We start from the raw sequence: 67137 nt of genomic DNA, 5'->3' as shown, positions 1-67137 counted from the left end.
GGGCGGGCGTCTGTGGGAGGGGAATGAGTGGGATTTGGTGTTGTTTCTCTATTTCTGCATTGCACAGCGTGGGTCAATGCAGCGAAACCCTAATGGCATTAAGACCGAGGGCCGTGTACACAGCCAAGTAAAGTGATCAAAGTCTCACACCTTGTCTGGATCTGTCTAGCTTCACTTTGCAGCATTGAATTTCTGTTCCCCACGATAGACTGTGATCGAGTACCTTCCCTTCTTAAAGTAAATCAGTTGAGCTTCTGGCGTCCCTCACTATACGGTAAACCAATACAACCCCCTGACTAAGTGGCTGTCACTCTTTCCAGACTACTGTAGCCCTTGCAGGAGTCTGATCTGTCTTGCTTACCCCCAAGTTACACCTCACTTCAAAACGAGGCCTAAAAATACACACTGGGACTGAAAAACGGCTGACGTCCTCGTTTGTACCATACAATAATAAAACCAATCAATTGGCATATAACAACTGGATGTACATTTCAGGGTATAGTCTATGGAGCGGTATAAATAAGTCGTTGTCTGTATGAAATTTTAGTTTGTCCTGACTTCGCTAGTGCTTTTTATGTCGCGTACCCCTGGTTGAGAACCACTGATCTAAGAGACCAAAGTGGTGGAGCAGAAAGATTTGGAGGACTGCATCTCTTTCTGTCAGAAGTCCCAAACCCTTCTTCGTGCCGTTGGCAAGGTGCATTTGTTGTTGTTGATTTCGAGGCTGTCATTTAATCTTTTGATTATTATAATTAAATTGATTTGATTAACTATTGATTGCTGTGGGTTTTAAATCTGGCAAGCTAAGCAGGTTTGGCCGGGGTTGGGCTTCAGTTTTCCCTTATAATTCTGGTTGCCAGTTTTGGTTGGAGATTTCATCACATGACATAATCTTTAATTCAAGGTTAATGTTTAATTCCTGGAGACTCTAGGCCAATCCTGGAGGGTTGGCCACCCAATTTATAATGCGTCAGGAGGTAATGTTGGTGCGCTCGCTGCAATATGCTGCTAGGGGGCGCTGTGCTGCAGGGGGCGGGGGCTCAGCAGGGGGCGCCCTCCCCTGGCAGGCCGGGCAGACTATGATCCCCCTGTGTGGTGCTAGGGGGCGCTCTGCTGTGGGGAATTGTCTTCCCGGATGTTTGTAATAATTAAATAATAGTAGTTTTTAAGTCAGGTGTTAATCTCGTTGTCCCGGCCAACTTCCAACCTGAGTAATTAAAGTTACGGGGTGACTTGATTGCAGTCTAGAAGTACCTACAAGGGGGGAACCAATATTTAATAACGAGCTCTTCAATCTAGCAGAGAAAGGTTGAACACGGTCCCATGGCTGGAAGTGGAAGCTAGACAAATTCAGACTGGAAAGAAGGCGTACATTTTTAACAGTGAGTGGAATTACCCGTTGGAACCGTTGACCCAGGGTCATGGTGGATTCTTCATCACTGTCCATTTTTAAATCAAGATTGGATGTTTTCCTAAAAGATCTGCTCTCGGGAATATTTCGGGGCAGGTCTCTGGCCTGGGTTATACAATGATTCCCCCCGGCGTTGGAATTTACGAAACTGTCATTGGGGTGGTCAGTTCGTCACTCTGAGGTCCTACTGTACAGGGCTCCCAATCTCAGTTCTGGCCTCTAGTTACTCCTGGGGCATATTCAAGTGTTTGCAACCACTGTGCTGTGTGCATGGCACTGTACAGGCTGAAGCGGCTGAAATGGGGTGGATACGGATCCCCAGCCAACTCTGAAGGGCTCGAAGGCGCAGCTGTCTCTCTAGCAGAAGAATTGCAAAGCGGAAGAGACCTGCTGAGCCGTTTGACCAAGCCAAGACCTTCCTGGCTCTGTGAAGAGGACTCTTTTGTTAGCTGCAGCAGCAGCGGGCAGGTGAGTGGGGTGTGTGGATCACAAAGATGGGTGAATGAATGGGCTTGGTTGTTTTTTTTCCTAAACCTCTCCTGTTCTCTGTGTGAGGTGCATATCTCGGTTTTTGTTCAGATGGAAAACGGTGGCCCCCAAAAGTGTCATCATGCTCAGAACATAGGGAAATTCATGGTCCAGCCAGTCTTATATCCTGTTTCCAATGGTGGAACAAGAAATCCTATTACTTGGGGATCAACTCATGCCTTAAAGCAGAAGGAGTCATATGCCTTCCAAACCTCTTGCTTAGTTGGAAATCCTGATTAGTCTCACCCTGGATGTTCTCGTTTCCCACCCAAATCCTGCTAACCATAGAGATGTCGGGCTGGAAGGGACCTGCGCTGAGGCAAGAAGTAGTAAACCTGGACCATTTTGCTGACTGGTGTTTGTCTAGCCTGTTCTTAATAACCTCCAGGGATGGGTAATCCACAACCTCCCTAAGTAACCCGTTCCCGTGCTTAACTATCCTTAGAGTCAGAAAGTTCTTCCGAATATCTAACCTAAAACTCCTTTGCCACGTCCTTCTTGTCCTATTCTCCGTGGACATGGAGAACAATTGAGCATGATCCCTCTTTATAACATATTTGAAGATTGTTATCTGCTCCCCCCTCAGCCTAAAGGTGCCCCGTTCTTTGAACTTTTCCTCGTAGGTCAGGCTTTCTAAAACTTGTATCAGTTTTGTGGTTCTCCTCTGGGGTCTCTCCAATTTCGCCACGTTTTTCTTAAAGTGTTATGCTCAAAACTGGACTTGGTATTCCATCTGAGGCCTCGCCAATGCCGAATAAACCAGAATGATTATCTCCGTATTTTGCACACAACCATAAGCCCCCTTGTCCTCAATGATATATTGTGGCAGTGAGTTACATAGGCTAATTGTGCCTTGTGTGGAGAAGTTTTTCCTCTGATCGGTTTTTAATTTGCTGCCTTCCAGTTGAATTGAATAGCGCCCTCGTTCTTGTGTTATGGATAAATGAATGGAAGGGTTCGACCCTAATTCCCATTTATCATTTTGTATAACTTTATTACCTCTAGCGCAGGGTGGGAAATGGTTTTCCCGTCCTGTGAGAATCTTTGAGATTTTGTAAATTTTCCCTGTCCCAAATCAGGACTGTGACGGAGCAGGGAGCAGGGCAGATTTGACCTGGGAATGTTGCAGGGGGGTTGCAGTGGGGATGTGGGACTTCCCTTGAAGGAAGCTACCTGAGCTGTAACCTGAGCCAGGAACGGGGGTGGGGAGAATTAACACCTTCTGCCCGGGAGACTGAACAAAGGAGAGGAGCAGCGGGAGGAGTTCTGAGTTTAGTTTCGGTTGGGGCTGGGTGGTGCAACGCAGGGAACCCCAAGCTGGGGTCTAAGCTCCCTGAACCTCCCAGAGGGACCTAATTGAGGGGGTCTGGTCGTACCTACACGCTCTGCTTGAGACTGTGTTCCTGTCCTTAAATAAACCTTCTGCTTTACTGGCTGGTTGAGAGTCGCAGTGAATCTCGGGAAGAGGGGTGCAGGGCCCCAACTCCCCCACACTCCGCAACAAGGACGAAAAGTCAAAATGTTTGCGAACGGAACATCTGGGGGGGAAAAAATCAGTTTGAATCAGTTCAATTGAAATCTGTCCTTTCAATCATTCTGAAATTTTTCATTTTGATTTTTCCTTTTGTTTTGGTAACATTTTTTAAATGACAGATGTAAATTTCGGAATAAAAAGTCATTTCAAACCTTCCTTTTTAAAATGTCAAAACAGCAGGTTTTCACAATTTCAAAGCTTTTCCCCCCACCCCAATTTTTTTTTTCAGAACAGGAATATTTGTTGAAACTTTCCTGCAAAAAGTTTCAATTTCAATTAATTGGCATTTTCCACCAAAAAAAATTTCTTTTTTTTTAAATCAACCAGGTGTAATCATGCCTCTCACGATTCCTCTCACGATCTTTTCAAGTAGTTTTGTAAATATAGTCCTCTCTCTCCTCTGTGGATGACTTCACCTGCTCTCAAGCCCTCACACCCCTTAGAACTGCAGGGCCAGCGCAGCTAGAAAAGAGCAAGCCACATCCCTTTCTGCCTCTGACATCAACGACAGAATTGTCCGTTCAGTCCCACTTGGCAAATCTTTACCCTGATGATGTCAGAGGCAGAACAAACCTGGCTTTCACATCCCAGGCAATGGTTGGCGATTTAAGCCGTTGCGAACACCTTGACTCATAGAACGAGCAAAAGTTCTCTGGAAATCGGGTCCTTGTGCAGAAGTAAATGGGAGGGCGGCCTTCATACTGCCTCAGCATGGGGGCGGGGGGCGGAGAGGGATGGATTATCTGTTTACCCACCGAGGAGAGTCCGGTGTGATGGATAAGGTACAGGACTCGGGCGTAGGATGTCTGGGCTAAGAACGATTTCGCTGGTAACCTTTTCTATTTTCATTCCTTGGCCCTCAGTGGAGCTGCAGCATGGGAGAGCAGCAAGGGATCGCAGAGGTGGTCTCCTCCCTCGTGGCCACGGCAGACCGACCCCAGCCGCCGGTCAGGTGCCTGCCTCAGGAAACCTTCTGGGGCTTTGGGCATCAGCCAGAAGAGTGATCTTGAAGTGCTCAGCGTGGGGGATGGAGCGGGCTATCACCCATGCACACTTGCAGCTGGCCTTATATTGAAAGTGGATTAACTCTCTTCTCCTGACATCGGGCGTCGAGAAAGTGAACTCCCCGAGTGCCTGCTTGGTTCCTGGTTATTGACTGTTTCGTGCCTTGGATTTTGGTTTGGGTTTTGTTGTTTTTTTTGGCAAGGAAAGCAACTGCTTCCTTTTTGACGCTCTCTGTGGGCTTTCGGGACATGGCTCCGTAGCCAGAAAGACACCGGCAGAGACTTCCGGATTGTTTCCATAGTGATTCAGCGTGAGTAGAAAAGAAGAGGAGGCTGCCTGTATTCCCCCGCACTCTGCTCCTACATATCGGAGGGGTGTTTTAGTTAGCAAACGCTTAGAGAGCAAAGCGGCCCAGGCAATGGTCCTAAGGAATCTGCTGCCTTCTGCACCTGGGAATGATGAGTCGTCCTGACGGGCGATGAAACGGTCTTGAAGCCATGTCCCCTGGCCACTCTCCCCACCAAAAATATTCAGATAAGCCTCCAGCCTGGGACCTTGTCAGAACCTGAGCTGAAGTTTGGATCCATCTCTGCCCCGGGTGGAAGGCTGTGTTGGCTAGTGGGAGCCTCTGATGAGTGCCAGTCTCGTGGGAGACAGTGGGGAAAGGCAAAAGCCATGGGTGGCACGGTCCCGGGACACTCGGACACGCTTCTCTTCTTCCCAGCAAGAGCCGTCCAGGTGAGGTAAGTGTGGAGCGGGGCACCGAGGGGAGAGGCGATACCGCTGGTTTTCCCCAAACCTTCATGTCAGGGAGAGCGGGGTGCGAATCTGGAACCAGTTCTGCTCCGGCCAGTTCCCCTGTGCCTAGTTTCGGGGTAATGAATTATAAATCACCCTTGAGGAAATACCGTGACCCCACGGGAGCCAAACGCCTGACCCTCCAGTGCTCTTTGGAAAACCCAAGTCCCCCTCCTGGCTTATTTCGGAAGGCTGATGTGAATGAAAACAGCAAGGGTGAAATTCAGTCGGTCCCGGTGAATTTCCCCGCCAGAACAATCAGGGTTCTTACCCGATTGACAGTTCCGATGGCTGGCTCTCTTTTCCAAAGGGACGTCGGTCATTCGGAAAACCCCACGGCAAACTTTTAATCATACCATCTATTTGGAGTTTTTGTTAGGAAAACAAGCTATCTTCTTTTCTAACCTGGGCCCGGGGAAAGTACTCCTGCTTTGGGCAAGGACTGTGGCTGGGTGAGGTTCAGCCAATATTGGCCCCTGACTCTTCCAGTGCTGCAGGATAAAAGCACAGATTCTCGGCAACGTTCAGACCGTCTGTTGTCACTGCAAAATGAGCATTGGGCTTTTGAAGGCGTTGCATCCTAGCCTGCTGTGGCTACTATCTCTGGAGGTATCAGATGTTTGGCGAGTGTGTATTCGAGTGAGGAGTTTGCAGTCTGGCCCTATGTCATTCGCTCATGTTGTGCAGTAAAGAACAGAAGCCCACGCTTAATTTGAAGCAGACGCATAAGCCTGTCGATGTCCAGCCATGAGTGTAAATACCTAAATGGATCCACGCCCAAATGATTCATGTTTTTACTGTTCCACAGCATTTAATGTGTATTTTTTGAAGTTAACAAGAGAGATCTGTTGTTCAACTATAGGAGAAGTGACCCTAAAGGTTTACTGGACAAGTCCTTCGTTTATCTCACAGTAGAATGACCCTAGGCAAAATTTGTGCTAGAATTCTTGTATCAATTTTGCTGCTTTTCGATGCCTCAGGTTCTTCTCTCGAAAGGTTCTTCAGACAGTGGTTGTCCTCTCCTGTATTCGTTATGGGAAATGCAGCTTATTTATAATCCGCACTATTAAACAAAGTGGAAACACTTGGCCGTGTTTACATTTTTCCCCCCCTCAAAAGAGCGTTGTGGAAAGAAGTTGTAATAGGACAGAGCCAAATTTCTGCCACACTGGTAGCACCTCTCGGGGGCCCCAATGTGCCGAGTGCTGCGGAGACACAGAGCGGGAGCTCGGGAGCTGTCGCCGTCTAAATAGACAAAAGGTGAGCAGGGAAATAGAGGGGAAGGGACTTGTTCCAGGTCATGCAGCAGTTCAGTGGCAGAAACCCGGCAGCCTGACTACCAAGCCAGTGTCGCTACCCACTGGGCTACACTGCCTCTTCCCCAGCCTGTCTCCCCGCTCTTGCTTTCCGCTTGCTCAGGGTCCGAGTCCCTCCTTCGCGGAGGAGCCTGCGCTTCAGCTCCGAGGTGAAGGTGGACATGGTGCGGAGGCCCCGGGGTGAGTGACCCTTTCAGAACCTGGCCCGAGTGCGAAAGAGCAGGGCTGGGTTTCTCCTCAGGGCTGCGAACGAGAATAGCCCGAGATTTCTCCCCATCACGTTCGCAAGGCCTTGCTGTCTCCCTCACTGCTCTGCAGGGATAGAGAAAGTGATCCCAGCATCGAAGGAAGGTTCCGATTAAATTTACGAGTGGTGGAGATACCTGTTTTCAATGCTATAATGGATTTACCCTGGGTAACTCAGATCAGCATCCTCTTGTTCGTCCTCTGGCTCCAGTGCAACGTTCGCCTGGAAGATCCGCCTCTCCCTGCTGGCCGTGAGGGTGGGGGATTTGAACAGGAGGGCCGCTTTGGTTTCCAGGCGGCAGGGTGTGGCGAGAACGGACCATCCCGGGCCACGTTGACTTTCCGGGAGGACTTGGACTCCTAAATCACTGGTGTGGTTTTGAAAACGCTGCCAGTCGTCTGTTTCCCACCTTAAAACGATAATCCTTCTGTTCTCCCCTGCCTTGCTTGGCCGCATCCCGGTCTTCCAGGCAGGGTCTGTTCCTTGCTAGGTGTCTGTCCCACACCCAGCACAAGGGCGTCCCCGATCTCAGTCGGGGTCTGGGCAGCGCTGCCAACACATGGTAAGGGGCACAAAGGGTTGCCAATTACTCCAGGTTTGCAGTCATTTCCTCCGGGCAGCACAAGCCTTTTTGGCTTGTCGACCAGCAAGAAGGAAAAAACCAAACACACCAAACACCCCAAGGAAACACACACGGGGATGAAAACCAGGCACTGAGCAGCCCCGGGAAGGCCTGGCATGCGTGGTAAAAGTGCAGATTACCTCATCCGACTCAGCTTTCCAGCTCAATCCATGCGGAGAGGTGCAAATTCCCCATAGAGAACCATATGCTGCGGTCCATACAGCCGGGCCCCACAGAGAACCATACGCTGTGGCCCATACGTCCGGGCCCCACAGAGACCCACGTGCCACGGTCCATATGGCTGGGTCCCACAGAGAACCATATGCTGCGGTCCATAAGGCAGGCAACATAGAGAACCACATTCCGTGGTCCATATGGCCGGGCCCCATAGAGAACAAGGCGCCACGGTCTATACGGCCGGGCCCCACAGAGACCACCTCCCCGCGGTCCATACGGCGCTATAGCGCCCGCCCCGCCGCTCGGCCCCGCCCCCGCCGCACGTGCCCCGCCCCCCGTGCGCGCTGCGCTCACACGCAGTGGGCGGCGGGGCCGGGCCTGGGGCTGTGCGGGGCGATGGCGGCCGGCGGCGGCGCGGGCGGCGGCGGTGGAGCCCCGGCAGGTACCGGCCCGGGGGGGTCCCAGCGCGGAGCCCGATTCCCGCGCGCGTGCGCGGGGGCTGGTGCATCTGGGGGGCCTGTGGGGCAGGAACAGGGTGTAGGGAGGCTGGTGCATGCTGCGGGTGGGGGGCAGGGACAGGGTGTTTGGGGGGCTGGTGCATGCTGGGGATGTGGGGGGTCTGTGGGGCAGGGAGAGGGGGTGGCCGTGCGAGTGGGGTCTGTGGGGCAGAGAGGGATTGGAGGGGGTGTGGGGGGCAGGGAGGGGCTGGTGGGGGGCGGGTTCATGCTGCAGATGTGGGACGGGGTGGGGGGGGTTGTGGGGCAGGGACAGGCTGCTGGGAGTGTGGGAGGCAGATGCATTGGGGGTCTGTGGGGTAGGGAGGGGCTGCTGGGGTGGGGGGGCAGGCGGACGCTGGGTGTGCAGGGGGTTCTGTGGGGCAGGGAGGGGCTGGTAGGGGTGTGGGGGGCAGGTTCATTGGGAGGTTGTGAGGGGGTCTGTCAGACAGTAAGAGCCTGCTGGGGCTGTGGGGGGCAGGTGGACATTGGGGGTGTGGCAGTGTGTGGGGCAGGGAGGGGTTGGCTGTGTGGGGGGAGCTGCATGCTATGGGTGTGGGTGTCTGTGAGGCAGGGAGGGGCTGCTGGGGTTGTGGGGGGCAGGTGGATGCTGGGGGTGCGATGGCAGGTGCATTGTGGAGGACATTAGAGGTGTGGAGGGCTTGTGTGGGGTAGGCAGAGGGAGTGGGTGGCAGGGAGGGTGCTGGGTTGGAGGTGCCCTGGAGGGGTGGGGGGATTGGGGGCATAGAGGGCAGGTGGATGCTGGGGGTCTGCAGCTGTTGGTGGAGGGCAGGGGGTGGAAGGGAGGGGATGCTGGGCAGTGGGGCTGGAGGTGGGGGGCATTGGAGCCATGTGTTGGGCATGGACACCCCAGCCGGGATCGGGGAGCAGGTGGGGGAAACGCCAGGGGATGCTGACCTGCCAGAGCCTTCGCGCCCCCCCACGTAGTCCCCCCAGAGAGACCCTCGCCTAGCACGGAGATGCGGCCACCTCTGGGGCGGGGCGGCTGGTTACCCAGGGACCCCTCATCCGGCACTGAGCTTTAGGAGGGGAGTGGGGGCTGGTGGGTTAGACCGGGGGGGCTGGGAGCCAGGACTCCTGGGTTCTCTCCCCGGCTCTGGGAGGGGAGTGGGGACTGGTGGGTTAGAGCAGGGGGGGCTGGGAGTCAGGACGCCTGGGTTCTCTCCCCGGCGCTGGGAGGGGCTTTCCTCTTCCTGGCCTGTTTTCGAGTGGCTTCCCCGGGGTTCCCAGGGTGCCTCGGTGACCCAGCCCGAGTCACTTCCCCTTGGCTCTGCTCCCGGGGGGGGGGTAGAAGGGGGGGGCAGGAACCTCCTTGCACTTGGGCCGGGGAGGGGCTGGGCTGCAACCTGCAGCTGGCGGCTCATTAAAAGGGCAACTGCACGGGGCTGAGGGAAGAGTCTGTCCCTACAAACCCCCTCTAGGATCTCAAAGCACAAGGCTTCTCCTTGTACAGGGGCCCTGGCTCCCAGCCCTCCCCGCCCGCCCACTCTAACCCACCAGCCCCGCTCCCCTCCCAGAGCTGGGGAGAGAACCCAGGAGTCCTGGCTCCCAGCCCCCCTGCTCTAACCCACCAGCCCCCACTCCCCTCCCAGAGCCGGGGAGAGAACCCAGGAGTCCTGGCTCCCAGCCCCGCTGCTCTGACCCACCAGCCACCACTCCCCTCCCAGAGCCGGGGAGAGAACCCAGGAGTCCTGGCTCCCAGCCCCGCTGCTCTGACCCACCAGCCCCCACTCCCCTCCCAGAGCCTGGGAGAGAACCCAGGAGTCCTGGCTCCCAGCCCCCCCTGCTCTAACCCACCAGCCCCCACTCCTCTCCCAGAGCTGGGGAGAGAACCCAGGAGTCCTGGCTCCCAGCCCCCCCTGCACTAACCCACCCGACCGCACTCTGGGAGTGTTTCATGTTTCCCCTGGCTACTTGTGAGTAGCAGTGATACGGTGCAGGTTTATTTTTCTAGGGTCTCTCATCTCCTGGGTCCTGCCCTGTGGTGTTAAGGGTTCCCCCCACCAGTTTTCCCAGCCGCCCGCCCCAGAGGTGGCTGCATCTCAGTGCCGGGCGAGGGGTCCCTGGGGAACCGGCCGCCCCGCCCCAGAGGTGGGCGCGTCTCAGCGCCGGGCGAGGGGTCCCCGGGGAACCGGCCGCCCCGCCCCAGAGGTGGGCGCGTCTCAGCGCCGGGCGAGGGGTCCCCGGGTAACCGGCCGCCCCGCTCCAGAGGTGGCTGCATCTCAGCGCCGGGCGAGGGGTCCCCGGGTAACCGGCCGCCCCGCCCCAGAGGTGGCTGCATCTCAGCACCGGGCGAGGGGTCCCCGGGGAACCAGCCGCCCCTCCCCAGAGGTGGCTGCCTTTCATGTGGCAGTACTAGGAGAAAGGAGCACGAGGTGCCTGGTGTGGAGGGAGAAAGGCGGGTGATGGCTCGGAGTGGATGTGGGGAGGCAGCGTAGGCCAGGCCGGATGGGCCAGTGGCTCTGGGCTGGTGAGTGGCCGGTGGGGGGATGGGTTGTGGCCTGGCTGCGGCTGAATCTGAGTCGTCCTGCTCTTCCATTCCCAGGTCTGAGCCGTTCCCCTGCGCGCCATGAGATGAGCCCCCCAGGCCCGGAGCTCTAGTTGTTCAGCACCAGGCCCCGACCATGAATAACAAGGAAACCACAGAGCTCTCCGGTTAGTCCATGTGGGGTGGGACCCCCACCAACCCCCACTCCCGTCCCAGAGCCGGGGAGAGAACCCAGGAGTCCTGGCTCCCAGCCCCCCCTGCTCTAACCCACCAGCCCCCACTCCCCTCCCAGAGCCGGGGAGAGAACCCAGGCGTCCTGGCTCCCAGTCCCCCCTGCTCTAACCCACCAGTCCCCTCTCCCCTCCCAGAGCCAAGGAGAGAACCCAGGAGTCCTGGCTCCCAGCCCCCCCGCTCTAACCCACCAGCCCCCACTCCCCTCCCAGAGCCGGGGAGAGAACCCAGGCATCCTGGCTCCCAGCCCCCCCTTCTCTACCACCCCAACCCCCACTCCCGTCCCAGAGCCGGGGAGAGAACCCAGGCGTCCTGGCTCCCAGCCCCCCCTGCTCTAACCCACCAGCCCCCACTCCCCTCCCAGAGCCGGAGAGAGAACCCAGGCGTCCTGGCTCCCAGCCCCCCCTGCTCTAACCCACCAGCCCCCGCTCCCCTCCCAGAGCCGGGGAGAGACCCCAGGTGTCCGGGCTCCAGCACCGTCTCCGATACCTGATTGTAACTCTCCCTCTCTGCAGAGAAGAGCCACCACTTGAAGCTTTTCTTGCCGAAGAAGCTGGTGGAGTGTCTGCCCAAATGCCCTGCGCTCCCCAAGGAGCGACTGCGCTGGAATACCAACGAGGTGGGGACTGGGGCAGGGGCCTGTCCCCTCTAGGGGGCGCTGGCTCCCACCCGGCCCCAGGGCGGGGACTGGCTGGCTCAGGGGGGCGGGGAATGGGGCAGGGGCCTGTCCCACTTGAAGTGAGTTGCTGGTCAGCAGCCCTGTCTCCCCCCCATGGGCTGTCTGTGGGGCCACCTCCTCCCCGATCCTGACCCGCGGGTGCTGGTGCATTGCAGGAAATCGCCTCCTATCTCATCACCTTCGAGCGGCACGAGGAGTGGCTGTCCTGCTCCCCCAAGACCCGGTGAGCGGCCTGTGGGGAAGGGGGCTGGGAGGAGCCAGGGGCAGGGGAGGGAGAGGCTGGGGGGCTGTTCCCCGGGAGATCTGTTGTGTGTGTGTGTGTGTGTTTGGGGGGGCTCTGTGGCTCCCTGCGGTGACACCCCTCCCCGGTGCCAGCCCCCAGAACGGCTCCATCATCCTGTACAACCGGAAGAAGGTGAAGTACCGCAAGGACGGGTACTGCTGGAAGAAACGCAAGGACGGGAAGACCACGCGCGAGGACCACATGAAGCTGAAGGTGCAAGGGATGGAGGTAGGCCTGGGGGGCGGGGCTTGGGGGCAGGGGGCGAGGAGAGGAAACCCGGGGTCGGGTTACAGCTGTAGTGTGTGGGAGCCTGTGGGGCAGGCTGGAGTCTGGGGCGGAGGAACGGGGGGGGCTGGCTGCCCCTCGGGAGCGGGGCAATGGGGTGCTGGTGTCAGCAGGACCCACTGCACGTTCGGGGGCCCCAGCTCCCCCTCCCCAATGCTGAGCATCCCCCCATCTTCCCGCAGTGTCTCTACGGCTGCTACGTCCACTCGTCCATCGTCCCCACATTCCACCGCCGCTGTTACTGGCTGCTGCAGGTACGAGGGGGGGCCTGGTGGGGGGGGGCAGGCTCAAGGGTCACTATTAAAGCACTTAAAACCAAGTTGCGAGGGCTCCGAAAAGAGATCCCGCAGGTCTCGCAAGGTCCCAGCCCCCCTGCTCTAACCCCCCAGCCTCCACTGCCCTCCCAGAGCCGGGGAGAGAACCCAGGAGTCCTGGCTCCCAGCCCCCCCTGCTCTAACCCCCCAGCCTCCACTGCCCTCCCAGAGCCGGGGAGAGAACCCAGGAGTCCTGGTTCCCAGCCCTCCCTGCTCTAACCCCCCAGCCTCCACTGCCCTCCCAGAGCCGGGGAGAGAACCCAGGAGTCCTGGCTCCCAGCCCCCCCTGCTCTAACCCACCAGCCTCCACTGCCCTCCCAGAGCCGGGGAGAGAACCCAGGAGTCCTGGTTCCCAGCCCCCCCTGCTCTAACCCACCAGCCTCCACTGCCCTCCCAGAGCCGGGGAGAGAACCCAGGAGTCCTGGTTCCCAGCCCCCCCTGCTCTAACCCACCAGCCTCCACTGCCCTCCCAGAGCCGGGGAGAGAACCCAGGAGTCCTGGCTCCCAGCCCCCCTGCTCTAACCCACCAGCCTCCACTGCCCTCCCAGAGCCGGGGAGAGAACCCAGGAGTCCTGGCTCCCAGCCCCCCTGCTCTAACCACCAGCCCCCACTCCCCTCCCAGAGCCGGGGAGAGAACCCAGGAGTCCTGGCTCCCAGCCCCCCCTGCTCTAACCCCCCAGCCTCCACTGCCCTCCCAGAGCCGGGGAGAGAACCCAGGAGTCCTGGCTCCCAGCCCCCTCTCCCCACTCTAACCCACCAGCCCCCGCTCCCCTCCCAGAGCCAGGGAGAGAACCCAGGAGTCCTGGCTCCCAGCCCCCCCTCCCCTCCCGGGGGCAGGAACCCCGGTGTCCTGACGCCCCCCCGCCCCCGCAGAATCCCGACATCGTGCTGGTGCACTACCTGAACGTGCCGGCGCTGGAGGACTGCGCGAAGGTCTGCGGGCCCATCCTCTGCTCCATCAACAGCGACCGCAAGGAGTGGCTCAAGTGGTCGAAGGAGGAGCTGGTGAGCCAGCTCAAGCCCATGTGTAAGGAGGAGGTGCCGGGGGGGAGCGGGGAGTGGGGGGCTGCTGGGGGGCATGGGGGTGGGGGAAGGGCCCCAGCGGGGGGCCGGTGGGGCAGGCCGGGGGACCGGCGAGGCGGCTGTGGGGCAGGCAGGGTGCGGGCCAGCCCCTAGTGCGCTGGGGGGGCCCTGCTGGCTCGTTTCCCCCCCCAAGTCTCTGTGTGCTCCCCCCCAGTTCATGGGATAAAGTGGACCTGCAGCAACGGGAACGGGACCACGGAGTTCTCCATCGAGCAGCTGGTGCAGCAGATCCTCGAGAGCCACCAGGCCAAGCCCCCGCCCCGCACCCACGCCTGCCTCTGCAGCAGCACCCTCGGTCAGTGCCCCCCCAGAGAACCCAGGTGTCCGGGCTCCCAGCCCCCCCTCCTCTAACCACCAGCCCCCACTCCTCTCCCAGAGCCGGGGAGAGAACCCAGGAGTCCTGGCTCCCAGCCCCCCCTGCTCTAACCCACCTGCCCCCGCTCCCCTCCCAGAGCCGGGGAGAGAACCCAGGAGTCCTGGCTCCCAGCCCCCACTCCCCTCCCAGAGCCGGGGAGAGAACCCAGGAGTCCTGGCTCCCACTCCCCTCCCCGCGCTGTCCCTTGCTGAGATCCCATCTCTCCCTTTGGCTCCTCGGGGCTGCCAGCGCTCCCTAGTGGCAGATGGGGGGCACTGCTGCCATGAACGCAGGAACTGCTCCATCTCTGTCCCCCCCATATGCCCAGATCTGCCCTCCCCTTCCCCGTCCAGGGCAGCTCCCCTGAGATCCGGTCGGCGGGGGTGGGGAGCAGAGGCTGGTGTCCCTCCGGGGGGGGTACGAGCTGGAGACTCGCAGCCTCTATCCGTCTGTCCATCCGTCCGTCCCCCCCGCGGCCCATCCCCCTGTCCATACGTCCCCCCCGTGGCCCCGCTGTCTCTGTCCCTCTGTCTGTCCGTCCCTCACGTGCATGTCTGTCCGTCCCACAGGCAGCCCGGGGCATGTCCCGCACAAATGCAGCAGCACCAAGCACCGCATCATCTCCCCGAAGGTGGAGGCGCGGCCCTGCCTGGCCCTGGCCCCCCCTGACCCGCCACGCCTGGCTGAGCCCAAGCCAGAGCCGGAGCCGGCCAAGCCCGACCGGAAGGAGCCCCTGGCGCCCACCGCCGAGCCCCCCTCCTCCTCCCCAGACGCCCCCCGGCCCTCGTCCGCCGTGGCCCTGTCTGTAGGGCTGCCCAGCAGCGCCGTCCTGGTGATGACCGGCCTGGAGAAGCCGCTGGCCCTCACGCCCAGCCAGCACCTGGTGGCGGGCGACCCGCCGGGCCTGGCCCTGCTGCCAGGCCCCGGCCTGGTCCTGTCCCAGAACCTGGAGGCCAACATGGAGACCGGGGAGGCCGGCTCGGGTGCCTTCGACCCCGACTGCTTCCTCAACAGCCCTGCCCGGGGCCAGACCTATGGGCGCCGGGTCCCGGAGCCGCCCCCGGCCGGCAACCGCTTCTTCATCCAGGATGACGGGGGGGCACCGGGGCGGGGGTGCGTCCGGCCCCCCTCCGGGGAGACGCCCATGGAGACGGGCGGGCCCCGGCCCGGCGGCGGGGCCGGCGAGCAGCTGCCAGACGAGCTGTACTCCATCATCCAGACGGGGGCCACAGGGGGGCCGGACCTGCCCTTCGGCCTCTCCCTGGACAGCCTCATCTCCGAGCTCATGACAGAGGGGGCCGGGGCCGGGGAGGGGAGCAGCCCCCCGCGCCCGGCCCTAACCGACGCCCCCAGTGAGGCTGCCCCCCCGGGGGGCACGGCAGCACCGGAGACGCTGGTCACCATCACCGACTTCTCGCCGGACTGGTCCTACCCTGAGGTGAGCGGGGCGTGGGCAGGGGGTGGGGGGCTGGGATCGGGAGTTCTGCCCCTCCCTCCGCACCAGCCAGTGGGGCATCCGGCCCCGCGCCCCCTCCCCCCCCCCGTTAACCCCTTGCTTCACCGCAGGGTGGCGTCAAGGTGCTGATCACGGGGCCGTGGACGGAGGAGACGGATTCTTACACCTGCCTGTTCGATCGGCTGGCCGTGCCAGCCACGCTGATCCAGTCGGGGGTCCTGCGCTGCTACTGCCCCGGTACGGGACGGGGGGCAGGGAGTAGGGCAGGGGCCTGTCCCCTCTGGGAGTGCTGCCTCTGGGGACTGGTTGGCTCGGTGTCACAGAGTGTGGGGGGGACACAAGGCCCTGCCCCCCCCGGCTTCCTGCGATTCACCATGACTCTCGGCCAGCCAGTAAAGCAGAAGGTTTATTTAGACGGCAGGAACACAGTCCAAGACAGGTCTTGCAGGCACAGACAACAGGACCCCCTCGGATAGGTCCATCTTGGGGTCCCAGGGCCCCACAGCCCCCTTGGGGGTCAGAGCCCCGTCTGCCTCCCAGCCCTTCCACCACCCAGCTCTGAAACTCTCTCCCCAGCCTTTGTTCAGTTTCCTGGGCCAAGGTGTCACCTGGCCTCTAACCCCTTCCTGGGTTTTCATGTTACATGCTCAGGTATTCTCCCTCGGTCAGTCTCCCATCCCCCAGTGCAGACCGTCCTAGCCACACTTCCCTGTCAGCATTCCCAGACCACATTAAGAACAGTCCCAGTTCGTCACGGGGGGGGGGGGGGGGGGGGGGCAGGAAATGGGGCATAGGGCCTGTCCCCTCTAGGGGGCACCGGTTTCCATCCGGCCCCAGGGCGGGGACTGGCTGGCTCAGGGGGGCGGGGAATGGGGCAGGGGCCTGTCCCCTCTGGGGGGCGCCGGCTCCCACCCGGCCCCAGGGCAGGCACTGGCTGGCTCGGGGGCAGGGAATGGGGCAGGGGCCTGTCCCCTCTAGGGGTGCCGGCTCCCACCCGGCCCCAGGGCAGGCACTGGCTGGCTCAGGGGGGCGGGGAATGGGGCAGGGGCCTGTCCCCTCTAGGGGGCACCGGTTTCCATCCGGCCCCAGGGCGGGGACTGGCTGGCTCAGGGGGGCGGGGAATGGGGCAGGGGCCTGTCCCCTCTGGGGGGCGCCGGCTCCCACCTGGCCCCAGGGTGGGCACTACCTCGTGCTGCCCCCTCTCACTGCCCCCCTCCTCCCGTAGCCCACGAGGCCGGGCTGGTGGCCCTGCACGTGTCCCGCGACGCCCGGCTGGTCTCCGCCTCGGTGCTGTTCGAGTACCGGGGCCGTGAGTTCCTGGCACTGCCCAGCACCCAGCTGGACTGGCTTTCCCTGGACGGTGAGTGGGACGCCGGATTGCGGGGGGGGCCTGCTGTGGGTTCATGTGGGGAGGGGGAGACCGTGGGGCTGGGAGCCAGTGCTGAGGGTTTTCACGGGGTGGGGGGAGCAGTAAGGGGGGAGGAAAGATTGTGGGGTGGGGGCCTTGGGGCCCAGGGCAGCAGCCTGTCTCCTCCCCCACCAGTTTCCAGAGGGTTGCAGGGATGGGGCAGGGCTGGGAGCTAGGACTCCTGGGTTCTCTCCCCGGCCCTGGGAGGGGAGTGGGGGCTGGTGGGTTAGAGCAGGAGCTGAGTGGAGAATCATGGGGTCCCCCCTCGCCCCAAGTGCCAGCCAGAAGGTGAGAGCTCATCCAGGTAGGGCCAGCAGGGGGCAGTACTGCTGCCCTGCGTAGTGGATCTCCGCCAACTGGTGTATGGGTGGGGGAGGATGGGGTGTGGGGTGTTTTGTGGGGGGAGGGAGGGGAAGGGGGCCAATCATACACATGACACTCCAGGAATGTGTGTACAGAGCAGCTGGGTCGGATGTAACAGGCCCAGACAGAATTCCTGCCCCACCTCCAAAACGGGGAGAGATCCCTTCCCAACACTGAGATGCACCACCTCTGGGGAGGGGCGCCTGGTTACAAGGGGACCCCTCGCCCGGCACTGAGATGCATCTACCTCTGGGGCAGAGTGGCTGGTTACACAGGGACCCCTCGCCTGGCGCTGAGATGCAGCCACCTCTGGGGCGGGGCGGCCGGTTACCCAGGGACCCCTCGCCTGGGGCTGAGATGTGCCCACCTCTGGGGCAGGGCGGGGCCAGTTTCTGACAGCAGCGGTGCACCAGAGTTTAGGAGAGGAAGTGAAGGTGAGGGCTCTGTGTGCGTGAAACTGCGGCTGGGAGTTCCTCGGGACGCCTGGATTTATTTTCAGCTCTGGAGGGAAGTCCTGGGGCGATGGGGTTGACACCAAGTATGAGGGGAGCACCCCCTGCCCCACCGCGCCCCTGGCGGTCCCTCTTCTGCCCCTGCTGGGCGGTGCGGGGTGGGTGGCTTTGGGATTGCACTGGGGAGGGAGGGAGCCTGAGGGAGGGGGCAGGTGGATGCTGGGCCATGGGGTGTGTATGTGGGTGACAGGGAAGCCAGGGGACTGACACACAACCCCCAGGAGCAAATTTACATCACCATGGGGCAGACGGGAGGAGGTCTGGTACAGGCCCCCTGCCTCCCCATGCTGTCTGGGGGCAAGAACCAGGAGTCCTTGCTCCCAGCCCTGCTGCTCTGACCCACCAGGCCCCACTCCCCTCCCAGAGCCAGGGAGAGAACCCAGGAGTCCTGGCTCCCAGCCCCCCTGCTCTAACCCACCAGCCCCCACTCCCCTCCCAGAGCCGGGGAGAGAACCCAGGAGTCCTGGCTCCCAGCCCCCCCTGCTCTAACCACCAGCCCCCACTCCCCTCCCAGAGCCGGGGAGAGAACCCAGGAGTCCTGGCTCCCAGCCCCCCTGCTCTAACCCACCAGCCCCCACTCCCCTCCCAGAGCCGGGGAGAGAACCCAGGAGTCCTGGCTCCTAGCCCCCCTGCTCTGACCCACCAGCCCCCACTCCCCTCCCAGAGCCGGGGAGAGAACCCAGGAGTCCTGGCTCCCAGCCCCCCCTGCTCTAACCACCAGCCCCCACTCCCCTCCCAGAGCCGGGGAGAGAACCCAGGAGTCCTGGCTCCCAGCCCCCCCTGCTCTAACCCACCAGCCCCCACTCCCTTCCCAGAGCCGGGGAGAGAACCCAGGAGTCCTGGCTCCCAGACCCCTGACTCTGCCCCACTCCCTGGTCAGTGGAAGGATCCCCGGTGTGGTGGCCAGGCGCCTGCCCTGGCCCCTGCCTGTGGGGCGGGATTTCCAGTGGGGGTGGGACCGGGGGCCTGGTTTCCAGGGCCCTGAGTCAGCAGCTCTAGAATACCCCAGCTGGCTGTAAGGAGACACCTGGCTTTGTTCCGATGCTGCCCGTGACGGGGTGGGGCTGGGGCAGGGGGGCGTCTCTGGAGAATCTCCCGCATGCAGCATCCCGGCACACGGCCCCGTCCTCCTGAGGTGTGAACCCCAGCGTCCGGGCTGAGCTCCCTGGAACCCCGCCCTGGGAATAGAGACCAGCTTCTGAAATAGCAGCTGTGCTCCACCCCAGAATGAGTTGCAGTTTCACCCCAGGCGAGGGGTCCCTGGGTAACCGGCCGCCCCGACCCAGAGGTGGCTGCATCTCAGCGCCGGGCGAGGGGTCTCCGGGGAACCGGCCGCCCTGCCCCAGAGGTGGCTGCGTCTCAGTGCCGGGCGAGGGGTTTCCGGGGACCCGGCCGCCCTGCCCCAGAGGTGGCTGTGTCTCAGCGCCGGGCGAGGGGTCTCCGGGGAACCGGCCGCCCCGCCCCAGAGGTGGCTGCGTCTCAGCGCCGGGCGAGGGGTCTCCGGGGAACCGGCCGCCCTGCCCCAGAGGTGGCTGCGTCTCAGTGCCGGGCGAGGGGTCTCCGGGGACCCAGCCGCCCTGCCCCAGAGGTGGCTGTGTCTCAGCGCCGGGCGAGGGGTCTCTGGGTAACCGCCCGCCCCGCCCCAGAGGTGGCTGCATCTCCATGCCGGGTGAGGGGTTCCTGAGATCGCAGATGCCCAGTACCACGTCCTTCTTCCCCTTCCCCCCCACGACACCTGCGTGCACAGTCACACACCGCACAATCGCAGACCCTACTCCTGGACAGCCACGCACATCGTCACACCCTACCCCAGCCACACGCACTCAATTCCATGTCATTCCCCGGACTCCCATGCTCGCAGTCGCACACCGCACAATATCACATTCTACACGCACACAGTCGTACACCCTATCCCCAGACACCCCCATAGACAGTCACACACCCTACCCCCACACAATCATCCACCCTAACCACGTACACCACGCACCCCATGACATCTCCACCTCTCCCTGCGCCCCGCCCCCGGCCGGGCAGGACGGGGTTAACAGCCGTCCTGGTGAGCTCAGGGAGGGTGGCTGTTGGGGGGGCAGCCCCCCCTCCCCATAGCTATTTCGGTCCCATTGAGAGTTGGGAGGGGGCAGAGCACGGCCGGCTGGGCTGCGGGCGGGAGACGGGCAGACGCCCAGGGGCTCGGGGGGGGGGGAATCCCCTGCCCGCCCCTCCCCAAGATGTCACCGTCTCTTGGGGAAGTTTTGGGGGAGCGGTTGGCTCTCTCCCGTGCCGTTGGGACTCAGGAGTCCTGGCTGGTAATTCCACCCCGCTCCCTGCTTGCCCCCCCCATTCCTGCACGCACGTGGGTGGCGGGGGAGCCCCTTCCCTCCCCCCGCCCCGATCCCTGCCAGGAAATTCCCCTTCCTGCAAGGAGCTGGCGCTCCCAGCCCCTCTGCCCAGACCTATGGAGAAGGAAGGTACGGGGGTGGGGGGCTGGGGGTCCGTGTGGCACAGGGCACCAGTGAACCCCAATGCCCCCACTGGGGGGGGGGTTGTCTGGGGAGTACCCGGGTGGGTTGGGAAGGGGTGTATGGGGCTGGATTGTGGGGGGCAGCAGAGGAGAGATGGGGCTGGATTGTTGGGGGTAGCAGGGCAGGAATGGGGCTGGATTGTGGGAGGATGCGGTGGATTGTGGGGTGCAGCGGGGGAGGATTGGGCTAGACGGTGCAGTGGGATGCGGGGGGAGGGATGGGGCTGGATTGTGGGGTGCACTGGGGAGGGATGGGCTGGACTGGGGTACAGTGGGGACTGGGGTGCAGGGGGGAGGGATGGGGCTGGATTGTGGGGTGCAGTGGGGAGGGATGGGCTGGACTGGGGTACAGTGGGGACTGGGGTGCAGGGGAAGGGATGGGGCTGGATTGTGGGGTGCAGGGGGAGGGATGGGGCTGGATTGTGGGGTACAGTGGGGGCTGGGGTGCAGGGGGGAGGGATGGGCTGGATTGTGGGGTGCAGGGCGGAGGGATGGGGCACAGTGGGGGGCTGGAAGGGGGCACATGGTGTGGCGCGGGGGGCAGGATGGATGGAGGTGCCTAAGGACAGAGCCGCATGCTGGGAATGCCCCCCCCAGAACAGCGCGCGCCCCCCCCCCGCTCCACTCCCAGCTGGGGGGTGACTGGGCTCCGCCCTGGGGGTGGGACTCAGCGGAGGGCTGGGGGGGGGGGGCGGAATGACAGGCTAATCCACCCGCCACCCTGATTAGCTGCCCGGCCTCGTTCTACTGGCCCCGGAAATTAACCAGCTAATCCCGACATACAGCAGGGTGCTCCGCTCAGCCGCCCGCCCGGACTCCTGGGTTCTCCCTGGTGCTGGGAGGGGAGCGGGGGCAGGGAGCCAGGACTCCTGGGTTCTCTCCCCGGCTCTGGGAGGGGAGCGGGGGCAGGTGGGTTAGAGCAGGGGGGCTGGGAGCCAGGACTCCTGGGTTCTCTCCCCGGCTCTGGGAGGGGAGTGGGGGCGGGTGGGTTAGAGCAGAGGGGGGCTGGGAGCCAGGACTCCTAGGTTCTATCCCCGGCTCGGGGGGGGTGGGGGGCTGGTGGGTTAGAGCAGGGGGGGGCTGGGAGCCAGGACTCCTGGATTCCGGCTCCGGCAGGGGGAGGGGGTGTCGTGTCTCTCACACGCCCCCTGCCCCCAGATAACCAGTTCAGGATGTCGATCCTGGAGCGCCTGGAGCAGATGGAGAAGCGGATGGCAGAGATGACGGCTTCCTCCCAGCAGCAACAGGGGGCCGCGGGGGAGACCCCCCACACGCAGGTGAGACCCCCGGGGCCCGGATTCTCCTGGGAGAGAGCCGCTGGGGCTGGGTTATCGTAGGGTCTCCTGGGAGGTATTTTGCTTTGTTATTGTTGGGTCTCTCACGGGTACTGGTGCAGATTAGTTATTGTCAAGTGTCCTGGGGGAGGCTGGGGTTAGAATAGCTTGTGTCAGTTACTGTGCAAAACGCCCGGGAGTTCCAGGGGCTGGGAGCCCGGACACCTGGGTTCTCTCCCCGGCTCAGGGAGAGGAGGGGGGCGGGGCTGGTGGGTTAGAGCAGCGGGGGCTGGGAGCTGGGACTCCTGGGTTCTCTCCCCGGCTCTGGGAGGGGAGTGGGGGCATGTGGGTTAGAGCAGGGGGGGCTGGTAGCCAGGACTCTTGGGCTCTCTCCCCGGCTCTGGGAGGGGAGTGGGACGGGGCTGGCGGGTAGGGGGGCGGCTGGGAGCCAGAACTCCTGGGTTCTCTCCCTGGCTCTGGGAGGGGCGGGGCTGGCGGGTAGGCGGGGGGGCTGGGAGCCAGGACTCCTGGGTTCTCTCCCCGGCTCTAAGAGGGGAGTGGGGGCTGGTGACTTAGAGCAGGGGGGGGGCTCGGAGCCAGGTCCCCCTGTACCCTCCCTACACTCACCCCCACATGTCCCCAGGGTCCTGCTTGGCCTCCACCATCTCCCATCAGCCCTCCCCCTCCCCCCCCCGCTCTGCCCAGCCTGACGTCACTGCCCCCTTAAGCCTTTATCTGTGTTGCTATTTTGGGGCCCCGTCCCGAGGGGGGTTAATTTTAGCCGGGTGGCGGTGGCAGCTCGGGTGTCGCGGGCGCAGCTCGCTCCGGGGTGGGGGGATTACAGAGGCATTTTCCAGCCCGCCGGGCCAGGGCAGGCCAGGCATTCTTTCCAGCCTGAGCGAGGGGAAAATCGAGACAGGGGGGCCACAAGTGGTTCGCGGAGGGGATGTGTGGCAGATGGCCATAGAGACCCTTCGCCTGGCGCTGAGACGCGCCCACCTCTGGGGCGGGGTGGCCGGTTACCCAGGGACCCCTCGCCCGGCCCTGAGACGCGCCCGCCTCTGGGGCGGGGCGGCCGGTTACCCGGGGACCCCTCGCCTGGCCCTGAGACGCGCCCGCCTCTGGGGCAGGGCGGCCGGTTCCAGGGACGCTGCGCTCTCCCCACAGGCCGCGTCGGACTCCTTCGAGGAGCGCATCGTGGCCCTGTGCGAGAAGATGATGTCTCGCTCCTCCTGGCTCCACTCCGACACCCTGATCCATGACATCAGCTTCCGGGGCATGACCCTGCTGCACCTGGCAGCTGCCCAGGGCTATGCCCGGCTCATCGAGACGCTCATCAAGTGGCGGTGAGTTCCCCCAGGCTGACGTGGGGCCCGGGGGGGTGGAGCCCCGACCCGTTCTGCACCCCGTAACGCTTGGGATTTCTCTGCAGGAACCTCCGTGCCGAGAGCCTCGATCTGGAGCAGGAAGTCGACCCCCTGAATGTCGACCACTTTTCCTGCACCCCCCTGGTAAGGGGAGGATTTGGGGGGACAGGCCCCGAGGGGAGGGATCCCAGAGATGCAGTCTCGAGGGTGGGGTGGGTGACCCCGCTGACCCCCCTGCCCCACAGCGCCCCAGCCCCGCCTGCCGGGGGAGAGTGCCCCCTGCTGAGCCCCCCACGCCCCGCTCCCTGCCCCACAGCGCCCCCTAGCGTCTCCCTGGGGCCAGCCCCGCCTGCCAGGGGAGAGCGCCCCCTGCTGAGCCCCCCGCCCCGCTCCCTGCCCCACTGCACTCCCTAGCACTCTGCTCTCTCCCCCTTCGCCCCCCCAGATGTGGGCCTGCGCCCTGGGCCACCTGGACGCGGCCCTGCTGCTGTACCGCTGGGACGGCCGGGCCCTCTCCATCCCAGACTCGCTGGGCCGGCTGCCCCTGGCCGTGGCCCGCTCCCGGGGCCACGTGGCCCTCGCCGCCCGCCTGGAGGAGCTGCAGTGTCAGGAGCCGACCCCCGGGGGAGCCGGAGACAAGGGCTGGGGGCCGCCCTGCCCAGCCGAGGGTCTGCGAATCCCCTCCCCGCTCTCCGCCAGCCCCGACACAGGTACCGCGCCGCCCCTGAGGGCGTGGGGAGTCGGGGGGGAGGGGGCTGGTTCCCCCCCTGCTCGCTGACCCCCCCATCCCTCGCCCTAGGGCTCAGCACGGTGAGCAGTGTCTCCTCACCCTCGGAGCTGTCGGATGGCTCTGGCTCCGTCACCTCGGCCTACTCCAGCGCCTCAGCCCTGCGTGACTCGCCTGCCTGCAGCCCCGAACCCGAGGCCGCCATGGACTTCGGCCCGCCCCCCGAGGGCTGGTACCTGCCGGCCCCCCCCAGCCCGCCCGGCCTGCGCTGCTCCCCCTCCTTCTTCATGGACTACGAGGGCCCCCCCGAACCGGAGCTGCTGGCTTACGGGGAGAACGCGGAGAACGAGGGGTACCTGCCGGCCCCTGACGTGCTCCAGGTACCGGGGGGCTGGTGGACGGGATGGTTGGGGGGTGGGGGTGAAAGGCTTGGGGACTATGCGGGGGGATGGGCTATGATTGGGGGGCCACCCCTTCTCGCTATGGTAAAGAAAGAAACAGAGGCAAATTGACTGGCCCCAAGTCGCTAGCAGTGGTAGAGCCCAGGGAGAGAACCCAGGAGTCCTGGTTCCCAGCCCCCCCTGCTCTGACCCACCAGTCCCCACTCCCCTCCCAGAGCTGGGGAGAGAACCCAGGCGTCCGGGCTCCCCCCCCTCTGCAGGTGGACATGATCACGCTGGCGAAGCAGATCATCGAGGCGACGCCGGAGCACATCAAGCAGGAGGGTTTCAGCTCCGCAGCCGAGGTGCCGCTGCGGGAGCGAAGCGGGAACATGGGCCTGAGCGAGACCATGTCCTGGCTGGCCGGCTACCTGGAGAACGTGGACCAGCTGCCCAGCGGCTCCCAGCACAGGTACCGGCCTGGCCAGCTCAGGGGGGTGGGGAATGGGGCAGGGGCCTGTCCCCTCTAGGGGGCACCAGCTCCCACCCGGCCCCAGGGCGGGGACTGGCTGGCTCAGGGGGGTGGGGAATGGGGCAGGGGCCAGTCCCCTCTAGGGGGCGCCGGGGTGGCTGGGGTCTGTCTCATGACCCCCCTGCCTCCCCAGGCCGATGTCCTCGTCCCGGGTGTGTCTCAGCCCCCTGCAGGCCCCGCTCGGGGAGCTGCCCTTCGACCGGCTGCCCCCGCCCTCCACGGCCGCCAGCTGGGCTGAGTTCCTCAACGCCTCGGCCAACGGGAAGATGGAGAGCGAGTTTGCGCTGCTGACACTGTCCGACCACGAGCAGCGGGAGCTCTATGAGGCCGCCCGCGTCATCCAGACCGCCTTCCGCAAGTACAAGGTACCTCCGGACCTCCTGGCGACGGGCGTCCGCCCTCTCCCTCCATCCTCCTCTGCCTATGGGAATCCTGCACTTTTCCCTAGGCTGCTGCCTGGTTCCCTGGCAACTGGGAATTCCCCATGGCAATAGGCATCTCCATGTATGGGCCCGGCAACTGGGAATTCCCCATGGCAACAGGCATCTCCGTGTCTCTTGTACTGTCTCCTGGCAACGGGAAATTCCCCATGGCAACAAGCATCTCCATGTACGGTCCCCTGGCAAGGGGGAATTCCCCATGGCAACAAGCATCACTCACCTTACCACCCTGCCCAGCAACAGGATAGCCCTCTCCCCCGCATCCCACCGTCCCCGGGTGCCAGGAACCTGCCCCCCCCAGCTCCGTCTCTGCCCCCCCCTCACTCCCCTCTCCCCCCAGGGCCGCCGGCTGAAGGAGCAACAGGAGACGGCAGCGGCTGTGATCCAGCGATGTTACCGCAAGTATAAGCAGGTAACTCCCAGCTGGGGACCCCCCCCGTGCTGCCCTTCCGGGGGCCCCAAGGTGGGGGGCTGCCCTGGGAGCTATGGGCCAGCCTGAGCTGGGCTGTAGCCTGGTGCCCATGTGAGCCGAGTCCATCGGGTCTCGGCCCGGGAGCGCCCCCCAGTCCCGCTAACACACCTCTTCTCTCTCTGTCTCGCAAGCTCACGTGGATTGCTTTGAAGGTAACAAGAAGGAGGGCTCGGGTGACCCTGTGGGGAATAGGGGGCTGGGGTGGGGTGAGGTCTCCAGGCTGGTGTGTGGATGTGTGGGGATGCTGATTGCAGGGAGGGGTGTGAGCTGCTAGTTCTCTCCCCAGCTCTGGGGGGGGAGTGGGGGCTGGTGGGTTAGAGCAGGGGGGGCTGGGAGCCAGGACTCCTGGGTTCTCTCCGCGGCTCTGGGGGGGGAGTGGGGGCTGGTGGGTTAGAGCAGGGGGGGCTGGGAGCCAGGACTCCTGGGTTCTCTCCGCGGCTCTGGGAGGGGAGTGGGGGCTGGTGGGTTAGAGCAGGGGGGGCTGGGAGCCAGGACTCCTGGGTTCTCTCCGCGGCTCTGGGAGGGGAGTGGGGGCTGGTGGGTTAGAGCAGGGGGGGCCGGGAGCCAGGACGCCTGGGTTCTCTCCCCGGCTCTGGGAGGGGAGTGGGGGCTGGTGGGTTAGAGCGGGGGCGCTGGGAGCCAGGACTCCTGGGTTCTCTCCCCGGCTCTGGGAGAGGAGTGGGGGCTGGGCGGGCTGGGAGCCAGGACGCCTGGGTTCTCTCCCCGGCTCTGGGAGAGGAGTGGGGGCTGGGCGGGCTGGGAGCCAGGACGTCTGGGTTCTCTCCCCGGCTCTGGGAGGTGTTGCCTGATTTATAAGGTTAATATTATTAAGTTGGATAGTGCGGGTTTTGGGCTCGCCAGTCCGTTTGATTTGAAGAGAATAAGGTTCTTGTCCCGAATCAGGCTCCACAGAGTTTACAAAGGAGCCCGCGGGGGTGTGCCAGGAAGCGCCCACTGAGACCGATACGGCCTTAAAGACTTTTGAGTCGGATACAATGAAGTCGTAATGAAATGGGGAAATTTCCCAGTTACAAAGTTACCTTTGTTTTCCTGCTGGTCAGAAGGTCCATGTGGGACTAGGCTATTACAGGCTCCAAAGCTTTGGTTCATCGACTCCCCCTCTTCCCTGGTCACCCGGTGGGGAGAGACAGGCCCAGCCTCGCCCCTGGCCGTTCAGTGCCCTCTGTTCCTGAGCGAGAGGCGCAGAGCGGAGGAGGAGCTGGAGCTCAGAGCTAGCGACACGAATATCGAGTTTACTTAACTCACTTCACTGTAAGATCCAAACTGACCCCCCCAAATGAAGAGCAAAAGCTCTGGGAAGCCAAGCACAGCCGCGGCCCCTTGGAACATAGGGAGCTTAAGAAAAAACAATCCAGCCCTCTCGCGAGGTGGGGCCCCACAGGGGCTGGAAATCCTTCCTCCTCCGCTCCCCACCCACAGAAACGTCAGGGTCCCCTTACGCCGTAGGCTGGCGTGTTGCTGACATGTACAGACCTATTCATGACTAGTCGATCATACACACACACCACTGTTGTTCTCCCTGTTCTTTCGGTTCTTTCCTGGTGGGGTAGCGGTTCAATCTGAGGGTACAGATGTGCAGCCCCCTATGCAGTTCTCTGTCTGTCTAGGGGAGAGGCCCTGACATAGATGCTGACTTTGCCTTACCTTAACAAACAGCATATGGCCTTGCGTTACAGCTGAACGTATGTTAATATACATCTGTAAACCTGTTACAATAAACCAAATATATATATGCACGCAAGCGGGGGCGCTGGGAGCCAGGACTCCTGGGTTCTCTCCCTGGCTCTGGGAGGGGAGTGGGGGCTGGTGGGTTAGAGCAGGGGGGCTGGGAGCCAGGACTCCTGGGTTCTCTCCCCGGCTCTGGGAGGGGAGTGGGGGCTGGTGGGTTAGAGCAGGGGGGGCTGGGAGCCAGGACTCCTGGGTTTTCTCCCTGGCTCTGGGAGGGGAGTGGGGCTGGTGGGTTAGAGCAGGGGGGGCTGGGAGCCAGGACTCCTGGGTTTTCTCCCTGGCTCTGGGAGGGGAGTGGGGGCTGGTGGGTTAGAGCAGGGGGGGCTGGGAGCCAGGACTCCTGGGTTCTTCTTCGAGTGCTTGCTCATATCCATTCCATTAGGTGTGTGCGCGCCGCGTGCACGATCGTCGGAAGATTTTCTACCCTAGCAACACCGGCAGGTCGGCTGTGGAGCCCCCTAGAGTGGCGCCTTCATGGCGCTGAATATATACCCCAGCCGACCCGGCGCCCCCTCAGTTCCTTCTTACCGCCCCTGACGGTCGTTGGAACTGTGGAGCGCGGCGTAGCTGTTCTCCACTCTCCCTAGCTTAGTTTGTTGTATCACAGTTATAGTTATAGTTATAGTTATAGTGTTTATAGTTAAATAGTTAAATAGTTTAAAAGTTGTTCTAGTTGTTCTAAGTAGTTCAGGGGATTAAGGGGGTCGTCTCCCCCTTTCTCCCCCGGCCGCGGGGCCGGGCTCATGCCCAACGCTCCCGGCTTCAAGCAGTGCGCCTCCTGCGCTAAGCCTATGCCCACGAGCGACCCGCACGACTCCTGTCTGAAGTGCCTGGGAGAGTCCCATCAAACAGATAAGTGCAAGATCTGTAAGGCCTTCAGACCAAGGACCAAGAAGGAGCGGGACTTTCGGCTCCGGCAACTCCTGATGGAGGCGGCACTTAGTCCGGACGCTCCATCTACAAGTCAGGCCCCGGCACCTAGCACCTCGGTGCGCAGTGCCCCGGCGGCACCGGCTATGACGACCACGCGAGTGGCGTCAGACAAGCCTCCCCGGCACCGGACCTCGTCGGCACCGCAAGCAGTGCCTCGGCGCCGGTCATTATCCCCGGGGCATAAAAAAGCCCATAAGACGGGGACATCCGTGCCGAAGACGCCGGCTCCCCCAGTGCCGGGGGTAGAGCCGCGTCCGCCGGTGGAGCACCGGAAACAGGTGCCTCCAGCACCGTCGACTCCGGCGCCGAGGCCGTTGAGTCCGGTGCAGATAGCGTCTCCACCGAGACCGGCGGTGATACAGTGCCTCCCGTCGACTCCAGAGACCTTCGCGGCGGCGAGAGACTTAATAGCTCTCACGGAGCCGGCACCGCCTCAACCACCGGCACCGACTGCACCGTTGACTCGCCCGGTCCAGTCGAGGGGGAAACCTGCCTTGATGCGCCCTCCATCGCAAGGGCTGGAACCTCGGCACCGATCCAGGTCCCGAAGCAGGTCCCCACGCCGCTCGCAGTCCCGGCACCGAATATCGCCTCGGCACCGGTGGTACTCGCGGCCAAGATCTTCTTCGCGGCACCGCTCTACGTCTCGGCACCGCTATGATCGTCGGCACCGATCAACGTCGAGACGTAGTTCTCGGCACCGCTACGGTCGACGCTCGACGTCGAGAGGCCGCTCCCGGCACCGGGCATACTCCAGGTCCTCGTTGAGGTCCAGATCCGACTCCCGGCACCGACGAGGTCATCGGCACCGGTCGCGGTCCCGGCACCGATCGCCGGCACCGCGTAGAGATAGATCATCTCCGGACCGGCACCGTGCGGCACCGCAGCCAATGGGAATCGTCTCGACGCTCTCGGCACCGCCGTGGCCATCGAGATCGGTGTCCCACTCCTCGGAGGACCTCTCGAGATCGGCATACCCCCCTCAGGGGCAAGCCGAGGAACAGGACTTGGGACATTGGCAGGACACAGGGGACCATTCTCATGGCCCATCTCACTGGTCGTTTTGGACCCCGTGGGCGTACCATCAGGCGCAAGGGGCTCCAATTGCTTCGACCTCTCGCTCCGGTCACTCCATCAGAGGGGCCCCGGAGTCCACCATTTCTCGGCCTCCGCCAGGGGGCATGGAGGCTTCTGGGTCCGCACCACCTGACGCCCTGGACCCAGGCACAGGTGATGCTCCAGCCCAGGAACAGGGAGACCAGGACCAGCCCTTGGATCCTGTTCCACCGGAGGCATCTTCCTCTTCTTCTCCGGATGAGGCAGTGGCGGGCACATCGTGCACAGGCCCACCTCCAATAGATCTTCGGGCTCACCAGGATCTTCTGCGCAGGATGGCCCGTAATATGGACCTGCAGGCGGAGGAGATAGTGGAGGTGCACGACCCGATCGTGAATATCCTTGGAGCGGATGCCCCATCGAGGGTGGCGTTACCCCTGATCCGCACGATTCAAACGAATGCGGATACGATATGGCAAACTCCTGCCTCTATCCCACCCACAGCGAGAGGGGTGGAAAGGAAATACTTTGTCCCGTCTAAGGACTACGGGTACTTGTATACCCACCCCCAACCGTGTTCACTGGTGGTGGAATCAGTGAACGCACGAGAGCGCCACGGCCAGCAGGCTGCAGCGCCTAAATCAAAAGAGGCTAAGCGGCTCGATTTGTTTGGCCGTAAGGTTTACTCAGCCGGAGGGCTGCAACTTAGAGCGGCGAACCAACAGGCGCTACTGAGCCGCTACAATTTTAACTCCTGGAACTCTATGGGGAAGTTTAAGGAGTTGATTCCCCAGGAGTCCAGGGAAGAGTTTGGAGCCATGGTAGAGGAGGGCAAGAAGGTGGCTCGGACCTCCTTGCAGGCCTCCTTGGACATAGCAGACTCAGCTGCGAGGACCCTGGCTTCGGGTATCGCTATGCGCAGGATCTCCTGGCTTCAGGTTTCGGGTTTGCCTCCGGAGCTGCAGCAAACCCTACAGGATCTGCCCTTTGAGGGACATGGATTGTTCTCGGACAAGACGGACTCTCGCCTGCAGAGCCTCAAGGACTCGAGAACAATCATGCGCTCCCTGGGGATGCATGTTGTGGGCCCTCAGCGCAGACCATTTAGGCCGCAGCCTCAGCGCTTCTACCCCCCCCCGCCTCGTCAGAGACAGGACTCGACCCGGAGGCGAGGGCGAGGTGGTAGAAGAAGGTGGACCGGCCCTCAACCCGGCCAAAACCAAGGGCCACCTAGACCACCTTCAGGCCCCAGGCAGAACTTTTGAAGGTGCGGTCGAGGACGGCGCCCCAGTCATCCCCCAGGATCCAGCCCCCTCCTTCCGGGATCGCCTCTCCCACTTCCACCGTGCTTGGTCCCTTATAACTTCGGACCGCTGGGTCCTCCGCACGGTGGAGAAGGGATACGCTATCCAGTTTTCTTCTATCCCCCCCTCCCACCCCCCTTCCCCGTCCCTCTTCAGGGACCCTTCTCACGAGCAACTTCTTATACAGGAGGTTTCTACGCTCCTGGCCATGGGGGCCATAGAGGAGGTTCCGATAGAGTTAAGGGGCAGGGGATTTTATTCCCGTTACTTCCTGATCCCCAAGTCCAAAGGAGGTCTGCGGCCCATCTTGGACTTGCGCGGACTCAACAAATTCGTAGTAAAGTTGAAGTTCCGCATGATCTCTTTGGGGGCCATTATCCCTTCCCTCGATCCTGGAGACTGGTTCGCCGCCCTCGACATGAAAGATGCATACTTTCACATCTCAATTTACCCTCCTCACAGACGCTTCCTGCGATTCGTGGTAAACACGGTGCACTACCAATTTGCAGTCCTTCCTTTCGGCCTATCCTCGGCCCCAAGAGTGTTCACGAAATGTATGGCTGTCGTGGCAGCGTACCTTCGTCGGCAGGAGATACAGGTGTTCCCGTACCTAGATGACTGGCTGGTACGCGGTCGCACCAAAGAGCAAGTTCAAGCTCACGTCCACAGAATAGTGCACACATTCAACGAGTTGGGCATCCTACTCAACAAGGACAAATCCACTCTAGAACCTACCCAGAGAATAGATTTCATCGGCGCAGTTCTAGACTCCAGACGTGCACAAGCCATCCTGCCAGACAACCGCTTCGGCACCATCACGAGCCTCATTCAAGGTCTACAGGCCTTCCCAACTACCACGGTGAGGTCGTGCCTTACCCTGCTGGGTCACATGGCTTCCTGCACGTACGTAACCAGGCATGCCAGACTTCGGCTTCGCCCACTCCAGACCTGGGTGTCATCAATATACCGTCCACATCGGGACAGCCTGAACATGGTGGTCACGGTCCCGAACTCGGTCCTGACCTCCCTCACCTGGTGGCTAGATCACAATGTGGTCTGCGAAGGGATGCCATTTCACGCCCCACAACCCTCTCTGCATCTGGTCACAGACGCTTCATCTCTGGGTTGGGGCGCCCATCTCAACGAACACCATACCCAGGGCCTGTGGACTGCACCCCAGTTAGCCCTGCACATCAATGTTCGGGAGCTGATGGCGGTGCGCCTGGCGTGCCAGGCATTTCTCAATCAACTACGTGGCCGTTGTGTGTTAGTTCTCATCGACAACACCACGGCCATGTTTTACATCAACAAGCAAGGAGGAGCACGTTCGTCAGTTCTATGCCAAGAGGCCATTCGCCTGTGGGACTTCTGCATCGCCCACTCAATCCATCTCACGGCATCGTTCCTCCCTGGAGTCCAGAACACTCTAGCGGACCGACTCAGCAGGTCCTTCCAGACGCACGAGTGGTCTATCCGTCCGGACATCATACATTCCGTCTTCCAGAAGTGGGGGTTTCCCCAGATAGACCTGTTTGCATCTCGAGACAACAGGAAGTGCCACGTGTTCTGCTCCCTACAAGGTCGAGCTCCGGGCTCCCTCTCAGATGCGTTTCTCCTTCCCTGGAAAGACCACCTGTTTTATGCCTTCCCTCCGTTTCCTCTGGTCCACAAGGTACTGCTCAAATTGCGCAGAGACCAGGCACAGGTAATTCTGATCGCTCCAGCGTGGCCGAGACAACATTGGTACACCACACTGTTGGAACTCTCGGTTCAAATACCGATCCCGCTTCCATTATGTCCGGATCTCATTTCTCAGGACCACGGTCGGCTGCGTCACCCCGACCTGCAATCACTCCACCTCACAGCGTGGCTGCTCCATGGTTCACCCAGGCAGAGCGGCAATGCTCGCACTCTGTCCAACAGATTCTGCTGAGCAGTAGGAAGCCCTCAACACGGACTACGTACCTGGCCAAGTGGAAACGGTTCTCATGTTGGTGCGAACAACGAGCCACGCCCCCATTGCAGGCACCTATTCCTCTCATATTGGAATATCTCCTCTCCCTAAAACAGCAGGGGTTGGCGATATCTTCAATTAGAGTTCACCTGGCTGCTATATCAGCCTTTCACCCAGGGGAATTCACGTCCTCGGTATTCTCTAACCCGATGGTCGTTAGATTCCTCAAGGGCTTAGACCGGACGTACCCACAACAACGTCAACCCGTCCCGACGTGGGACCTTAATCTGGTTCTCTCCAAGCTCACAGGTCCTCCATTTGAACCACTAGCCACCTGTTCACTTTTGTATCTATCCTGGAAGACAGCCTTCCTCGTAGCCATTACCTCAGCAAGGCGCGTTTCTGAACTCAGGGCGCTTACATCCGAGCCCCCTTATACAGTTTTCCATAAGGATAAAGTGCAGCTTCGTCCACATCCTGCCTTTCTCCCTAAGGTGGTTTCTACATTTCATATCAACCAGGACATCTTTCTCCCGGTCTTTTATCCCAAACCACATGCCACTCGCCAGGATCAACGTTTGCATTCCCTGGACGTACGAAGGGCCCTGGCCTTCTATATTGACCGCACAAAGCACTTTAGAAAGACGACGCAACTCTTCGTTGCAGTGGCCGACCGAATGAAAGGCTCACCGGTCTCCTCACAACGCCTATCCTCCTGGATTACGTCTTGCATCCGGACTTGCTATGACCTGGCAGGTGTCTCAGCACCGCACCTCACCGCTCACTCCACGAGGGCCCAAGCCTCCTCGACTGCTTTCCTGGCACATGTTCCGATCCAGGACATTTGTAGAGCGGCGGTTTGGTCATCAGTCCACACGTTTACAGCTCACTATGCACTAGTGCAGCAGTCCAGAGACGATGCTGCTTTCGGATCAGCGGTTTTGCACACAGCAATATCTCACTCCGACCCCACCACCTAAGTTGGGCTTGGGAGTCACCTAATGGAATGGATATGAGCAAGCACTCGAAGAAGAAAAGACGGTTACTCACCGTTGTAACTGTTGTTCTTCGAGATGTGTTGCTCATATCCATTCCAAACCCGCCCCCCTTCCCCACTGTCGGAGTAGCCGGCAAGAAGGAACTGAGGGGGCGCCGGGTCGGCTGGGGTATATATTCAGTGCCATGAAGGCGCCACTCTAGGGGGCTCCACAGCCGACCCGCCGGTGTTGCTAGGGTAGAAAATCTTCCGACGATCGTGCACGCGGCGCGCACACACCTAATGGAATGGATATGAGCAACACATCTCGAAGAACAACAGTTACAACGGTGAGTAACCGTCTTTTCTCTCCCCGGCTCTGGGAGGGGAGTGGGGGCTGGTGGTTAGAGCACGGGGGGCTGGGAGCCAGGACTCCTGGGTTCTCTCCCCGGCTCTGGGAGGGGAGTGGGGGCTGGTGGTTAGAGCAGGGGGGCTGGGAGCCAGGACTCCTGGGTTCCCCCCGGCTCTGGGAGGGGAGGGCTCTGGTTCCCTGCTGACCCCGCTGCTCCCCTGCAGTACGCGCTGTATAAGAAGATGACGCAGGCGGCCATTCTGATCCAGAGCAAGTTCCGCAGCTACTACGAGCAGAAGAAGTTCCAGCAGAGCCGCCGGGCCGCTGTGCTGATCCAGCAGTACTACCGCAGCTACAAGGAGTACGAGAAGCTGAAACAGGGCCACCGGGCCTCCGCCACCATGCAGCAGAAGATGAAGTAGGGGCCTGGACGCTTGGGTTCTCTCCTGGCTCTGGGAGGGGAGTGGGGGCTGGTGGGTTAGAGCAGGGGGGGCTGGGAGCCAGGACTCCTGGGTTCTCTCCCTGGCTCTGGGAGGGGAGTGGAGGCTGGTGGTTACAGCAGGGGGGCTGGGAGCCAGGACTCCTGGGAGCCAGGACTCCTGGGTTCTCTCCCTGGCTCTGGGAGGGGAGTGGAGGCTGGTGGTTAGAGCAGGGGGGCTGGGAGCCAGGACTCCTGGGTTCTCTCCCCGGCTCTGGGAGGGGAGTGGGGGCTGGTGGGTTAGAGCAGGGGGGGCTGGGAGCCAGGACTCCTGGGTTCTCTCCTGGCTCGGGGAGGGGGGCTGGTGGGTTAGAGCGGGGGGGCTGGGAGCCAGGACTCCTGGGTTCTCTCCCCGGCTCTGGGAGGGGAGTGGGGGTTGGGGGGTCAGAGCAGGGGGGCTGGGAGCCAGGACTCCTGGGTTCTCTCACTGGCTCTGGGAGGGGAGTGGGGGCTGGTGGGTTAGAGCGGGGGGGCTGGGAGCCAGGACTCCTGGGTTCTCTCCCCGGCTCTGGGAGGGGGGTGGGGGCTGGTGGGTTAGTGGTGGGGGGCTGCTCCCTATCCCCACTGGCTCCTGTCACCTCTCTGGCTATGAAAAGATCCCACAGATCGAGTTGGCATTGGCTCGGGCCACCTCGCCCCAGAGGTGGCTGCATCTCAGCACCGGGCGAGGGGTCCCTGGGGAACCGGCCGCCCCGCCCCAGAGGTGGGCGCGTCTCAGTGCCGGGCGAGGGGTCCCTGGGGAACCGGCCGCCCCGCCCCATAGGTGGGCGCATCTCAGCGCCGGGCGAGGGGTCCCTGGGTAACCGGCCGCCCCCCCCCCCCCCCCCCCAGAGGTGGCCGCATCAGCAAGGGGTCTCTCTATGACCATCTGCCCTGCTCCACCTTCGCTTCTTCTTTTGTCTCTCCCCAGGGGCACTTTCCTCACGAAGAAGCAGGACCAGGCCGCCCGTAAGATCATGCGGTTCCTGCGTCGCTGCCGGCACAGGTATGGCGGCCAGGGGGGAGGCACGGGGGCAGCCGAGGATGGAGGTGGGAGCGCCCCCCCCAGAGGGATGGGGCAGGATGAGCTGGGTGTGGGAATCTGGCTCATTAGAGGGGCTGGTGGGTGAGGTGGCATGAAAGGAGGAAGGTGCATGGGCGTCCGTGCTCCCAGGGCTGTAATCGGGGTGTGGGGGACACCCCATGGGGTGGGATTGAAGTTTGGGGGGGTCATTGGGAACCCCTCCACCTTACCGCCCATTTCTCTGTGCCCCCCACAGGATGAAGGAACTAAAGCAAAGCAAAGAGGTGGAAAGTTTACAGAAGCGAGGTCTGGCCACTTAGCGCTGCCCCCCTCTGCGCACCCCCCGCGTGTCCCCCCTCCACGGCCCGCCAAAGCTTGGGGCAGCCACACCGGGAACCCGGGCATCCGGGGCCGGCTGGCCGGCCGCCCCCACCTTCGCTCCCCTTCTGAAACTGTGATGATGGAGTCTTAAGCCCCGGCGGCGACGGTGCGTGGCCCCCCTGGGGGGGGTGCGGGGCCCCCCCGTCTTAACAATTGTGCAATAGAGAGTGGCTGGAGGGAAGCAGATTGGAGGGGGTCCTGGCTTGCTCCTCACGCCAAGGGGGCTCCCCTGAGTTGGCCTGAAGGGGATGATGCAGCCATGCGGGGTGGGGGGGAATGTCTCTTCAGAACTGAGGTACCATCTGTTGTACCCCCATATCCCTCTGCTGCCCCCTTCATTTCAGCGGATCTTTGTGCCAAGTTACCCCCCGCCCAGGCTGGGAGCCAGGACTCCTGGGTTCTCTCCCCAGCTCTGGGAGGGGAGTGGGGGCTGGTGGGTTATAGCCGAGGGGCTGGGAGCCAGGACTCCTGGGTTCTCTCCCCGGCTCTGGGAGGGGAGTGGGGGCTGGTGCGTCAGAGCAGGGGGGCTGGGAGCCAGGACTCTGGGTTCTCTCCCCGGCTCTGGGAGGGGAGTGGGGGTTGGGAGCCAGGACTCCTGGGTTCTCTTGCTGGCTCATTCCCACCCCTCTTCAACCAGGGCCCTTTAAGTACTCATTCAGCCTTATGTGCTTGACCTGTCCTCAGCTGCAGGGTCTTCACACACACACACCCCACCCCACAGGGTTGGGGGTGGGGCTGAGAACTACATCCTGTGGGGCTTTGCAGCGCCCAGCCTCTGGGACCCTGCTCCCCCCAGCCTTGCTGGGCCTCTTCTTAAAGGGACCCTGAGCCCAGCCCTCCTAACGCCCCTGAGACCCCTATCCCTGCCCTCGCCAGACCCTCCCCCTGGTCTGTGTCGGCCCCCGGGATCCCTTCAGTCGGTCATTTCCCCCTCGCTGGGGCAGCTGTGTATATATTACAGATGTGCTATCGGGGGAGCGGGGGGGTGGAGCCTCCCAGGTTGCCCCCCCATGCTCCCTGCTTGATGTATAAAGCCTGCGTGTCCCGCCCGCCCCCTCATGCACACAGACGCACACACCTTGTGTACAGAGTTGTAATATATTGGTGGGGGGGGGAACCCTAAACAAAATAAAAACAAATCTTAAAGCCGCTCGGGCTCTCCACGGCACAGGGGGGAAGAGCTGCATGCTGGTAAAAATTAACCCCCCCCCCCGTGGTGTTCACCCTACCCCCCCCACTCTCCCCGAAATGTCTGTCCCCCACGTTTCTACCTTTTGCATGGGTTTGTTTGTACAAATTTACATTAAAAAGGAAAAAAAACCCGAAGTCAGTGTGATGTGGGGGGCCGTGGGAGGGACACGGAGCCTGAGGGGCGGCCGGGCGCCTCCTTACCCGGGGGGCCTCGCCGCCGTGGGAGGGACACGGAGCGCAGGGGGGTGCCTCGTTACCCCGGGGGACTTGCCGCCGCGGGAAGGACACAGAGCCTGGGGGGGGCTCGATACCCCGTGGGACTCACGGCCGCGGGACGGACACGGAGCCTGGGGGGGGCTCGATACCCCGTGGGACTCACCGCCACGGGACGGACACGGAGCCTGGGGGGCGGCCGGGTGCCTCGTTACCCCGGGGGACTTGCCGCCGCGGGAAGGACACAGAGCCTGGGGGGGGCTCGATACCCCGCGGGACTCACCGCCACGGGACGGACACGGAGCCTGGGGGGCGGCCGGGTGCCTCGTTATCCCGGGGGACTCGCTGCCGCGGGACAGACAAGGAGCCTGGGGGGCGTCCGGGTGCCTCGTTACCCCGCGGGACTCGCCGCCGCGGGATGGACACGGAGCCTGGGGGGGGGCTCGTTACCCCAGGGGACTCGCTGCTGCAGGACTGGGGGTTAACGGGGGGGGTTTGCTGCCGGGGGGGGTGTAATCCCAGCCTGGGAACTGATGGGCCAATGGGGGCGGAGGGGTCTTCAACCAGGGGACCCAGGAGTCCGGGAAGGGGAGGGGCTGCGTCCTTCCACCCTCTAACCCCTCCCCCCGAGTGCCCTGCGCCTCCCCTTTAAGTCGGCGGGGGGAGGCGGGGTTGAACCCCCCTTTAATGCCCCTGCTATTATTTGTCCGCCGACGCGGCCCCTGGCCTGGGGGGCGGGGCTTCCCTCCTTCCCCTTTAAGGGTGTTAATTTCCCGCCTCCGACGCGCCGCTTTAAGCCCCTCCCCTTTAAGCCGCCGGGCCGGGCGCTTCCGGGGGCGGCGGTGACGCGTCGTGACGCGGCGGAAGGGGCGGGGCGCGGCGCCATGGCGGAGCTGGACTTGCTGGGCTCCATCCTCAGCGCCATGGAGCGGCCGCCCGGGCTGGGCGACCAGGAGACGCGGCGCCGCGCGCGAGGTCAGGGGTCACGGGGCGGGGCCGGGCCGGGCCGGGGGGGGGAGCGGGAGCCCGAGCGCCCGAGCGCCCCGCCCACCGCCCCTAGCCCCGCCCACCGGGACACGGCCCCGCCCCCGGGACAGAACCCCGCCCTGTACCCCCCCCCGGTTGCAAGCCCCGCCCGTAGCCCCGCCCACTGGGACAGAACCCCGCCCAGTGCCCCCCCGGTGCCAAGCCCCGCCCCTAACCCCGCCCACCAGAGCCCCGCCCTGTAGCCCCCCCCCGGTGCCTAGCCCCGCCCTGTACCCCATGGCCCCACTCCCACCCTCTGACCCCCACCCACTATTCCCTGCCCAGCACACCATGGCCCTGACCCCCCCGGGGAGCTCCTGCCATCACCCCCCACCCCGTCTCCATATGGCCCTGACCTCGGGGGAGGGGTGCTATAGGGACCAGGCTATAAAGAGACACGGGAGCCGGGGGAGGGGCGCGGTGCGGGCCGGGCTATAACTAGACGGGGGCCGGGGGAGGGGCGCGGTGCGGGCCGGGCTATAACTAGACGGGGGCCGGGGGAGGGGCGCGGTGCGGGCCGGGCTATAACTAGACGGGGGCCGGGGGAGGGGCGCGGTGCGGGCCGGGCTATAACTACGGGGGAGGGGCGCGGTATGGACCGGGCCATACATAGGACCCAACCTGCCTGGTACTCACGGTCAGGCCGGCGGCGCTGAATGTTCCCGGCTCTGCGCCAACCCCAGGACCCGCCTGCAGAGCCAGCGTCAGGCCCAGGACTCCACCGGTCGCTACAGGGGGCCTTATGGACGGAGCGAGGCAGGAGAGACTGACCCTGCCCTGCCCTGCCCTACCCTGGGGCCGGAGTTCTCAACATCAGCAGGGGACCCCACGCCCCCCAGAGAGCAGGGGTAACCCCATCTTACTGGGGGGAGCACAAGGGGGAAGGGCACTTCTCCAAGGGGACCGCAGCCCCTTCCTCCTCTAATCCACCAGTACCCGCTCCCCTCCCAGAGCTGGGGAGAGAACCCAGACGTCCGGGCTCCCAGCCCCGCACACGGGGCCCCCCAGACCCTGAGCTGCTAGTTCTCTCGCCCCTGCAGAACAAGCCGCCCGGCTGAAGAAGCTGCAGGAGCAGGAGAAGCGGCAGAAGGTGGAGTTCAGAAAGAGGGTGAGTGACCCACAGAGCCAGCCCTGGGGCCGGGTGGGAGCTGGCGCCCCCTAGAGGGGACAGGTCCCTGCCCCATTCCCTGCCCCCATGAGCCAGCCAGTCCCTGCCCTGGGGCCGGGGGGGAGCCGGCGCCCCCTAGAGGGGACAGGTCCCTGCCCCATTCCCTGCCCCCCTGAGCGTTGCCTTCCGTCTCCCCGTGCAGATGGAGAAGGACGTGTCTGAGTTCATCCAGGACAGCGCGCAGACCAAAAAGAAATTTCAGCCCATGAACAAGCTTGAACGCAGCATCCTGTGAGCCTCTGGGCGGGGGGCGGGGGGCGGGGGGAGCCGCGCATGGGGTGGGGGGATCTCCGCGCCGGGCGAGGGGTCCCCGGGGAACCGGCCGCCCCGCCCCAGAGGTGGGCGCATCTCAGCGCTGGGCGAGGGGTCCCTGGGGAACCGGCCGCCCCGCCCCAGAGGTGGCTGCATCTCAGCGCCGGGCGAGGGGTCCCTGGGGAACCGGCCGCCCCACCCCAGAGGTGGGCGCGTCTCAGCGCTGGGCGAGGGGTCTGTGGGTCTGGCCCCTGGAACGTTTGCTCCGTGAGTCAGTAAATCGAGTTCTCCCCTCGCTCGCGTCCCAGGCACGACGTGGTGGAAGTGGCTGGTCTGACGTCCTTCTCCTTTGGTGACGATGAGGAGAGTCGTTACGTCATGATCTTTAAGAAGGTGAGCGCCCCCCGCCCTCCCAGAGCCGGGGAGAGAACCCAGGCATCCTGGCTCCCAGCCCCCCCTGCTCTAACCACTAGACCCCACTCCCCTCCCAGAGCCGGGGAGAGAACCCAGGAGTCCTGGCTCCCAGCCCCCCCTGCTCTAACCCACCAGCCCCCACTCCCCTCCCAGAGCCGGGGAGAGAACCCAGGAGTCCTGGCTCCCAGCCCACCAGCCCTCCCAGCGCCGGGGAGAGAACCCAGGAGTCCTGGCTCCCAGCCACCCCGCTCTAACCCACCAGCCCCCACTCCCCTCCCAGCGCCGGGGAGAGAACCCAGGAGTCCTGGCCCCCTCACGCTGTGGGGCTGGGGCTCGGGTGGGGGCAGCGTGTGGGAAGCCCTCGGGGCCGTGGGGTGGCTCATGCTCTGCCCCCTGACCCCCAGGAGTTCGCCCCATCGGACGAGGAGCTGGAGGCCTATCGCTGCGGGGAGGAGTGGGACCCACAACGGGCTGAGGAGAAACGCCGCCTGAAGGTGCGTGGGGCCCCCCCCAGGCTGTGCTGGGGGGATCCTGGGGGGTTCCCTGTGTGTCCTTGTGTGGGCAGGACTGTGGGGAGGGAGGGGGGGTCTTCCCCATGGACAGGGTCTCACTTCCCTCGCTGTAGGGGGCGTATCTTTCTCTGGGTGGGCGGGGCTGAGGTCTCACCTCCCTCTCTGTATGGGGCGTGTCTTTGGGTGGGTGGGTCCTACCAGCATGGGTGGGCGGGGCTGGGGGCATGTCCCCTTGCGTCTCCCCCCCCCCCCGTCTCACACCCCCACTCCCCCCCCCAGGAGCTGGCTCAGAGAGAGGCGGAGCAGGAGGCGCTGAGGGGCCCCGCCGTGGTGAACCCCAACACCGACTACAAGGACAAATACAGTCACCTCATCGGCAAGGAGGCCGCCAAGGACGCCGCCCACACCATGCAGGCCAATAAGGCCTACGGCTGCGGTGAGTGCCGGCCCGGACGCCTGGGTTCTCTCCCCGGCTCTGGGAGGGGAGGGGGGCTGGTGGGTTAGAGCAGGGGGGCTGGGAGCCAGGACTCCTGGGTTCTCTCCCCGGCTCTGGGAGGGGAGTGGGGGCTGGTGGATTAAAGCAGGGGGGCTGGGAGCCAGGACTCCTGGGTTCTCCCCCGGCGCTGGGAGAGGAGTGGGGGCTGGTGGATGACAGCGGGGGGCTGGGAGCCCGGACTCCTGGGTTCACCCTTGTCTCTTCCGTCCAGTTCCCGTGGCCAACAAGCGGGACACGCGCTCCATTGAGGAGGCCATGAACGAGATCCGGGCGAAGAAGCGGCTGCGGCAGAGTGAAGACGAGGGGCCTGGCGGGGCCGGGACCTCCTAGTGCTGGGGGGGGGAGCAGATTGCAGGGACTAACCCCAAACCTGCTGTTGTGTGTGAACCTTGCTTGGGGCGTCCTGACTGGCGGGGGGCGGCCCTGCCCCCCACGTACCCAGATTACCCCCCCCCCCCATATTTACCCGGTAGCCTAGGAGTGATTTTAGGTTTTCAATTGGGGGCGGGGACATATTTGAAGTGATTTGTTTGGAATTGTTTTTTCTCTCTAGTTTGGGGGGGGATGTGAGTGTGAGCGAGGGGAGGGGAGGGGAGCCCCCAGCAGGGGCGGGGGGAGGGAGGTGGGGAATAGAGATCTGGGCGCAGTGTCGCCTTCCCCCACCAGAGGGCCCCTGGGGCCACCCAACAGGCTGCAGCATCCCACTGCTACCACCAGAGGGCACTTGTCAGATTGGGGGGTTCGTCGTCCCCCCGCGTCTCACCTCCCTCCCCCGTCCTTGGGGAAATTACACCCCCCTCCCTTTTCAAAGGGTTATGGGGAAAGGTCCTAGCTCCCCCCACAAGGGGGGTGATGGGGCCCCATAGGGAATCCGGGGGAGGGCACCCTGGTGTCTCTGGGGTGGGGGGAGCAATGGGACTAGGATCCCTGTGTGGGGGGATCCCTGCCTGGGGGGGTGGGGCTGGCATAGGGGATTTTAACCTGTTCTTGTTGCTGGGAGCTCCAGGCCCCGCAGTTAATTTCGGGGGGAGGGGGCGTATTTGCTTGTTATTTAAGTGTAAATAGAATCAATCCCCAGAGCTGCGGGGAGGGGGGGTGGCCAGATCCCTAGGGATCCCCCCCAGCAATGTGTTGTGGGGTATGTGCCCCCCCAGTGGGTGGTCAGGAGGGGGGGCGTAGGAGCAGCTGTATCGCCCTCAATAAACCCGTCTGTTTAATCATGATCGACCCGGCTCCTCCTGCCTGGCTGGGCTTGTGGAACAACTCTGTGTGTGACCGGGGCTGGGCGCAGCTGTGTGTCAGGTGCCCCGTACTGCAGCCATGGGAGATTGCCCCTCCCGCCTGCAGCGCTAGGGGCAGGCTGCCACAGGTCTCTGCGGGAGACACTCCCTGATCCCTCCCACGGCCTCCACTGCTCCCGTTTGGGGGGGGACAGAACTCCTCTGTCACTCCCCCCTTGCATCCCCTTCCCCTCCCAGAGCCGGGGAGAGAACCCAGGAGTCCTGGCTTCCAACCCGCCCTGCTCTAAACCACCCGCCCCCACTCCTATCCCAGAGCCAGGGAGAGAACCCAGGAGTCCTAGCTCCCAGCCCCCCTGCTCTGACCCAGCAGCCCCCCATGAGCTGGGACTGAACCCAGGCGTCTGGGCCCCTGGGAAAGAACCACACCCAGCCGCTGTGTCCCCAGGTGCCTTTATTCAGAAGTGGGCCCCCGCACACGCCGCGGGAAGATGGGGCTGGACCAAGTGTCGCCAGTGCTCGCTGGTCACGTCGCGCTGCCCTGGGGGGGAGCCCCGGGACTGAGGGTCCAGGCCCCACCCCGTCCCTCCAGGGCAGGGCCGTGCTGACGCTGCGGGGGCGGCCAAGGGGCTCACTTGGCCAGGGGGTTCCTGAACTTGCGTCCGGCAAAGTGAGCTTTGTCGCCCAGCGCCTCCTCGATCCTGGGGGGAGACAAGGCGGGGGTGAGCCCCATCTTCCATTCCCCGCCCCCCTGAGCCAGGCAGTCCCCGCCGTGGGGCCGGGTGGGAGCCGGTGCCCCCTAGAGGGGACAGGCCCCTGCCCCATTCCCCACCCCCTGAGCCAGCCAGTCCTCGCCCTGGGGCCGGGTGGGAGCCGGTGCCCCCTAGAGGGGACAGGCCCCTGCCCCATTCCCCGCCCCCCTGAGCCAGCCAGTCCTCGCCCTGGGGCCGGGTGGGAGCCGGCGCCCCTAGACGGGACAGGCCCCTGCCCCATTCCCCACCCCCCTGAGCCAGCCAGTCCCTGCCCTGGGGCCGGGTGGGAGCCAGCGCCCCCTAGAGGGGACAGGCCCCTGGCCCATTCCCCGCCCCCCTGAGCCAGCCAGTCCCTGACCTGGGGCCGGGTGGGAGCCGGCGCCCCCTAGAGGGGACAGGCCCCTGCCCCATTCCCCACCCCCCTGAGCCAGCCAATCCCTGCCCTGGGGCCGGGTGGGAGCCAGCGCCCCCTAGAGGGGACAGGCCCCTGGCCCATTACCTCATCAGCTGATTGTATTTAGCCAGGCGCTCGGATCGGCAGGGGGCCCCAGTCTTGATCTGTGGGGAGAGGCAGAACCAGGGTTAAGGGCTGTGGGGTGTGCAGGGGGAATGGGGTGCAGCCCCCCCCCCCCCGCTGCTCACCTGCCCAGTGCACAGCCCCACCACCAGGTCGGCGATGAAGGTGTCTTCAGTCTCCCCGGAACGGTGACTGACCATCACCCCCCAGCCGCTGCTCTGGGCTAGTTTGCACCTGGAAGGGAACCGGAGGGTCCATGAGTGCAGCTGTGCAGGGGGGGGTAATCCAAATCTTACCCCCCCCCCCGACTGCAACCGTCCTGCCATGTGCTACCTCACAGAGAGAGAACCCAGGAGTCCTGGCTCCCAGCACCCCCTGCTCTGACCCACCAGCCCCCACTCCCCTCCCAGAGCTGGGGAGAGAACCCAGGAGTCCTGGCTCCCAGCCCCGGTTTGAGTGGACGGCGGTTGCTCACGCCTGGATGGACTCGGTGACGGAGCCGATCTGGTTGACTTTGAGCAGGAGGCAGTTGCAGGCTTTCAGCTCCACGGCCTTCTGGATGCGCTTGGGGTTTGTCACCGTCAGGTCGTCCCCCACGATCTGGATGGGCACCTGGGTCAGGAACTTCTGCCACGTCTCCCAGTCATCCTGGTCAAAGGGGTCCTCGATGGACACCACTGGGGGGCAGGGACATGGTGAGCCCCAGTCCCCCTAGAGGGGACAGGCCCCTGCCCCATTCCCCGCCCCCCTGAGCCAGCCAGTCCCCGCCCTGGGGCCAGGTGGGAGCCGGCGCCCCTAGAGGGGACAGGCCCCTGCCCCATTCCCCGCCCCCCTGAGCCAGCCAGTCCCCGCCCTGGGGTCAGGTGGGAGCCGGCGCCCCCTAGAGGGGACAGGCCCCTGCCCCATTCCCCACCCCCCCTGAGCCAGCCAATCCCTGTCCTGGGGCCGGATGGGAGCCGGTGCCCCCTAGAGGGGACAGGCCCCTGCCCCATTCCCCGCTCCCCTGAGCCAGCCAGTCCCCGCCCTGGGGCCGGGTGGGAGCCGGGACAGGCCCCTCACCAGGGTAATTCTTGATGAAGCTCTGGTAGAGCTCGCCCAGCTTTTCCCCGCTGATGTGGCGGGCGGGGTCGTCGGGGGATTTGAAGTCCAGGTCGTATTTCCCGCTGCGGAAGAATTCGGAGGCGGCGACATCCATCCCGATCACCACTTTGTCGGGGTACCCGGCCTTCTCGATGGCTGACTTCAGCAGCTCCAGTGCTGGGGAGGAGGAGAGCACGCCACGGATCAACCCTAGAGGCACGGGTGCGGTGCCCTGCTCCAGAAGTGGCTGCGTCTCAGCGCCGGGCGAGGGGTCCCTGTATAACCGGCCGTCCCGCCCCAGAGGTGGGCGCGTCTCAGCGCCGGGCGAGGGGTCCCTGGGGAACCGGCCGCCCCGCCCCAGAGGTGGGCGCGTCTCAGCGCCGGGCGAGGGGTCCCTGTGAACGCAGGAGACCCCAGCAGGCCGTGACCTTTCCTGGCCCAGCAACGCTCAGTGTGCTTGCTGCGGCTCGGGTTACGAGCAGCTGCACTAATTATGGCTGCGACATTTGACGAGGGAATTGGGGGATGAGGCTAAAACCGAACCGCAGGCCTATAAAGTAGCTGCTACCCTCTTCCTGTCAATCTGCAGCCAGGGAGTGCAATGGGAGAGAACCCAGGAGTCCTGGCTCCCCTGCTCTAACCCTCCAGCCCCCACTCCTCTCCCAGAGCCGGGCAGAGAACCCAGGCATCCGGTACCTTCATTGTTCTCCAGGATGTTGGGGGCGAAGCCGCCCTCGTCCCCCACATTGGTGGCGTCCTTGCCATACTTGGCCTTGATGACGGCCTTCAGGTTGTGGTAGACCTCGGCCCCGATGCGCATGGCCTCCTTGAAACTGGCCGCCCCCACCGGCAGGATCATGAACTCCTGCATGGCCAGCTTGTTCCCCGCGTGTGAGCCCCCGTTGATCACGTTGAACGCCTGCCAGGGGGGTGGGGGTCAGCACAGAACCCAGGCATCTCGGCTCCCAGTCCCCCTTGCTCCAGCCCCCACTCCCCTACCAGAGCCGGGGAGAGAACCCAGGAGTCCTGGCTCCCAGCCCCCCTTTCTCTAACCCCCCAGCCCCCACTCCCCTCCCAGAGCCGGGGAGAGAACCCAGGAGTCCTGGCTCCCAGCCCCCCCTGCTCTAACCCATCAGACCCAATTCCCTTCCAAGAGGAACCCTGGCATCCGGGGGCTCTCACCGGGACAGGCAGGATGAGCTCTGCATTGCCAGCCAGGTCGGCGATGTGGCGGTAGAGGGGCACCCCCTTTTCCGCGGCCCCGGCCTTGCACACTGCCAGAGACACCCCCAGGATGGCGTTGGCCCCAAACTTGGCTGGGGGGGGAGACAAACGGCATTAGCCCCCACACACACTCTACAGTCAGGTAATGGGGAGGGATCAGCAGGGGGCGGGAAAGGGGTGGGGAGCAGTTTGTTGAAAGAGCTGGCGGGGAAGGGGCCAGAGGGTCGGTGGCGATGTCTCTCACTCACATTTGTTCTCTGTCCCGTCCAGGTCGATCATGAATTTGTCGATTTTCTCCTGCTCCACCACACTGAGTTTCTGAGGTGCGGGGGGACAATGGTGGTGAGGCATCACACAGGCACCATGAGTAGCTGCCCCCCACATCCTCCCCCTCCATCTAGGACACCTCACACCGCTGGCCCCCCCCCCTTCTCCATACTTTGCCAGGCACCAGCCCCCCAGACACCACCCTATACACAGCCAGCCTATTCTACCCAGGGACCCCCTGCAACATATCTAGCTCCCTCCCCCAGCTAACCCCTCTCCTGGGCCTCCCTCTAATACCCAGATACGCCCTCCCTAGGTACTCCCATGCCCTCTGGGCATCCCCCCCATAGCCAGGTACTCTCTAGCACCCCCCATAGCCAAGTACCCCTCCATGCCCATGTACTGCCCAGACCCCCAATACATGAGCACCCCCTACAGGCATGAGCAGGGGGTCATTACCTTCTCCAGGAGGGCCGGCACAATGGTTTTATTGATGTGCTCAACAGCCTTCAGGACCCCTGGGGGGAGAAGAACAGAGATGTGGTACCCGGCTGGTCTCTACTGCCCCCCACCCGTCCGAGCTGGGCACTGGGCCATGGGCATGTGGACAAGCTCAGGTTCCCATGAGGTGTCCTGGGAGTTCATTTTAGATCAGGAGCTTTATTTCAATTAATTCACTAAAAAAAACCCCAAGAGTGCACCACCCAGCACGTTTAACCAGCCAATGAGCCAACCAGGCAATGAAACCAGTCAACCAATGAATGAACCGGTCAACCCAACCAACCAGTAACCTCTCAGCCAACCAGCCAATGAAGCTCTCAGTCAAGGCTACCAACCAGCCAATCAATCAACCTCTCAGCCGACCAGCCAACCCTACCAACCAACCAGCCAATCAACCTCACGGCCAACCAGCCAATCCAACCAACGAACCAGCCAATCAACCTCACGGCCAACCAGCCAACCCTACCAACCAACTACCCAATGAACCTCACGGAACAGCCAACAAACCAGTCAACCAGGCAATTAACCTCTCACCCAACCCTACCAACCAACCAACCTCACAGCCAACCAGCCAACCCTACCAACCAACCAGCCAATCAACCTCACGGCCAGCAAACAAACCAGTCAACCAATCAACCTCTCAGCCAACCCTATCAACAAATAGCCAATCAACCTCACGGCCAACCAGCCAACCCTACCAACCAACCAACCAACCTCTCAGCCAACCCTATGAACAAGTCCAGAAACCCATCCCTGAATCCATGGGCCTCTCCCAGGGCTTGTGTCCACAACTCCTGCTGGGATGACTGGAAACGCGCACCAATATGGGGTCAAGGTTTTTATCACTTCTGGGCATTTGTCCAGCACGCGGCAGCACCGTGAACTAGCCCAGCCCTGGCTGTGGATGGAGGAAGGGGTGTGTGGGGATGGAGGGCGGAAGGGTGAAGTCTGTGGGGAGGGAGGGATAAATCTTCCCACCCCCGGTTAGCGTCAGCCCCCTCCCCTGACAGCCCCTCACCTTTGCCCAGGTATCGGGACTTGTCCCCGTCCCGCAGCTCCAGAGCCTCATAGATGCCAGTGGAGGCACCACTGGGGACGGCGGCCCGGAAACGACCTGGGGGGGGAAAGCAGGGGAAGTAACTACCCTGGGGCTCCCCCGACAGCTGGGAGAGCCTGACCCCTGCCAGCCCCCCTCCCATCTTGCCTAGGGATCCCCCTGAACCCCAGCCTTGCGATAACCCACCCAGTCCCCATGGGAACCCCCCGCCTCCACACCCCAGCCCTCCCCCCAAACCAAACCCTGCCCTGCCCCCCCCCCCCCCCACGCACCCTTGGCCGTGTGCAGATCCACCTCGACCGTGGGGTTCCCACGGGAGTCCAGGATCTCGCGGGCGTAGATCTTCTGGATGGACATGGCTGGCGGGAGAAAAAAAGAGGGGGCTCGAAACAGCACCTGCCCAAGGCTTGTCCCCCTCATACACAGACACCCCCTCCCAGAGCGGGGGAGAGAACCCAGGAGTCCTGGCTCCCAGCCCCCCTGCTCTAGCCCACTAGCCCCCACTCCCTTCCCAGAGCCGGGGAGAGAACCCAGGAGTCCTGGCTCCCAGCCCCCCTGCTCTAGCCCACTAGCCCCCACTCCCCTCCCAGAGCCAGGGACAGAACCCAGGAGTCCGGACTCCCAGCCCCCCCTGCTCTGACCCACCAGCCCCCACGCCCCTCCCCGAGCCGGGGACAGAACCCAGGAGTCCTGGCTCCCATCCCCACTCACCCCGGGCCCTCTGTCCAATCCAAAGCATGTCCAACCCCTTTAACATTCACACCTCCACGCACACACACCCTGGGCAGCTGCCAGGTTTAAAAATAGACTCACGCACACCCGGAGGGCTGGCCACTGGAGGAAGAGGTCACCCCATCCCCTGATAGCCTGCAGCTGGGGCCCGGACAGGGACAGGCCCAGGCCTCCCTGACCCCCAGCTCTGGGGTGTCCCTCACTCCCGACCCGCAGCCCCTGCCAGCCCAGCCCTGCCCCCACCAGCTCTGCCGGTGCCCCTCACTCCCGACCCGCAGCCCCTGCCAGCCCAGCCCTGCCCCCCCAGCTCTGCCGGTGCCCCTCACTCCCGACCCGCAGCCCCTGCCAGCCCTGCCCTGCCCCCCCAGCCCTGCCGGTGCCCCTCACTCCCGACCCGCAGCCCCTGCCCCCCCCAGCCCTGCCCCCCCCAGCTCTGCCGGTGCCCCTCACTCCCGACCCGCAGCCCCTGCCCCCCCCAGCCCTGCCCCCCCCAGCTCTGCCGGTGCCCCTCACTCCCGACCCGCAGCCCCTGCCCCCCCCAGCCCGGCCCCCCCCAGCTCTGCCGGTGCCCCTCACTCCCGACCCGCAGCCCCTGCCAGCCCGGCCCTGCCCCCCCCAGCTCTGCCGGTGCCCCTCACTCCCGACCCGCAGCCCCTGCCAGCCCGGCCCTGCCCCCCCCAGCTCTGCCGGTGCCCCTCACTCCCGACCCGCAGCCCCTGCCAGCCCGGCCCTGCCCCCCCCAGCTCTGCCGGTGCCCCTCACTCCCGACCCGCAGCCCCTGCCGGCCCGGCCCTGCCCCCCCCAGCTCTGCCGGTGCCCCTCGCTCCCGACCCGCAGCCCCCGCCAGCCCAGCCCTGGGCCCCCCCAGCTCTGCCGGTGTCCCTCACTCCCGACCCGCAGCCCCTGCCCCCCCCAGCCCTGCCCCCCCCAGCTCTGCCGGTGCCCCTCACTCCCGACCCGCAGCCCCTGCCAGCCCGGCCCTGCCCCCCCCCAGCTCTGCCGGTGCCCCTCACTCCCGACCCGCAGCCCCTGCCAGCCCAGCCCTGCCCCCCCCAGCTCTGCCGGTGCCCCTCACTCCCGACCCGCAGCCCCTGCCAGCCCAGCCCTGACCCCCCCAGCTCTGCCGGTGCCCCTCACTCCCGACCCGCAGCCTCTGCCACCGGCCCTGCCCCCCCCCAGCTCTGCCGGTGCCCCTCACTCCCGACCCTCCAAAGGGGAAATAGACCAAAGTAGATGACCCTGGCCCTGCCCCTCACTTGATTGGGTCTCCTCTCCGGTCGGTGGCTGTTGGGGGTGGGGTGGCAGTTGACAGTGCCCAGGTGGTGGCTGCCCTCTCCCTTTTATACCCGAGGTCCCGGGCATCCTCCGCCCACCCGGGCCAGTTAGGGACTGTCTGTAAGTGCCCTGCCTGTGTGGGAACAGACCAACCCCCAGACGGGCCATTGGCACCTGCACAAATATGCAATCGCGTGAACAATCCCCTACGTGCATCCCTCACGCACAGCACCCCCCCACACACACGCCGGAGCCGGGGTGAGAACCCAGGAATCCTGGCTTCCGCCCCTCCCCTGCTCTAACCCCCCAGCCCCCACTCCCCTCCCAGAGCCGGGGAGAGAACCCAGGAATCCTGGCTTCCGCCCCTCCCCTGCTCTAACCCCCCAGCCCCCACTCCCCTCCCAGAGCCGGGGAGAGAACCCAGGAGTCCTGGCTCCCAGCCCCCCTTGCTTTGAGCCACCAGCCCGCACTCCCCTCCCAGAGCCAGGGAGAGAACCCAGGAGTCCTGGCTTCCGCCCCCCCTGCTCTAACCACCAGCCCCCACTCCCCTCCCAGAGCCAGGGAGAGAACCCAGGAGTCCTGGCTTCCGCCCCCCCTGCTCTAACCACCAGCCCCCACTCCCCTCCCAGAGCCAGGGAGAGAATCAGGCACTGGGTCATTCGGGGACTCTCCCCCCCTCCCCCCCGTTGTGTGACAGGTTATTAGCTATGGGTCCCTCAGGAAGGTTCCCTTGTGGGGCAGTGGGGTGGGGACGGGGGTCGCCCTGTATCCGGCCGACCATGGCAAGATTCTGTGGGTCAGCGAGGGGCGGGGGACAGGGGGCCTGGTGCGGACAAGGAAGCAGGTGGGATTTGACCCTCATCCTCCGCACATCCGCTCTGCCCTACACACCCCTTGGGGCCCACTGGGGCAGCTGCCAGAACCCCACAGCCTGGCCCCTCTAGGGGGCGCCAGCTCCCACCTGGCCCCAGGGCAGGGACTGACTGGTTCGGGGGGCAGGAATGGGCCATGGGGCCTCGCATGACCCAGACCCCCGCCAAGGGGCTGGTCTTTCCCCGTTGCTCACTCCTATGGGGGCAAGGGGATCCCCACCCCCACCCCACCTCTCCAGACAGCCAGGGCCCTTTGGACTTTCTCTCCAGCCCTATATTTAGCCCCACGGCGAGTTCGCTAAAGGTCAGAGCTCCAGGACGCCCATTCCAAGCAGCGGGGAAAGGACAAGGCAACCTGAGACCCTCTCCTCACATAGTGTTGTACTTAAAGTCCTGCACAGGATCTTTTCCGGGGGAATAAGGCAAAACACCACATTTATTAGTAATACATGTATTCATTAACACTGTATTATATGCATATAATATATTACATTTACACTCACACACACACACAAACACACTCCGTCTTGTTGTTACCAATTAGTTGCTCCCCTTAACTTCACTGGCCAGGTGAGTTAGATCGGGGAGGGGGTGGAGCCGGGCTTCTGCCGATCCGGATCGATGCTCCCATGTTGACAAGACGAGACCCGGGGTCCTCTGCAAGACACCTCACTTTTATAGCAGCTTCCCTCTTATGCAAATCTGTACCAGATTCAAACTCTGTGTCTGTGTCCATTGGTCCTTTGTGCTGCTTTCTTTTGAGTGTTGTCCCAATGCTGCAAAGAGGGTGTTTCCAAAAGAAGGTGCTTGCTTCTAACCCCCGAGGCTGTCAGTATGTCTGCTTGTCTTTAATGAGCCCACTTGACACGTTTTATTGTCCTTGGGTCTGGCTCCCAGCCCCTCTCCAACAGTTGAGGCTGTCTGGAGGTGCTGCCTTCCATGCCTTGCTCATCCACACCTCATTCATTCAACAGGGCAATTGATTAAGAGTGGGGGGGGGGGAGAGCTCTTGTTCTACTGCTATCAAAAAGAAATTTTTCTTCTATCTTATTCTATCCTTAGGGGCTATAATATTCTACCAAGGGCAATGCAAAGTTTCTAAATGAGGCTTTGATACAAAGTCCCATGAAAACAGAGGTCACACGTAGGTAGACCCACCACAAGGTTATATGAAGAGGCACAATGTAAAGTCATATGAAAATTATCAGAGATTGATCTACATTGTCCCCCTTTTGACCTCTCAAGAACAATTCTTGAGTGGTCACCATATAAATCTTTTGTATTTGTTGCAAACAAACCAAACAACTATAACCAGGTGACTATAACTAAAACCATTACAATTGACTAAACACCAGATATAACATAAACACAAATGCAAACAATTATCATTATAATAATTGGAAATACAACAAAACCATTACCATTCCAATAATTGGGTACATTGACAAACAAAATGAGGCCCAAGTTTGATGCTGCAATAGCCATCAAACAATAAAAGTCACTGAGGTCAGGACCTTCTTAAGCACACACAACAAATAAGATTTTGTAGGAGTACCACAGTTGTCATGCAAGGTTAAGCTGATTTGGACTTAAACTAACATTGAGTTGCTAAAATGTTGTAGAATTTCCTATTTTTAGCAGTTGTTTTCAGAGGTTCCTGGGGACGTGAAAGATGGGGCCATACAATTATGGGCCAAGGTCTTACAGGTCATGGGGGCCCAAGAACTACCCTTCAGGGCTTGGGGAAATAGAACCAGAGTGCATAGAGGAAAGTGTGGAATGAATAATAATACAAGCAAATGTAACTAACAATACAAATGTATTAATAACAAAAATTAACAACAAAATGGCTATTAGAGAACCTAACAAAAAATAACCCTGATGCACTGGGGACCAAAGTGTTTTGGACACAAGTGGTGATTGATAAATTGGATGGACATGGGGGAAGAAGAGAGAGGAAAAGACATTTGCCCTGTCTAGTGTAGTATCCCCTCTCTCTCTGGACCCAATGCTAACACAGGACACCACTAGAGACAGACACAGAACATGCAACACAGAACACTGAACACAGACTTTGTCATGACACTATAACCATGTGTGACGGAGCAGGGAGCAGGGCAGATTTGACCTGGGAATGTTGCAGGGGGGTTGCAGTGGGGATGTGGGACTTCCCTTGAAGGAAGCTACCTGAGCTGTAACCTGAGCCAGGAACGGGGGTGGGGAGAATTAACACCTTCTGCCCGGGAGACTGAACAAAGGAGAGGAGCAGCGGGAGGGGCTGGGAGTTTAGTTTGGGTTTGGGCTGGGTGGTGCAACGCAGGGAACCCCAAGCTGGGGTCTAAGCTCCCTGAACCTCCCAGAGGGACCTAATTGAGGGGGTCTGGTCGTACCTACACGCTCTGCTTGAGACTGTGTTCCTGTCCTTAAATAAACCTTCTGCTTTACTGGCTGGTTGAGAGTCGCAGTGAATCTCGGGAAGAGGGGTGCAGGGCCCTAACTCCCCCACACTCCGCAACAACTGGTGGCAGCGGCGGGATCTACTGCACCCCGTGGACGGCGCTTCCTGCAGTAAGTGACTGGGGAGCAGTAAAACGAAGGGGGATTGACGGGGACCAGGCGTGCTGAAGAGTGAGAGAGAGACGGTTATTACCCCTGGGAGTGTGTGACCAGCGAGAAGGACTTTTGCAGTAACAGGGTCCCCCGGGGGGATCGCAGCGAGTGGTCCCAGGGGCGGAGGAGTCTGCAGCTCGACCCTGGCAGAGAGGTGGTGACCTCGAGAAGGGCTGGCACACTAGGGTGCCCCCTGGGAACTGTGGGGAGCTGTGAGCACACAGGCCGGTGAGTGGCCAGCAGGAAGATGTATGCCAAGCGGCTTAAGAGCGACCTGGTGGAGCTGTGCAAGCAGAGGCGGCTGCGCATTGGGAGGCTCACCAAAGAACAGCTCATTGCCCAGCTGGAGGCGGAAGATCGCGCGAATGAACTGATCCCTGTGTCTCAGGGAAGCAGCCTGGCAAATGCAGCGCAGGCACCAGTGTCTGTCCCAGCTGGGAGTGGTCAGCCGGCTGCTGAGGGCTTCCCGAGACCCCTCCTCCCTATGCCTAGGGTAAGGGTGGGGAGGAGCCCAGCAAATACCGAGGGCGCCGTGACCCCCCCGGCCAGCAGGGGATCCTCCCTGCGACGTTCAGCATCCGTGGAGCGGAATTGCCTGGAATGGGAGAAAGAGCTAAAACTGAGAGAGCTGGAGGATCGTGAACAACAGAGACAGCATGAACGGGAGGAGAAAGAGAGACAGAGACAGCATGAACGGGAGGAGAATGAGAGACAGAGACAGCATGACCTGGAACTGGCGAGATTGAAGGGCAGCGAACCCCCGGCTGCGGTGAGTGAGGGGGGACCCAGGACTGCACGGAGCTTTGATAAGTGCATCCTGGCCCCACACAAGGAGGGGGAGGACATGGATGACTTCCTGGAGGCCTTTGAGACGGCCTGGGAGCTGCACCGGGTTGATCCCGCGGACAGACTCCGGGTCCTTACCCCCTTACTGGACCCCAAATCCGTGGCATTGTACCGCCAACTGGGAGAGGCAGAGAAAGGGGACTACGAACTATTCAAAAAGGCCCTGCTACGTGAGTTTGGGCTGACTCCTGAGATGTACCGGGAAAGGTTCCGGAGTCAGGATAAAACCCCTGAGATCTCATATCTGTAACTAGCCGTCCGCATGGAAAGATACGCCAGCAAGTGGGCTGGTGGGGCCCAGACGAAGGAGGACCTGATTAAACTGCTGGTACTGGAGCAACTGTATGAGCGGTGCCCATCCGACCTGAGGCTGTGGTCGGTGGACAGAAAGCCAGAGAACCCGCGACACGCCGGGCAGCTGGCTGATGAGTTTGTAAAGAGCCGGTCAGGGGGTGGCAGGGAGCAGCCCCAAAGGAACAGGCCCGCCGCGATGCAGAGAGAGAGTCACCCTGGGACCTCCCAAAGGGGGAATATGGGGAATCCCCTCCCACGGGGAATGCCCAGCATCAGGGACAACCGACCGGCTCGAGGGGACCCACGGGACATGAGCTGCTATTACTGCGGCCGAAGAGGCCACGTTCGGGCCCAGTGCCCCAAGCTCAAAGACAGACTGAGCAGACCGAACCTGCACCGGGTTAACTGGGTAGAGGCCCAGACGGACGAGGGGCAGGCTTCTCACGCAAGAGGGGCTGGCAGCTTATCAACTGCTCAAGAGAGAGAAGGGCCCCAGGCCAGCTTCTCTGGGGGGCCAGATGCTCCGGATTCAAAGTTCTCCGTTTACAGGGTTGGCGCGGGGCTGTCCCTGCGGAGCGAGTGCCTTGTTCCCCTGGAGGTGGATGGGAAGAAAGTTTATGGATACTGGGACACGGGCGCAGAGGTGACACTGGCCCAGCCCGAGGTGGTGGCCCCAGATCGGGTGGTGCCCAACACCTTCCTGACCCTGACCGGGGTGGGCGGGACCCCATTCAAGGTTCCCGTAGCGAGGGTACACCTGAAATGGGGGGCCACGGAGGGCCCCAAGGACGTGGGAGTGCACCACCATTTGCCCACTGAGGTGTTGATGGGGGGGGGACCTAGAGGACTGGCCAAGCAGCCCCCAGACCACCTTAGTCGTGACCCGTAGCCAGAGCCGGCGAGGGGCACTACGCCCTGACCTTGGGAAGGATGTCCCACCGGAGGCACCGAACCCTTCCCAGGTGGGGAGGGAACACCCAAGGACAGGCCTCGGGGTGGCTGGGGCTTCCGACCCAGCCGACGAGAGGGAGCAGGTCCCCATCCCTTCCCCAGCCGCCGAGTTCCAGGCCGAGTTGCAGAAGGACCCCTCCCTGCGGAAGCTAAGGGGCCTGGCTGACCTCAGTGTGGTACAGACCATGAGGAGAGGATGCAAGGAGAGGTTCCTGTGGGAGAAGGGGTTCCTGTACCGAGAGTGGGCTCCCCCAGGGGAAGTGGAGTCGTGGGGGATCAGGAGGCAGCTGGTGGTTCCCCAGAAGTTTCGCCACAAGCTACTGTACCTGGCCCATGACATCCCTCTCGCAGGGCACCAGGGGATCCGGCGCACCAGGCAGAGGCTGCTACAGAACTTTTACTGGCCCGGGGTCTTCACCAACGTCCGGCAGTACTGCCGATCCTGTGACCCCTGCCAGAGGGTGGGGAAGGCCCGGGACAAGGGGAAGGCAGCATTGAGACCTTTGCCCATCATAGAGGAGCCTTTCCAGAAGGTGGCCATGGACATAGTGGGACCTCTCAGCAAGACGACCCGGTCTGGGAAGAAATACATCCTGGTGGTGGTAGATTTCGCCACCCGCTACCCCGAGGCAGTGCCCTTATCGTCCATTGAAGCAGACACTGTGGCGGATGCGCTGCTGACCATTTTCAGCCGAGTGGGGTTCCCCAAGGAAGTCTTGACGGACCAAGGGTCCAACTTCATGTCGGCCCTACTCCGGTGCTTGTGGGAGAGATGTGGGGTCCGGCACAACTGGGCCTCAGCATATCACCCCCAATCCAACGGGCTGGTGGAGAGGTTCAATGGGACGCTAAAAATGATGCTGAAAACATTTATGAATCAGCACCCGCAGGACTGGGACAAGTACTTACCTCACCTGCTGTTTGCGTACAGGGAGGTACCCCAGGAGTCTACCGGGTTTTCGCCTTTCGAACTGCTATATGGAAGGCGGGTAAGGGGGCCCCTGGACCTGATGAGAGACGAATGGGAGGGGAAGGCCACTCCTGACGGAGAGTCGGTGGTGGAGTATGTCCTGACCTTCCGGGAACAACTTGCCGAGCTCATGGGCCTGGCCAGGGAGAATCTGGCCAGAGCCCAGAGGAAGCAGAAGGTCTGGTATGACCGCACAGCACGGGCCCGCGCCTTCGCCACTGGGGATCAGGTGATGGTCCTCATCCCCGTGAGGAAAAACAAACTCCAGGCCGCCTGGGAAGGGCCCTTCAAGGTTGTCAAGCAACTAAACGAGGTAAACTATGTGGTGGAGCTGTCGAACCGGGCACACCACCACCGGGTGTACCATGTGAATATGATGAAGCCATATTATGACAGGGGGAATATGGTGTTGGCCGTGTGTGGACAGTGGGAGGGGCAGGGAGATGACCCTTTAGTAGATCTATTCCCTGGGACAAGAGTTGGCTTCCCCCTGGAAGCAATTCCCCTCTCTGATCGGCTAACCCCTGCCCAGCGAGCTGAGATCGGAGGGGTGCTGCATCTGTACCAACAGCTGTTTTCCAACCAGCCTGGGCGCACTAATCTGACTGTCCACTGGGTGCTGACAGGATCGCACCCGCCTATAAAATGCTCCCCCTTCCGAGCCACAGGGAAAACTGCTCAGGACCTGGAAAGAGAGGTCAATGACATGCTGGCTTTGGGGGTGATCCAGCCGTCTTCCAGCCCTTGGGCCTCGCCGGTGGTGCTGGTCCCCAAAAAGGACGGGTCGATCCGGTTCTGTGTGGACTATCGGAAGCTCAATGCCATCACTGTAGCCGATGCCTACCCCATGCCCAGGCCGGACGAGCTCCTAGACAAGCTGGGAGGTGCTCGGTACCTTACCACCATGGATCTTACAAAGGGCTATTGGCAAGTGCCGCTGGATGCAGATGCCAGGCTGAAATCGGCCTTTGTCACCCCTCTGGGGCTCTATGAGTTCCTGACCCTGCCCTTCGGCCTCAAGGGAGCGCCGGCCACCTTCCAGCGCCTGGTGGATCAGCTACTGAGGGGGATGGAGAGTTTTGCCGTGGCGTATATCGATGACATCTGTGTCTTTAGCCAGACCTGGGAGGACCACATATCCCAGGTTAGACAAGTGCTGGACCGACTCCAGAAGGCTGGGTTGACCGTAAAACCGGAGAAGTGCAAGGTGGGGATGGCTGAGGTATCCTACCTAGGCCACCGGGTGGGAAGCGGCTGCCTAAAGCCGGAACCAGCCAAAGTGGAGGTGATCAGAGACTGGCCCGCTCCTCAAACCAAAAAGCAGGTCCAAGCCTTTATTGGGATGGCAGGGTACTATCGGAGGTTCGTGCCCCACTTTAGCGCCATAGCCGCCCCCATCACTGAGCTGTGCAAGAAGGGGAAGCCAGACAAAGTGGTCTGGACCGAGGAGTGCCAGGAGGCTCTCCGGGCGCTGAAGGAGGCTCTGGTCAGTGGCCCAGTTCTGGCAAACCCAGACTTTGACAAGCCCTTTATGGTGTTCACCGACGCCTCAGACACAGGACTGGGGGCGGTGTTAATGCAGGAGGATGAAAAGGGGGAGAGACACCCCATCGTATACCTGAGCAAGAAGTTGCTACCCCGGGAGCAGAACTACGCGGCCATCGAGAAGGAATGCCTGGCCATGGTGTGGGCCCTCAAGAAACTAGAGCCATATCTCTTTGGGCGTCACTTCACCGTGCACACCGACCACTCTCCCCTGACCTGGCTGCACCAGATGAAAGGAGCCAACGCCAAGCTCCTGAGGTGGAGCCTGCTCCTGCAGGATTATGACATGGACGTGGTCCATGTGAAGGGACGTGACAACCTGATAGCGGACGCATTGTCCCGGAGAGGGAGCCCTGAACTTCCCCAGGTCACTGGTCAGAGTGACCCCGCTCAGTTCAGTCTTGAAGGGGGGAGAGATGTGACGGAGCAGGGAGCAGGGCAGATTTGACCTGGGAATGTTGCAGGGGGATTGCAGTGAGGAGGGGGGACTTCCCTTGAAGGAAGCTACCTGAGCTGTAACCTGAGCCAGGAACGGGGGTGGGGAGAATTAACAGCTTCTGCCCGGGAGACTGAACAAAGGAGAGGAGCAGCGGGAGGAGTTGGGAGTTTGGTTTCGTTTTGGGCTGGGTGGTGCAATGCGGGGAACCCCAAGCTGGGGTCTAAGCTCCCTGAACCTCCCAGAGGGACCTAATTGAGGGGGTCTGGTCGTACCTACACGCTCTGCTTGAGACTGTGTTCCTGTCCTTAAATAAACCTTCTGCTTTACTGGCTGGTTGAGAGTCGCAGTGAATCTCGGGAAGAGGGGTGCAGGGCCCTAACTCCCCCACACTCCGCAACACCATGGTATTTTATAACTCTTCAGCTGGTACCAGCTCTCCTGATGTTCTGGTCCAGAGCCTGAAAGATAGAAGCTTGGAAACAAATTAGCACAGTGCTTTCACCCTGGCAGAACCTGCTTGGTCTCTGTCACAGTGTGTTTGGTACTTGGGGCTGCACAAATGCTAATTAAATGGTGCATTTTTTGTGAGTGTAAATCCTCCCTTTCTTTCAGTAAAAGGGCGTTAACACTCCATCTAGAAAAAATAAAATTCTGTTTTAAAATTTCCAGCCATTTTGCCATGGCCTGGAGATCTGAGGCAGAAGCAGGGACTGTTGTTAACTGTTTCAATGTCATTTTGGCCCTGGGAGGAGGAATTTACCCAAATATCCCAAATATCCCCCTTCCCAATCTCCAGAGGGGTCCCAAAGGTCTGCCCCCTTCTGGGGTCTCAAATGTTTCTTCTCCTGATGTTCCTGCTGCTGTAAGATTTGAGAGTGCTGTTTTAACTCTCTGTACCCAACCTGTTTTCAGTTTCTCTATCTGTTGCTTGCCTGGGCCCGATCCTGCTTTTTCCAATAAACAGTTCCTTTCCATGGGCACAAGCCTTTTTCCACTACCAATTTAGGAAGGAGGGTGGGCTTTCCAACTAGCCCCCACCCTTCCTGGTCCCATTCCTTAAACATTTTCTTCAAAATTGTGAAATTACCACAATATTACTTACAAAAAAACCAAACAAACATAAACCACAATACACTGCCCAAACTCCTATATCCTTCAGAGTTTGGTTTAACAGAACAAGATCTGTATCTTATGTTTTTAACCCACTCTGGGCCAGAGGGAGAGACGCTAAGCTTCCCTCTGTATTACTCGGTCTGCTACCACCGAGGGTTTATACACCAATTATACAAATCCTTCCCCGGATTAGATCCTTCCCCGGATCAGAGTGAGAAACACTAAGTTCTCCTCTTTAGCTCAGTCTTGCTACGGCTGAGGGTGTATGTACCTCTACAACACAATTGAAACCTAAACTCCTATATCCTTCAGAGTTTGGTTAATCCTTCCCCGGATCACAGTGAGAAACACAATTTAAACCTAAACTCCTATATCCTTCAGAGTTTGGTTAATTAACTGAAAGTTTACGCTCTTTTTCCTATAGTGCCAGGCTTGCTAAAGCTGGCGGTGTGCACACCAGTTTGATAATAACTGTGGGTTCTATGCTTGCTCCCCCTTTCGCATTCTCCACCAAAATGTTGTACTTAAAGTCCTGCCCAGGATCTTTTCAGGGGGAATAAGACAAAACGCCACATTTATTAGTAATACATGTATTCATTAACACTGTATTATATGCATATAATATATTACACTCACACACACACACAAACACACTCCGTCTTGTTGTTACCAACTAGCTGCTCCCCTTAACTTCACTGGCCAGGTGAGTTAGATGGGGGAGGGGGTGGAGCCGGGCTTCTGCCGATCCGGATCGATGCTCCCATGTTGACAAGACGAGACCCGGGGTCCTCTGCAAGACACCTCACTTTTATAGCAGCTTTCCTCTTATGCAAATCTAGACCAGATTCAAACTCTGTGTCTGTGTCCATTGGTCCTTTGTGCTGCTTTCTTTTGAGTGTTGTCCCAATGCTGCAAAGAGGGTGTTTCCAAAAGAAGGTGCTTGCTTCTAACCCCCGAGGCCGTCGGTATGTCTGCTTGTCTTTAAGGAGCCCACTTGACACGTTTTATTGTCCTTGGGTCTGGCTCCCAGCCCCTCTCCAACAGTTGAGGCTGTCTGGAGGTGCTGCCTTCCATGCCTTGCTCATCCACACCTCATTCATTCAACAGGGCAATTGATTAAGAGTGGGGGGGGGGGAGAGCTCTTGTTCTACTGCTAGCAAAAATAAATGTTTCTTCTATCTTATTCTATCCTTAGGGGCTATAATATGATACCAAGGGCAATGCAAAGTTTCTAAATGAGGCTTTGATACAAAGTTCCATGAAAACAGAGGTCACACGTGGGTAGACCCACCACAAGGTTATATGAAGAGGCACAATGTAAAGTCATATGAAAATTATCAGAGATTTATATACAATAGCGCATGGGGGAAGGTCCCCGTCCCGGCTGCTGGGATGCAGAGGTCCGGGGGTCTCCATCCATAAGCACCAGCCCCACTGAGAACCTGCACCCTGAATGCATCACGCTGCCCTGTTTGGTGGGTTAGAACGGGGTGGCTGGGAGCCAGGACTCCTGGGTTCTCTCCCCGGCTCTAGGAGGGCAGTGGGGGCTGGTGGGTAAGAGCAGGGGGGGCTGGGAGCCAGGACTCCTGGGTTCTCTCCCCGGCTCTGGGAGGGGAGTGGGGGCTGGTGGTTAGAGCAGGGGGGCTGGGAGCCAGGACTCCTGGGTTCTCTCCCCGGCTCTAGGAGGGCAGTGGGGGCTGGTGGTTAGAGCAGGGGGGCTGGGAGCCAGGACTCCTGGTTCTCTCCCCAGCTCTGGGAGGGGAGTGGGGGCTGGTGGTTAGAGCAGGGGGGCTGGGAGCCAGGACTCCTGGGTTCTCTCACTGGCTCTGGGAGGGGAGTGGGGGCTGGGGGGTTAGAGTAGGGGGGGGCTGGGAGCCAGGACTCCTGGGTTCTCTCCCCGGCTCTGGGAGGGGAGTGGGGGCTGGTGGTTAGAGCAGGGGGGGCTGGGAGCCAGGACTCCTGGGTTCTCTCCCCGGCTCTGGGAGGGGAGTGGGGGCTGGTGGTTAGAGCAGGGGGGACTGGGAGCTAGGACTCCTGGGTTCTCTCCCCGGCTCTAGGAGGGCAGTGGGGGCTGGGGGGTTAGAGCAGGGGGGGCTGGGAGCCAGGACTCCTGGGTTCTCTCATTGGCTCTGGGAGGGGAGTGGGGGCTGGTGGTTAGAGCAGGGGGGCTGGGAGCCAGGACTCCTGGGTTCTCTCACTGGCTCTGGGAGGGGAGTGGGGGCTGGTGGTTAGAGCAGGGGGCGCTGGGAGCCAGGACTCCTGGGTTCTCTCCCCAGCTCTGGGAGGGGAGTGGGGGCTGGTGGGTCAGAGCAGGGGGGCTGGGAGCCAGGACTCCTGGGTTCTCTCCCCGGCTCTAGGAGGGTAGTGGGGGCTGGTGGTTAGAGCAGGGGGGCTGGGAGCCAGGACTCCTGGTTCTCTCCCCAGCTCTGGGAGGGGAGTGGGGGCTGGTGGTTAGAGCAGGGGGGCTGGGAGCCAGGACTCCTGGGTTCTCTCACTGGCTCTGGGAGGGGAGTGGGGGCTGGGGGTTAGAGCAGGGGGGGCTGGGAGCCAGGACTCCTGGGTTCTCTCACTGGCTCTGGGAGGGGAGTGGGGGCTGGTGGGTTAGAGCAGGGGACGCTGGGAGCCAGGACTCCTGGGTTCTCTCCCCGGCTCTGGGAGGGGAGTGGGGGCTGGTGGTTAGAGCAGGGGGGGCTGGGAGCCAGGACTCCTGGGATCTCTCCTCGGCTCTGGGAGGGGAGTGGGGGCTGGTGGTTAGAGCAGGGGGGGCTGGGAGCTAGGACTCCTGGGTTCTCTCCCCGGCTCTAGGAGGGCAGTGGGGGCTGGTGGTTAGAGCAGGGGGGCTGGGAGCCAGGACTCCTGGTTCTCTCCCCAGCTCTGGGAGGGGAGTGGGGGCTGGTGATTAGAGCAGGGGGGCTGGGAGCCAGGACTCCTGGGTTCTCTCACTGGCTCTGGGAGGGGAGTGGGGGCTGGGGGGTTAGAGCAGGGGGGGCTGGGAGCCAGGACTCCTGGGTTCTCTCACTGGCTCTGGGAGGGGAGTGGGGGCTGGTGGTTAGAGCAGGGGGGCTGGGAGCCAGGACTCCTGGGTTCTCTCACTGGCTCTGGGAGGGGAGTGGGGGCTGGGGGGTTAGAGTAGGGGGGGCTGGGAGCCAGGACTCCTGGGTTCTCTCCCCGGCTCTGGGAGGGGAGTGGGGGCTGGTGGTTAGAGCAGGGGGGGCTGGGAGCCAGGACTCCTGGGTTCTCTCCCCGGCTCTGGGAGGGGAGTGGGGGCTGGTGGTTAGAGCAGGGGGGACTGGGAGCTAGGACTCCTGGGTTCTCTCCCCGGCTCTAGGAGGGCAGTGGGGGCTGGTGGTTAGAGCAGGGGGGCTGGGAGCCAGGACTCCTGGGTTCTCTCCCCGGCTCTAGGAGGGCAGTGGGGGCTGGTGGTTAGAGCAGGGGGGCTGGGAGCCAGGACTCCTGGTTCTCTCCCCAGCTCTGGGAGGGGAGTGGGGGCTGGTGGTTAGAGCAGGGGGGCTGGGAGCCAGGACTCCTGGTTCTCTCCCCAGCTCTGGGAGGGGAGTGGGGGCTGGTGGTTAGAGCAGGGGGGCTGGGAGCCAGGACTCCTGGGTTCTCTCACTGGCTCTGGGAGGGGAGTGGGGGCTGGGGGGTTAGAGCAGGGGGGACTGGGAGCTAGGACTCCTGGGTTCTCTCCCCGGCTCTAGGAGGGCAGTGGGGGCTGGTGGTTAGAGCAGGGGGGCTGGGAGCCAGGACTCCTGGTTCTCTCCCCAGCTCTGGGAGGGGAGTGGGGGCTGGTGGTTAGAGCAGGGGGGCTGGGAGCCAGGACTCCTGGGTTCTCTCACTGGCTCTGGGAGGGGAGTGGGGGCTGGGGGGTTAGAGCAGGGGGGGCTGGGAGCCAGGACTCCTGGGTTCTCTCCCCGGCTCTGGGAGGGGAGTGGGGGCTGGTGGTTAGAGCAGGGGGGACTGGGAGCTAGGACTCCTGGGTTCTCTCCACGGCTCTAGGAGGGCAGTGGGGGCTGGTGGTTAGAGCAGGGGGGCTGGGAGCCAGGACTCCTGGGTTCTCTCCCCGGCTCTAGGAGGGCAGTGGGGGCTGGTGGTTAGAGCAGGGGGGCTGGGAGCCAGGACTCCTGGTTCTCTCCCCAGCTCTGGGAGGGGAGTGGGGGCTGGTGGTTAGAGCAGGGGGGCTGGGAGCCAGGACTCCTGGGTTCTCTCCCCGGCTCTAGGAGGGCAGTGGGGGCTGGTGGTTAGAGCAGGGGGGCTGGGAGCCAGGACTCCTGGTTCTCTCCCCAGCTCTGGGAGGGGAGTGGGGGCTGGTGGTTAGAGCAGGGGGGCTGGGAGCCAGGACTCCTGGGTTCTCTCACTGGCTCTGGGAGGGGAGTGGGGACTGGGGGGGTTAGAGCAGGGGGGCTGGGAGCCAGGACTCCTGGGTTCTCTCACTGGCTCTGGGAGGGGAGTGGGGGCTGGTGGGTTAGAGCAGGGGGGGCTGGGAGCCAGGACTCCTGGGTTCTCTCCCCGGCTCTGGGAGGGGAGTGGGGGCTGGTGGGTCAGAGCAGGGGGGGCTGGGAGCCAGGACTCCTGGGTTCTCTCCCCGGCTCTGGGAGGGGAGTGGGGGCTGGTGGTTAGAACAGGGGGGGCTGGGAGCCAGGACTCCTGGGATCTCTCCCCGGCTCTGGGAGGGGAGTGGGGGCTGGTGGTTAGAGCAGGGGGGGCTGGGAGCTAGGACTCCTGGGTTCTCTCCCCGGCTCTAGGAGGGCAGTGGGGGCTGGTGGTTAGAGCAGGGGGGCTGGGAGCCAGGACTCCTGGGTTCTCTCCCCGGCTCTAGGAGGGCAGTGGGGGCTGGTGGTTAGAGCAGGGGGGCTGGGAGCCAGGACTCCTGGTTCTCTCCCCAGCTCTGGGAGGGGAGTGTGGGCTGGTGGTTAGAGCAGGGGGGCTGGGAGCCAGGACTCCTGGGTTCTCTCACTGGCTCTGGGAGGGGAGTGGGGGCTGGGGGGTTAGAGCAGGGGGGGCTGGGAGCCAGGACTCCTGGGTTCTCTCACTGGCTCTGGGAGGGGAGTGGGGGCTGGGGGGTTAGAGCAGGGGGGGCTGGGAGCCAGGACTCCTGGGTTCTCTCATTGGCTCTGGGAGGGGAGTGGGGGCTGGTGGTTAGAGCAGGGGGGCTGGGAGCCAGGACTCCTGGGTTCTCTCACTGGCTCTGGGAGGGGAGTGGGGGCTGGTGGTTAGAGCAGGGGGCGCTGGGAGCCAGGACTCCTGGGTTCTCTCCCCAGCTCTGGGAGGGGAGTGGGGGCTGGTGGGTCAGAGCAGGGGGGCTGGGAGCCAGGACTCCTGGGTTCTCTCCCCGGCTCTAGGAGGGTAGTGGGGGCTGGTGGTTAGAGCAGGGGGGCTGGGAGCCAGGACTCCTGGTTCTCTCCCCAGCTCTGGGAGGGGAGTGGGGGCTGGTGGTTAGAGCAGGGGGGCTGGGAGCCAGGACTCCTGGGTTCTCTCACTGGCTCTGGGAGGGGAGTGGGGGCTGGGGGGTTAGAGCAGGGGGGGCTGGGAGCCAGGACTCCTGGGTTCTCTCACTGGCTCTGGGAGGGGAGTGGGGGCTGGTGGGTTAGAGCAGGGGACGCTGGGAGCCAGGACTCCTGGGTTCTCTCCCCGGCTCTGGGAGGGGAGTGGGGGCTGGTGGGTCAGAGCAGGGGGGGCTGGGAGCCAGGACTCCTGGGTTCTCTCCCCGGCTCTGGGAGGGGAGTGGGGGCTGGTGGTTAGAGCAGGGGGGGCTGGGAGCCAGGACTCCTGGGATCTCTCCTCGGCTCTGGGAGGGGAGTGGGGGCTGGTGGTTAGAGCAGGGGGGGCTGGGAGCTAGGACTCCTGGGTTCTCTCCCCGGCTCTAGGAGGGCAGTGGGGGCTGGTGGTTAGAGCAGGGGGGCTGGGAGCCAGGACTCCTGGTTCTCTCCCCAGCTCTGGGAGGGGAGTGGGGGCTGGTGGTTAGAGCAGGGGGGCTGGGAGCCAGGACTCCTGGGTTCTCTCACTGGCTCTGGGAGGGGAGTGGGGGCTGGGGGGTTAGAGCAGGGGGGGCTGGGAGCCAGGACTCCTGGGTTCTCTCACTGGCTCTGGGAGGGGAGTGGGGGCTGGGGGGTTAGAGCAGGGGGGGCTGGGAGCCAGGACTCCTGGGTTCTCTCATTGGCTCTGGGAGGGGAGTGGGGGCTGGTGGTTAGAGCAGGGGGGCTGGGAGCCAGGACTCCTGGGTTTTCTCACTGGCTCTGGGAGGGGAGTGGGGGCTGGTGGTTAGAGCAGGGGGCGCTGGGAGCCAGGACTCCTGGGTTCTCTCCCCAGCTCTGGGAGGGGAGTGGGGGCTGGTGGGTCAGAGCAGGGGGGGCTGGGAGCCAGGACTCCTGGGTTCTCTCCCACCACAGGCCTGGGGCCCATTTAACTGAATATCTGCAACGTGTATCCGCCCCAGCCAGCTTTCAGGAGCAGGGGCGCTGCCTAGTGGCCATGTCTGAAAATCCACCTGCTTCTTTTTAGGATAGAAGCATTATTCCTGGGCATAATTAATTCCTTAATGCTGGGGCAGGGGCCTGTCCCCTCTAGGGGGCGCCGGCTCCCACCCGGCCCCAGGGCGGGGACTGGCTGGCTCAGGGGGGCGGGGAATGGGGCAGGGCCTGTCCCCTCTAGGGGGTGTCGGCTCCCACCCGGCCCCAGAGCGAGGACTGGCTGGCTCAGGGGGGCGGGGAATGGGGCAGGGGCCTGTCCCCTCTAGGGGGCGCCGGCTCCCACCCGGCCCCAGGGCGGGGACTGGCTGGCTTAGGGGGGCGGGGAATGGGGCAGGGGCCTTTCCCCTCTAGGGGCGCCGGCTCCCACCCAGCCCCAGGGCGGGGACTGGCTGGCTCAGGGGGGCGGGGAATGGGGCAGGGGCCTGTCCCCTCTAGGGGGCGCCGGCTCCCACCCAGCCCCAGTGCGGGCGCTGGCTGGCTCAGGGGGGTGGGGAATGGGGCAGGAGCCTGTCCGCTCTAGGGGGCGCCGGCTCCCCCCCAGCCCCAGGGCGAGGACTGGCTGGTTCAGGGGGGCAGGGAATGGGGCAGGGGCCTGTCCCCTCTGGGGGGCGCCGGCTCCCACCTGGCCCCAGTGCGGGGACTGGCTGGCTCCGGCCCATCTGTTTGTATCCTGCTCCCATTTCCAGGTGACTCAGGCTCTGGGAATGCCCCCAGCCCCGCCCCATGCAATGCTGGGGGGTGGGGCCCGTAGCCTGGAGTGGGGTGCCCTGAGCCCCTGATGGCCTGGCTGGGCCCCCGCTGGTTCCCACAATTGCACCAGGTTGGGCTGCCAACTGGCTCAGCGGTGTGGACAGGGCGTGTGTGACTCCAGGTCTGGATGGGAGCGCCCAGGTTGCCAAGAGTAAAGGTGGAGGGGGGGCTCTCCCCGGGCAGTCAGCGCTGGCCCTCGTGCTTTCCTGGGGGGGTGCAGGACGACAGAGGCAGCTGCTTTCAAATGAACCCTCAGTCCTTGCAAATGCACAGGCCCTGGTGACACCAATCAGGAAGTGAAGCCCAGAGTCCTGGGAAAACTCTAAAGGGGATAATTACCTGTTCCCAGCGCTGGGGATAGAACTCAGGAGTCCTGGCTCCCAGCCCCCCCTGCTCTAACCACCAGCCCCTACTCCCCTCCCAGAGCCGGGGAGAGAACCCAGGCATCCTGGCTCCTGGCCCCCACCCCCACTCTAACCCACCAGCCCCCACTCCCCTCCCAGACCCAGGGAGAGAACCCAGGAGTCCTGGCTTCCGGCCCCCCCCTGCTCTAACCCACCCGGCCCCACTCCCCTCCCAGAGCTGGGGAGAGAACCCAGGAGTCCTGGCTCCCAGTCCCCCCTGCTCTGACTCACTAGACCCTCCCAGAGCAGCCAGGCTGAGCTGCGGAGGGGGGAAGTGGTTTCCTAAGGACACTTCTGCAGTGGGGCTGCCGGGGCTCTCGCTGCCTGACCGGCCCCGGGGCCCGAATCCCTGGGCAGCTCCCGGAGAGGCTCCCCTGCCCCATTCCCCAGGTGATGAGACCCTTAGCTCCCCAGCCCAGCGAGTCAGGGACCCGTCAGCGCTGGTTGCCCTG

The 67137-nt window shown here is 62.6% G+C and overlaps 3 protein-coding genes across 6 annotated transcripts; 2 read left to right on the top strand and 1 right to left on the bottom strand.

Moving 5' to 3' along the window:
• Positions 1 to 8010: 8010 nt before the first annotated feature.
• Positions 8011 to 36835, top strand: CAMTA2 (calmodulin binding transcription activator 2). 3 transcript variants are annotated; one of them, XM_054005314.1, is made up of 23 exons: positions 8011 to 8080; positions 10699 to 10808; positions 11388 to 11491; positions 11707 to 11774; positions 11927 to 12062; positions 12302 to 12373; positions 13307 to 13438; positions 13671 to 13811; positions 14441 to 15309; positions 15438 to 15564; positions 16553 to 16687; positions 21290 to 21408; positions 22573 to 22751; positions 22838 to 22916; positions 23218 to 23482; positions 23572 to 23879; positions 24161 to 24351; positions 24545 to 24776; positions 25192 to 25263; positions 25455 to 25475; positions 33872 to 34065; positions 35036 to 35110; positions 35385 to 36835. In XM_054005314.1, exons 3-23 carry the CDS (start codon positions 11446 to 11448, stop codon positions 35446 to 35448), a joined length of 3525 nt encoding a protein of 1174 aa, XP_053861289.1. In that variant the 5' UTR covers positions 8011 to 8080; positions 10699 to 10808; positions 11388 to 11445; the 3' UTR covers positions 35449 to 36835. The 3 variants fall into 3 exon arrangements, with proteins under 3 accessions (XP_053861289.1, XP_053861287.1, XP_053861288.1); XM_054005312.1 differs by having other exon boundaries at positions 13307 to 13460; XM_054005313.1 differs by lacking the exon at positions 25455 to 25475 and having other exon boundaries at positions 13307 to 13460.
• A 930-nt stretch (positions 36836 to 37765) lies between these two features.
• On the top strand, positions 37766 to 42004 carry SPAG7 (sperm associated antigen 7). The gene is made up of 7 exons (XM_054005284.1): positions 37766 to 37888; positions 38980 to 39047; positions 39250 to 39338; positions 39668 to 39752; positions 40178 to 40267; positions 40565 to 40721; positions 40993 to 42004. Exons 1-7 carry the CDS (start codon positions 37798 to 37800, stop codon positions 41109 to 41111), a joined length of 699 nt encoding a protein of 232 aa, XP_053861259.1. The 5' UTR covers positions 37766 to 37797; the 3' UTR covers positions 41112 to 42004.
• Positions 42005 to 42456: 452 nt separating this feature from the next.
• On the bottom strand, positions 42457 to 49509 carry ENO3 (enolase 3). Of its 2 annotated transcripts, none has more exons than XM_054005852.1 (12): positions 49406 to 49509; positions 47690 to 47776; positions 47379 to 47474; positions 46319 to 46377; positions 45841 to 45910; positions 45551 to 45684; positions 45065 to 45287; positions 44348 to 44545; positions 43764 to 43965; positions 43414 to 43522; positions 43271 to 43329; positions 42457 to 42720 (listed from the first exon to the last, which is right to left on the bottom strand). In XM_054005852.1, the coding sequence occupies exons 2-12, from the start codon at positions 47772 to 47774 to the stop codon at positions 42651 to 42653; spliced, it is 1305 nt and encodes a 434-aa protein (XP_053861827.1). In that variant the 5' UTR covers positions 47775 to 47776; positions 49406 to 49509; the 3' UTR covers positions 42457 to 42650. The 2 variants fall into 2 exon arrangements, with proteins under 2 accessions (XP_053861827.1, XP_053861828.1); XM_054005853.1 differs by lacking the exon at positions 49406 to 49509 and adding an exon at positions 48231 to 48359.
• Between the last annotated feature and the right edge of the window lie 17628 nt (positions 49510 to 67137).

This window comes from Malaclemys terrapin, chromosome 15, assembly GCF_027887155.1.
Source record: "Malaclemys terrapin pileata isolate rMalTer1 chromosome 15, rMalTer1.hap1, whole genome shotgun sequence".
NCBI lineage: Eukaryota > Metazoa > Chordata > Testudines > Emydidae > Malaclemys > Malaclemys terrapin.
This window is presented reverse-complemented; position numbering and strand designations above follow the sequence as displayed.

Excerpts from the sequence above, each read along its gene's own strand:
- ENO3 (XM_054005852.1), bottom strand. The coding sequence starts at position 47,774 with ATGTCCATCCAGAAGATCTACGCCCGCGAGATCCTGGACTCCCGTGGG. Across the intron at positions 45,288-45,550 it reads AGCTCATCCTGCCTGTCCCG|GCGTTCAACGTGATCAACGG; the intron begins GTGAGAGCCCCC and ends CCCCCCTGGCAG. Across the intron at positions 44,546-45,064 it reads CATCCTGGAGAACAATGAAG|CACTGGAGCTGCTGAAGTCA; the intron begins GTACCGGATGCC and ends CCTCCTCCCCAG.
- CAMTA2 (XM_054005312.1), top strand. The coding sequence starts at position 10,778 with ATGAATAACAAGGAAACCACAGAGCTCTCCG. Across the intron at positions 11,775-11,926 it reads TCCTGCTCCCCCAAGACCCG|CCCCCAGAACGGCTCCATCA; the intron begins GTGAGCGGCCTG and ends CCCCGGTGCCAG. Across the intron at positions 12,374-13,306 it reads GCTGTTACTGGCTGCTGCAG|AATCCCGACATCGTGCTGGT; the intron begins GTACGAGGGGGG and ends CCGCCCCCGCAG.
- SPAG7 (XM_054005284.1), top strand. The coding sequence starts at position 37,798 with ATGGCGGAGCTGGACTTGCTGGGCTCCATCCTCAGCGCCATGGAGCGG. Across the intron at positions 37,889-38,979 it reads GACGCGGCGCCGCGCGCGAG|AACAAGCCGCCCGGCTGAAG; the intron begins GTCAGGGGTCAC and ends TCGCCCCTGCAG. Across the intron at positions 39,048-39,249 it reads AGGTGGAGTTCAGAAAGAGG|ATGGAGAAGGACGTGTCTGA; the intron begins GTGAGTGACCCA and ends CTCCCCGTGCAG.